General features: G+C 41.7%; 1 protein-coding gene, 3 long non-coding RNA genes and 1 pseudogene across 4 annotated transcripts; 3 read left to right on the plus strand and 2 right to left on the minus strand.

Annotated features, from left to right (window-relative positions):
• Positions 1–810: 810 nt before the first annotated feature.
• Positions 811–5,038, minus strand: LOC115132310 (PRA1 family protein 3-like). The gene is made up of 3 exons (XM_029664831.2): positions 4,832–5,038; positions 3,714–3,931; positions 811–1,944 (listed from the first exon to the last, which is right to left on the minus strand). Exons 1-3 carry the CDS (start codon positions 5,008–5,010, stop codon positions 1,766–1,768), a joined length of 576 nt encoding a protein of 191 aa, XP_029520691.1. The 5' UTR covers positions 5,011–5,038; the 3' UTR covers positions 811–1,765.
• A 902-nt stretch (positions 5,039–5,940) lies between these two features.
• Positions 5,941–7,334, plus strand: LOC135572353 (uncharacterized). The gene is made up of 3 exons (XR_010464235.1): positions 5,941–6,295; positions 6,972–7,052; positions 7,213–7,334. It is a non-coding gene; the product is annotated as an uncharacterized LOC135572353 (long non-coding RNA).
• Positions 7,335–8,957: 1,623 nt separating this feature from the next.
• Positions 8,958–12,843, plus strand: LOC115132829 (uncharacterized). Its single transcript, XR_010464234.1, has 5 exons — positions 8,958–9,029; positions 9,315–9,428; positions 9,674–10,374; positions 10,514–10,632; positions 10,725–12,843. It is a non-coding gene; the product is annotated as an uncharacterized LOC115132829 (long non-coding RNA).
• Positions 12,844–20,212: 7,369 nt separating this feature from the next.
• On the plus strand, positions 20,213–23,147 carry LOC135572656 (chemokine-like protein TAFA-2; annotated as a pseudogene).
• A 5,897-nt stretch (positions 23,148–29,044) lies between these two features.
• On the minus strand, positions 29,045–30,305 carry LOC115132830 (uncharacterized). Its single transcript, XR_003864130.2, has 3 exons — positions 30,191–30,305; positions 29,980–30,023; positions 29,045–29,835 (listed from the first exon to the last, which is right to left on the minus strand). It is a non-coding gene; the product is annotated as an uncharacterized LOC115132830 (long non-coding RNA).
• Between the last annotated feature and the right edge of the window lie 41,784 nt (positions 30,306–72,089).

The following is a 72,089-nucleotide window of genomic DNA, read 5'->3' on the forward strand; positions in this document are numbered from 1 at the left end:
TCTAATTCTTCAATGTTAGACGGGTTCCCTCCACCAACTGCTGTTTTCAGATCTTGCCATTGGTTATGGATGTGATTCAGATCTAGTCTCTTCGCTGGCCACCCCAGAACAGTCCAGTGTTTCTTCTTAAACCACTCTTTTGATGTGTGTTTTGGGTCGTTGTTTTTCTGGAAGACCCACAACCTTCAACAGAAACACAGTTTTTGGACACTGGGTTGAACATTGGACTACAAAACACCTTGATAGCCTGGTGATTTCATGATGTCTTGCACACATTCAAGGCCCCCAGTACAGCAGGCAGCAAAGCAACCCCACAGCAGGACAACAACCCCAAACACACGTCAAAAAGCACCCAGGAATGATTCAATAAGAGATGCTGGACTGTTCTGGAGTGGCCAGCTAAGAGTACAGATCTGAATCCCATCCAAAACGCATAGCGAGATCTGAAAGCAACAGTTGGGGGAGGGCATGAGGGCATCCCTGAAACACACATATTTACACACGTTAAGTTTGCTGAAAATAAACACAGTTGACAGTGAGAGGACGTTTCTTTTTTTGCTGAGGTTATGTATAAAACACAGGAAATCATGTTTTTGACTGCACTGGGCCTTTCATTCTGGGATCTGAACAGCGTCTTAAAATCTATTTAATCGTTTTATATGAATTACCAATGGTGATCCCTGGAATTGGATAAATTGGATTGGCATTTTAATATGACAAAAAAAAAATCTCCAAACATCTGGGAAATACAGGAAAATACAATCAGAATCCCTATTTTCAAATACACAACAAAAATACACCAAACATTCATAATGTGTGTAATATTTAATAGTACAGAGGTAACATTCTTGCACTAATATTTTTCCCATCAATACTTGTGCCTTACCCTGTCCTTTTTGTAATGAAAACATTTGTTTTCTGCATGCTTTATGCTGAATACACAAGTACAGAAGATTTGGCGATACATGAAAGCACAACTTTAACATATACAACATGACTTATTCAATTAATAAAGCTGCATTTGCCATTCATTTTCCCATATTGCATAACTATGATCTGATAATGTTCATCTCAAGCCCAACCCACAGGGTCTGAAGTAACAAGAGGGACATTATTGCTACTTGTCAATAAGCAGTCACTGGTCCAGTGAATATAAGGGGGAGCCCAGCGACACCAGTTCAGCCCAAGAGAAAATACAGCGATGATTATTCTTCTGAGGTAGCAAATAAATTGGTTCTGATTGATTCAATTCTTTGATCTAAAAAATAAAAAAAGATAATTAAAAATGCTACGCTACTGAACACAATTGGTTTAACATGCAATAGTTGCATTCTGGCATGCAGCTTTTTTTGTTGTTGACATTGTACACGCACGCTCAAAAGTCATGTGCCTGGATACATATTGCAATTACATAACGACATGTGTATTGTGTGTTTATTTGAATGTACACACAACATACACAGGAATGCTCATGCCTCATTTCATTGTGCCAAGTGCCTTCCCCCCAACATCTGATCCATACACGACAGTACAAATCTTTCTGAAATGCTCCAAAGAAAATCAGGGACTGTGTGACACAAAATGTACAAAGGTGTTTCAATATAACAAAACAAATGGAGTGAGAATGATAAATAGGGGGAATGCGACAACACTGATAGTATATGGGGTACAAATCAACACACTTGATTTTGGTGTTAAAGGAAAAAGCAAACCATGTTGAATTTAATCAGAATGAGGTTGCGGGTGCCATTTTGGCTCTCTCCCCTCAATCCTTGTTTAGCTTTGACTCCAGGAAGTCCTGGATCTTGTTGATCTTCTCCTCCTGTTGGTCTAACAGATCCAGGATGATGCCCATCGGGGACTTTTTCATGCCCACTCCCTCCATCTTATTCTCCAGTCTGTTCTTCATGTTGCGCAGCCTCAGAGACGCATGAACCAGGATCACTATAGGGAAGAAAGGCAGGATTAGTTTCCTACCCATTCAGGATATGCTATCCTCAATGGAGATTCCCATGGTAACATGTTCCCATTCTGTCAGCTGGAAACATGTTGTAAAAGTGCACACGTGTGCCTTACTCTTATGCAGCTTCAACTGAGAAGGATAATTATTTTCCAGGTATGTTATGAAAAACAATTGACGGGTTAAGGAGAGGCATCTTTACTTCCCTCGCCAGATGCTGACTGCATGATGTAAGCCAGTAAATGTAGTGGAGTCTATAGTACAGACAGTAGATAGCAACCACGTCGGCAGCCACAGGACAGCCCTCTTGGGTTAGCCTGTGTTACATACTGACTGCCTCCTGTTTTTCCACCACGATCTTACAGTTGTTGCCTGTACTTTTCTCAGAACCACCAATTGCCCTAAACATTGTGTTCTGTAATGTGTATTTCAGAATGTAGCAGTTTGTCTAGGCCAGCACTTCACATCTCCAGTCTACTCCAACACCATACACTTTTGTTGTAGCTCTGGACAAACTCACCTGATTCAACTTAACAAGGTCTTGATGATTAGTTGATAAGTTGAATAAGGTGTGCTCGTCCAGGGCTACAATTAAAATGTGTACTGTTTGGGGTACTCGAGGACTGGAATTGGGAAACACTGGTCTAGGCTATTTCTTTTCAAAACAGTGGCACATGCATTCTCCATATTGAACCCATACAATTAGAGAGTGTATTTAAATAAAGGTTAAATAAAAAATACAATCTGTTTGCTCCATCTTCTGGGACTCATCCCCCATGTTTGCACCTACCCCATTCATAGACGCTAACTGCTTTAGCATCTATTGACGATAGTATCTAGTGACCAGGGGACTTATGTTAAGAGCCCAGACTCTTGCTCTAAACATTAACACGCATCTCTTGCGTTGCGGCATGCATCTTTCATATCAGCCAGAACATTTTTTTACAAAAAAAAAGGTTAAATTACTACACAAAAACAAACAAAAAGGTAGGGGCGTGGATCTGGTGCGACCATTTGACACATTTCCTTCTCATAGAGTTGATCAGGCTGTTGATTGTGGACTGTGGAATGTTGTCCCACTTCTTTTCAATGGCTGTGCGAAGTTGCTGAATATTGAGGGGAACTGGAACACGCTATCGTACACTTGGATCCAGAGCATCCCAAGCATGCTCAATGGTTGACATATCTGATGAGTATGCTTGTTGCATTCATATTTTTGTCCAGTGTATATTAAATCCATGTTTTGTATGAGATATGCCTCTTGCATCTGTGTGGGCGTTGCATTGAAATGAATAGTTCCTGCAAAGATGCTGGGAAGTGCTAGATGTGCGGCAGCTAAGATGGTGAGGAACAAAACATGGATTTCATATTTTTGAGGGGGTTCCGTTGATTTTTGTAGAACCACCTGCAACTGGGAACTAACATTTCTAAGATACTTCTTACACCAAATCGAAAATGAAGAAAGTATCATCAAGGACAGGTTAGTTGAAAAATCTATGGTGGCAGTTTGTATGGGGCTTTCTGTAACAGCCAGTAATGGACACCAAAATTCTTTGGAGTTACCATTGGAAAAGGCCTGGAAGCTAGGATAAATCTGCATGCTAGTTACTGTGTGCATACTTGTGCATTGTGTGATTATCAGGATTCTGACCCTATGGGCTGAATTCCCAGACACAGATAACACAGACACAGTACAAAGATCTTAATCTGTGTCCAAAAAGCTGGCCCTATGAGTGTAGAATTTGAGACTCACACAGCAAGGGAAAAGTAATTCCGAAAATGAAGACCATCACTCCACCACACAGCGACAGCAGGAAGTAGCTCGTTCCCATAACAGCGATGACAAACAAAGTGGGGTTCTTCTTCTTGAAGTTCTTGATGAAATTCTTGTTCTCTCCTGCCCACACCGAGCACATGAAGACCAGAGAGACCACCGCACCGCCCAGAAACATGCCAAGAGGGTTCAGAAACCTACACAACAGAAGGGAAACACAGATTACACAACCTCTAAATCCACTCAAACGCTATACATGGCAATGCGAAACAACAATTGGGGCTCTAAAACACAATACATCTAATGATGAGCACAACCTGGTGGCTGGAATAAGATGAACACCTTTACATTATTTATTTGTTTTTATCGGAGCAATTTTCTAAAATAATATAACTTTCAAGCTACTGAAGCTGCAATTTAGTAATTAGGACGCATACAAATCTGTTCCTCAAGTATCTTATCAATTGTATTAATAGCATACTTTGACATGGATCAGTGTGTGGCTGAGATAAGGACCCAACAGCTGGGACAACTTGCAGCATCCACGTGTTGTCATTGTCAGGTCGACTCAAGAGACTATTAATAGAAAGGAAATGTGACAGGAAACTCATCTCTGTCAAATTTTACAGAGTTTAGTTTCGTACTTGAGTACCTTTTTATATTTTGAGTACCATTTATGTTAATTTCAAAAGAGAAAAAAGGTACTCAAGTACTCAAATGAAAATTAGACTATAAAGAAATTGGTTACTATTAGCCTAAGGCCTACACTACCTTGTAATTACTGTTCATCATGGCTCCCATGATTTAAAAAAATGTCACACAGTTGCTGGCAGCTGATTCAGGAAAAGTGGTGCAATGACATTTGTTTTTAGCAGGCCAACTACAGTAGCTAATGCAATTCCATGACATGACTGGATCTCTTATTTTGTCGTTGCAGTAATATGAAAAGGTATATAGGGACTGCGCATTGCTATGAATAAATGCCCACGACTGGCGCGTGGATCGGATGGCAGGCTAATCAAAGAAACTAGTTATCTAGCTAGCTATAGCAGCTGGGTAGATAATGCTAGGAAGCTCGCGCTGTCATGATGACTTACCCCACGATCAGGAAAACCACTATGGCCACGGCGAAATAATTGGTCTGATAGTATAACAAGTTGCTGATCACCCTGTTGTTCCATTTAGCTAAATCTCCGAAGTCGGGTTTTGCAAATCGATCAGCTCCTGGAAAGAAGTCATCCCATGGTCTAAGTGGTGCAAGCTCCATACTCGCCATCTCTGAGTTTCACTCTGCGAGTATTTTGACTGATCAGCTGATCAAATCAGTTCTCGTTCTTAGCAGTTCAGCTTCTCGCGAGAGTAGGACACGCGCAGTAATGTTAATGTGAATCAAAATTACGTTGCGCTTCACCCTATTTTTTTAACAGTCTATGGCTTCACTTTATGCCGCGTTTAAAACAAATGGGAACTCAGAAATCTCCGACTTCCAAGCATTAACGAACTCGGAAAAAACGAAATAGTTTTTACATACAAAAGGTATATGTTCAAAATCAGAATCAAGAAGTATTCGCAAAAATAACATTGTCACTGTGGTAGAACGTTACTTTTTATTTGCGGATTTCTGTATTTATCGAAAGTTCCTTCAGTAGCCTGATTTCAGATGTGTCCATGTAAAAAGGATAATTAGGGAAATCATTCTTCTTGCAAAGCATGTCAACTTTTTTAACAAACTATTATATTGCCGTGACTATCCACAATAATCGCAGTAGGCTAGGTTGGCTACTGACTACAATGCATGTGTATGTCACCATACAGCAATGCTGTATTCAACTGCACCCGTGATCCATGCAGTGCAAAAAAACAAAAAACATGTTTTAAGTGTTTAAATGTTACAATCAATTTATTGCTACGTTTTTGTTATTTAGAGTTAAGTACTTTTTTGATTAGGGTCGCAGCATATTATGCATAGCAGCAAAGGCTGTACAAATATGATTTATATTTTTTTGTTTTAATATGTAACAATTCTGTATACAGTATTCTATGTACATAAGTGGACATTTTATAAAGGGACATTTTTTCTGATAAAACAATGGCCAGTTTGCGTCCCAGTTTAACGTTTAAAAAAAATGTGTTTTAAAAATAAGTAGGATATATCTGACCCGCAAATTCGTAGTTTATTTCAATATGTCCCGTGCACTGATTGAGTTTGACACCCTTGGGCTAGCGTATTTATTTAGCAAGCTAAAAACACAGGGCCCATCGTTAGTTAGCTAGCTGCTAGGAGGATATCATGTCATTGAACGAGTTTGTCAGTGACCGACTTTTTCCCCTGATCGTTTTTCTGTGGCTACAGCTAGAGATGCAGTTGTCATTTGGTTAGCTAGCAAGAAATGTGAATTGCTTTGCTAGCTCGCTATGCTAAACTTGAACGACTGTTATCCACGGTTACTATATCTCTTAGTTGTGATCAAATGTATTTGGCATTGATCAAATGGGCGGGTAGGCAGGGAAGTTCCTATTCAGTTTGCAAAACATGGGTTGTGACAAGCATGCATTAGCAGGTAAGCTGCAGAAGGACGAGCAGGCTACTATTCCCCATCGTTTATCAGTGCAATTTTGACTGGCAAATTGCTGAAAAAGTTTGAGTGTTTTATCTAACGTTAATATTCCTCGCTCTGGCTAGCATTAGTTGTTGATGTGCATAGGCAACTGAGGGAGAGAGTCTACCGTTTCATGGTTATTTGATCAATAGGACTGTCAAGTTCTCAAATGTTAAGAGGACTCCTGTGGTTTTTACGTATTTGCAGAAATCCATTCAGATGGATTTTTGGCGAATGCTTTCTAATGATCTACTGCCTGTTAACACACAGTCCAGTTCAAAGTGAATAATGGCAGGCCCATGTGGCAAATGGCATATTTGAAAATAGACCTACAGTAGCTCTGATTGGCTATGGCGCACTGGTCTGGACAAGACATGATTTTATTAGGTTTTATTGACTGCAGTGTCTATTAATTGTCCAAAAGCACGGTGGCTTTCCCACTCTATATTGCTATTGAATTCTCACATGTCCCTTACTATACGTCATTCCCAAACATTCTATGCATTTATGAAAAAATCATAGCTTGTCAGAAAAAAGTAAAAGGCCTCATATTATTCCTGTGGGTGTATATGAATACAATTTCAGGTTGCTAAATGCTGTCAGTTCCACTTTAATGTTTGGTTTTGCCTTGTTCTAGGCCCTGTCAGGTTTTCGTCACATTCATGTTGTTGACATGGATACCATTGATATCCAATCTCAACAGGCAGTTCCTTTTCAGGTTTGGCTTGCCATTTTCCCACCTTCTCCTATGTCCATGAATCTATTCCTTCTATGTTGGATACCAACCTTAGTGTGTTGATAGAAAAAATCTACTGAATGAAAGAGTCTTACTTAGTTTATTGTTAAACACACACATCTCATCTGTATACCCTGTTTAGGACCAAAGATGTTGGACGGCCAAAAGCAGATGTGGCTGCTGACTTTGTCAATGGTCGCGTCCCTGGATGTCAAGTCGTCCCGTATCCTTTGCAACTGACGTGATGAATACCGGCATGTAGGATTACCCCATACAAATGATTGCATTACTAAGCTTGAGCATGTGAACATTTGTAGAAGTATCTTCTATGATTTATTTTTCTTAAATAGTATCCTGCTCAGACATTTCAACAAAATCCAAGACTTTGATGAATCTTTCTACAGATGTAAGTGCAAACTTTGTGTACATTATGGAGTTTTCTAAAAAATATTTTGTACCTATGGTGCATTCGGAAAGTATTCAGACCCCTTTACTTTTTCCACATTTTGTTACTTTACAGCCCTATTCTAAAATTGATTCAATAAATACTTTCCCTCAATCTACACACAATACTTCATAATGACAAAGTGAAAACTGTTTTTTAGAAATGTTTGCAAAATTAATAAACGGAAATACCTTGTTTAAATAGTATTCAGACGCTTTGCTATGAGACTCGAATTTGAGCTCAGTTACATCCTGTTGCCATTGATCATCCTTGAGATGTAGATGTTTCTACAACTTGATTGGGGTACAACTGTGGTAAATTCAATTGATTGGACATGATTTGAAAAGGCACACACCTGTCTATGTAAGCTCCCGCACTTAACATTGCATGTCAGAGTAAAAACCAAGCCATGAGGTCGAAGGACTTGTCTGTAGTGCTCCGAGATAGGATTGTGTCAAGGCACAGATATGGGGAAGGACACAAAAACATGTCTGCAGGATAGAAGGCCCCAAAGAACACTGCATTCATTCTTAAATGGAAGAAGTTTGGAACCACCATACCTGTCCTAGAGCTGGCTTCCCGGCTAAACTGAGCAATTGGGGGAGAAGGGCCTTGCTCAGGAAGGTGACCAAGAATCCGATGGTCACTCTGAAGGAGCTCCAGAGTTCCTCTGTGGAGATGGGATAATCTTCCAGAAGGACAACCATCTCTGCAGCACTCCACCAATCAGGCTTTTTCTGGTATAGTAGCCAGACGGATGCCACTCCTCAGTAAAAGGCACATGACAGCCCGCTTGGAGTTTGCCAAAAGGCACCTAAAGACTCTCAGACCAAGATAAACAAGATTCTCTGGTCTGATGAAACCAAAACCTTTTTGAGAGCCCTCAAGACCTATGATTTGGGCAAAGGTTTACCTTCCAACAGGACAATGATACTAAGCACACAGCCAAGTTAACATAGGAGTTGCTTCGGGACAAGTCTCTGAATGTTCTTGAGTGGCCCAGCCTGGACTTCGATCAAACATCTCCGGAGCAACCTGAAAATGGCTGTGCAGCGACGCTCCCCACCCAACATGACAGAGCTTGAGAGGATCTGCAGCGAAGAATGGGAGAAACTCCTCAAATACAGGTGTGCCAAGCTTGTAACGTCATACCCAAGAAGACTTGATGCTGTAATCGCTGGCAAAGGTACTGAGTAATGGGTCTGAATACTTATGTTATTGTGATATTTCAGCTTTTTATTTTGAATAACTTAGCAAAAATTACTAAAATTGTTTTTGCTTTGTCATTATGTGGTATTGTGTGTAGATTGATGAAAAAACAAACATTTAATCCATTTTAGAATAAGGCTGTAACATAACAAAATGTGGAAAAAGTCAAGGGGTCTGAATGCTTTCTGAAGACACTGTAAAATAATTGTTCTGACACACATTTTCTTCTCTTATTTGTAGAATTCCATATTATTGTTTGTGGGTTAGATTCCATCATCGCCAGGCGTTGGATGAATGGCATGCTGGTATGTCTTAATATAAACGATATGCTATTTGGACTGTGTGTATATGTCAGGGTTTTTTCTGGATTTAAAAGGGGTGTAGGGGGTGGCATGGCAGGTGGTGTGGAAATGGGCCCAGCCTTCAGCTACCCTCAACCTCTCCCACCCACCCCTCCCCAAACTGGTATTGCACAATGTGCCATTTGGTGGTCATAATTCCTTTATAACACTATCATAAAGATCAACATAATACCCATTTATAACAGATAATGGCAGCTAATGACAGTCCGGCTCTTGTCTGTCCCTCAGATGGTGTTGGTTTGGATGGGGATAACCCTGAGCACATCCATTGGGTGTTTCAGAGGGCCCAGGAGAGAGCTGTTGACTACAGCATCACAGGAGTCACATACAGACTCACACAAGGTGAGGAGAACCATACTGTAACACCCTGTCCTGGAGATGATAAAACTCATGTTTTACCAGCTTTCAGCCATACATTCTGTATAGGACAAACAATTTGCTATCAATTCCATTTTCAATTAGATTTTTAAAAAAAAAAAATGTTTTTATTGAAGTTGTATTGACACCAACTCCCCTGCTTACAAGTATTGGTTGCTGAAATCTGAACAGTGGAGTTAAAGATTTATTTTGACATTGTTTTGCCTCAGGAGTCGTGAAAAGGATCATCCCTGCTGTGGCGTCAACTAATGCTGTAAGGAAACCTTTAATGACTGTCATTGGGTTTTATCTTGAAGAATCCCAAAGTAAAGTGTAACATATTTCACCATTTGTGTTGCTTTGTAGCTGCCTGCTCCACTGAAGTTTTTAAAATAGCTTCAAGGTTAGTACTATGACTCATCCCTTTGTCACATGATGGACTCACTGGAGAGTAGGTCAATTCCATACTAGGTATCATTCATATTACCTTTCTCTGACTTTGCAGCACTTATATTCCACTGAATAATTATCTGGTATTTAATATTGTGGACGGACTGTACACATACACCTTTGAGACAGAGCGAAAGGTTAGTACTGTTTTTGATGTAACCAGATGAGTGTCCTTAATGGATATATATTTGCCCATTTTAATTAGGAGAACTGTATTAATGTAACTGACGGTGCTATTGACACACAAGGCTATATATTTGCCCATTTTATTTAGGAGAACTGTATTAATGTAACTGACGGTGCTATTGACACACAAGGCTATAAGGGTATGGCGTGGTTTCAGGCTACTTGTGCCTTCATGCTCTTGTTTGGTCTGACAGGAGAACTGCTCAGCTTGTAGCCAGGTGCCCCAGGATCTACAATTCCCACCCTCTGCCAAGCTACAGGAGGTCCTGGAGTACTTGACAGAGAATGCCTCCCTGTGAGTACATCTCCTAGTAACCAGATCGACTGATATTGATGTCTGCCATGTCTTCACACAGAAGAGGCTGTTTTTTATGGTTACTGAAGTGTAAATGTGAAGTTGTCATTGTTAACTTTAGAAAGTTATTGTTTTCCAGACAAATGAAATCCCCAGCCATCACAGCAACCCTGGACGGGAAAAACAAGACACTGTATTTACAGACTATAGCTTCAATTGAAGAAAGAACTAGACCAAACCTTTGCAAAACCTTGAAAGGTAAGATGCGTGCATTGCGTGTGTGTGGTAGATCATATAAAGCTATGTGTTTATTTCGGCCATCTTGTAAATGTAATGTTGTGTTGTTGCAGAACTGGGATTGTCCGATGGACAGGAACTAGCAGTGGCGGATGTCACCACACCTCAGACTGTCCTCTTCAAGTTGAAACTCACCTCTTAAAGGGCTAGTGCAGTCATAAATGTGGTTTTCTTATGTTTTATCTATTTTTCCACACTGAGGTTGGAATAATTCTGTGAAATTGTGAAAATGATGATAATACCCTTTTAGTGTAAGCGTTGTTTGAAAAGAACGCCTGAAATTTCAGGTAATTTTGCATGGGTGGAGTTTTGGCCTGCCTGGCGACATTACCGGGCGGTGTTAATAGACCAATAACAGAGAGTTCCAAACTTCTGCCAATAACAGCTAGTTTTCAGGTTACATATCCCTTCCATTAAGCTTCTCCAATTAGCTACCACTCCGAGACAGTCCTAATGAAATTATTGCTTGAGAAATAGCTTTTTGCCAAGAAGCTATTTTTGTTTCTTTTTTTTACCATTGTTTTCAATTAAAATCACAGTAAGGTACCTAATTGTTACCCAGAAATAATTTGATATTGAGATAAAACACGACTGCATTGGACCTTTTTTTAAATGCAGAATCTGTCGACATTTGACAACCTTTGGGGAGAAAGTAGCAAGTGATACAGGGTGGCATGGTTTTAATATATTTTAGTCTGATAATGTATATAAGATCATTTTCTCTGTCGTATTGGCCCATTGTGGGAGGTAGCTGATGGCCATCAACCTTCTTTATCACTATATGTGGAATCAGTCTGTGAAATTGTTTCTTAATGTTTTACTGCTAAATGTTTGCTCCAAACGTCTGTCTTCTTTCCCTCACTCAAAAGAGCAGTAGTTTATATAGGGTACCAGTCAAAAGTTTGGACACACCTATTCATTCCAGGGTTTTTTTCTTCTTTCTTTTCTTCTACATTGTAGAATAACAGTGAAGACATCAAAACTATGAAATAATACACATGGAATCATGTAGTAACCAAAAAAGTGTTAAACACATCAAAATATATTTTAGGTTCTTCAAAGTAGCCACCCTTTGCCTTGATGACAGTTTTGCAACCAGCTTCACATGGAATGCTTTTCCAACAGTCTTGAAGGAGTTCCAACATATGCTGAGCACTTCTTGGCTGCTTTTCCTTCACGCTGCGGTCCAACTCATCGCAAACCATCTGTTGGGTTGAGGTTGGGTGATTGTGGAGGCTATGTCATCTGATGCAGCACCCCATCACTCTCCTTGGTCAAAGTGTGTTTGGGTCATTGTCCTGTTGAAAAACAAATGATAGTCCGAATAAGCGCAAACCAGATGGGATGGTGTATCGCTGTAGAATGCTTTGGTAGCCTTGCTGGTTAAGTTTCTTGGCCCAAGCTAGTCTCTTCTTATTGGTGTCCTTTAGTAGTGGTTTCTTTGCAGCAATTTGACCATGAAGGCCGGATTCACACAGTCTCCTTTTAACAGTTGATGTTGAGATGTGTGAACTCTGAAGCATTTATTTGGGCTGCAATTTCTGAGGCTGGTAACTCTAATGAAATTATCCTCTGCAGCAGAGGTAACTGGGTCTTCCATTCCTGTGGCGGTCCTCATGAGAGCCAGTTTCATCTGCACTTGAAGAAACTTTCAAAGTTCTTGAAATTTTTCAGATCACTGACCTACATGTCTTAAACTAATGATGGACTGTCATTTCTCTTTGCTCATTTGAGCTGTTCTTGCCATAATATGGACTTGGTCTTTTACCAAATAGGGCTGTCTTCTGTATACCACCCCTACCTTGTCACGTCACAACACAACTGATTGCCTCAAACACATCAAGAAGGAAAGAAATGACACAAATTAACATTTAACAAGGCCCACCTGTTAATTGAAATGCATTCCAGATGACTACCTCATGAAGCTGGTTGAGAGAATGCCAAGAGTCTGCAAAGATTTCATCAAGGCAAAGGGTGGCTACTTTGAAGAATCTGAAATATATTTGAATTTGTTTACCACTTTTGGTTACTACATGATTCGTAATGTTATTTCATAGTTTTGATGTCTTCACTATTATTCTACAATGTAGAAAATAGGAAAAAATAAATGAGTAGGTGTGTCCAAATGTTTAGCTGGTACTGTTTGTAATTATGACAAACTGTGCTGCAATAAAGTGTTTTGTTAATGAAAGTTGTCGCAAAGAGGGTTTCCTTCGTCTGCACTAGATCGACGCTATACACCTAACACACCACTGACATAGCATGATTTGATTAGAGGTGGTTTAACTTTTTAGGATATTGATCATTAGATTTTTTTTTGTATATGGTTTAGTAGTTCCTGGACTCTATGCCTAAACTTCATAGTCATAGACTGTAGCCCAGATTTCAATTAAATAAATTGTAAATGGGGCATTTTGTAGTCGACTTAAAGAAATTACGAGTTGACACCTATTTTACTAAGCACAATAGGAGGACTAGTACCATGGTCTGCACATGAGGTTAGTGGCTGTAAAATACTTCAATGGTGCATTCAGGTTTGCTACATACAGAGTTTGGTTCCCAAGTTTCTAAATCATACTAAACTATCTTTAGTATAGTGTCACCATAATATTTGAATTGAGGAAGTGTGATATTTCATGTCCTAAATGTCCGCATTCTTCAGATGTAAGATAAATGGTGCACTTGAGAACAGAGGAAGTGCCTTGTTCAGGGGCAGAACGACAGGTTTTTACCTTGTCAGCTAGGGGATTCGATCTTGCAACCTTTCCGTTATTAGTCCAACGTTCTAACCACTAGGTGGTTAGATTAAATCGGCACAATATGTTTTACTGATACATTTCACAATATTAAATTAATTCGCACAAAACATATGAACAAAAGTATTCACTGTGAAAGTTGCTACATGTAGGCCATTCATATATTGGCTATGTTCAATTTATCTAAGCAATTATTGTTTTCTTGCTTAAACCGTGAGCATCAAATCAAATTTTATTTGTCACATACACATGGTTAGCAGATGTTAATGCGAGTGTAGCGAAATGCTTGTGCTTCTAGTTCCGACAATGCAGAAATAACCAACGAGTAATCTAGCTAACAATTCCAAAACTACTACCTTATACACACAAGTGTAAAGGGATAAAGAATATGTACATAAAGATATATGAATGAGTGATGGTACAGAGCGGCATAGGCAAGATGCAGTAGATGGTATCGAGTGCAGTATATACATATGAGATGAGTATGTAAACAAAGTGGCATAGTTTAAAGTGGCTAGTGATACATGTATTACATAAAGATGCAGTAGATGATATAGAGTACAGTATATACGTATACATATGAGATGAATAATGTAGGGTATGTAAACATTATATTAAGTAGCATTGTTTAAAGTGGCTAGTGATATATTTTACATCAATTCCCATCAATTCCCATTATTAAAGTGGCTGGAGTTGAGTCAGTGTGTTGGCAGCAGCCACTCAATGTTAGTGGTGGCTGTTTAACAGTCTGATGGCCTTGAGATAGAAGCTGTTTTTCAGTCTCTCGGTCCCAGCTTTGATGCACCTGTACTGACCTCGCCTTCTGGATGATAGTGGGGTGAACAGGCAGTGGCTCGGGTGGTTGTTGTCCTTGATGATCTTTTTGGCCTTCCTGTGACATCGGGTGGTGTAGGTGTCCTGGAGGGCAGGTAGTTTGCCCCCGGTGATGCGTTGTGCAGACCTCACTACCCTTTGGAGAGCCTTACGGTTGTGGGCGCAGCAGTTGGCGTACCAGGCGGTGATACAGCCCGACAGGATGCTCTCGATTGTGCATCTGTAGAAGTTTGTGAGTGCTTTTGGTGACAAGCCGAATTTCTTCAGCCTCCTGAGGTTGAAGAGGCGCTGCTGCGTCTTCTTCACAATGCTGTCTGTGTGGGTGGACCAATTCAGTTTGTCTGTGATGTGTACGCCGAGGAACTTAAAACTTACTACCCTCTCCACTACTGTTCCATCGATGTGGATAGGGGGATGTTCCCTCTGCTGTTTCCTGAAGTCCACAATCATCTCCTTAGTTTTGTTGACGTTGAGTGTGAGGTTATTTTCCTGACAACACACTCCGAGGGCCCTCACCTCCTCCCTGTAGGCCGTCTCGTCGTTGTTGGTAATCAAGCCTACCACTGTTGTGTCATCCGCAAACTTGATGATTGAGTTGGAGGCGTGCGTGGCCATGCGGTCGTGGGTGAACAGGGAGTACAGGAGAGTGCTCAGAACGCACCCTTGTGGGGCCCCAGTGTTGAGGATCAGCGGGGTGGAGATGTTGTTACCTACCCTCACCACCTGGGGGCGGCCCGTCAGGAAGTCCAGTACCCAGTTGCACAGAGCGGGGTCGAGACCCAGGGTCTCGAGCTTGATGACGAGCTTGGAGGGCACTATGGTGTTAAATGCCGAGCTGTAGTCGATGAACAGCATTCTCACATAGGTATTCCTCTTGTCCAGATGGGTTAGGGCAGTGTGCAGTGTGGTTGAGATTGCATCGTCTGTGGACCTATTTGGGCGGTAAGCAAATTAGAGTGGGTCAAACTCAGACATTTCTCTCAAAACACAGAGATGGTAATTCACACAGGACTAGTATTATCAGAGGATATTGGAGTTCGCCAAAAAACTAGGTTATTCTGGCTGAGATACTCCTGCCATGTAAAGATTACTGCCATGGCAGATTCGGACAGGAGTAAAATTACAGATGTGGTGTTTTGTGCTCATGCACATAATTACATTACCCAACATCCCCCAGTAAAACTAATCCTGTCCAAATAGGGCTACAGACTATACACAGTAATTATGACAAATTCCGGAGGACCTCGTCCAACCTATCAGAGCTCTTCCAGCATGAACTGTCATGTTGTCCACCCAATCAAAGGATCAGAGAATGTAGTAGTAATGAAAGCAGAAGCTACAGCTAGCGCTGCAGTGCATAAAATGTGGAGAGTAGTTGACAAAGAGAAAGACAATAGTTTAAATTAATTTCTTCAAAAATGAATGAGAAGCGAGAGAGATGGCTATATTTTTTTCACTTCCACTTACTTACCTAGTGAATGCAGCTAGCTAACACCCAGCTCAAACAGAGGGTTGCTATGTTACTTAGCTGGCTATGGCTATCCAACACCGGAACTCTTCCAAGTAGGCTTTTGGTACCCACCGGTAACTGCTAAACTGCTTGATAACTGTACACTGTATTCCATGATTGTAGCGGGTTTACTAACATGTTAGTTCTAGTAGCTATGTTGACTTGACATTAGCTAACATGGTGAAAACGATGTAGGCTGTGTGTAGCGGTTATGATATTTAGGTTTGACTGGGAAATGTTTTTTCGTCTGGTCACAGACCACTGTTGTGTTCTGCACTTTAGTTTAGAAGCTATGGGAAAAGGTGAGAGGAGGAGAGTGCGTAGATGCGAGAAAGAATTATCCAACGATCAAAGGGATCCTGCTGTTTATATGTGGCTGCTATGATTTTAGTATCAGGTAGTAGCCTAAACCTATCACTGTTACTTTGAGCTGGGTGAATGGAATATGAATGACAGTCATCCAATATGCTGTAATAGAAATAAGGCCATGCTCATAAAAAATATAATCATCCTCCCTCATCTTAAATGCACTGACCGCCACTGGTTTGCTCCCATTTGATGGTGTGGGTTGGCTTGAAGCAATGAGTGATGTATTTAAAGGACAGTGGTCATGTGGTCGTTCCCCAACCCATCCCCGTTTTCAACTTGTCTTTCAGTACAGCACCATTTCCGTTCAATTACTGAATGCAGCCCTGGTACAGGATTCATACCCCGCAGTGAGTGAGCTGATCAAATGTACCCACACACTATCACTGTGTTCAATCAGCATAAGCTCCTTAGTCCGTACTATCTTATTGAATGAGGTTTGGTGTGGTATGGAGACATTTGGTTTTCTTGATTAAGTTATTTAATGATGAGAAAGCCTCATGGCATGCTAAACAGTCAGTATCATGTGAAAACTGGTGTGTTGTGCCCTCATGTAGTCATTTAGCTCTGGGGAAGTACATCATACCCATTCACATGTTTTGGAGTGATTTATCACGCGGTTTCGTCTCAGTTTTCAGATCAAATGTGAGGCGGCTACTGAACAGAAACAAACTCAAGGAAATCAATCATTATTGAGGAGGGGACTGTTTCAACTATTATTTCCAGCATTATTTCTAGCCGATTGCGCATTGGTGTGGACAACATTTTTTGACATAGGAACCACGGTTTTTAGGGGTTAATACGAAATTAGCTCTGTAAAAGGCAAAGAAAGATACGAACAGAGTGAAGTGTAGGCATACTTTATCATGCATGAGAATGTTTTCCTCTCAATAGTGAGTGCATTCTTGGACCGATAAACTGTCTGGTTGATGGACGGCAACTTCAAGAAACAATCAGGAAAGTAGCCTAGGTGCTAGCTGTCACCACAATGAAATATGGCTCTATAGGTAAGTGAGTATATCTAAATTGAATCCATTGTTTCATGAATGTGATTAAATACTATCATGATCAGAAATTGACAGACTGCTTTATCTGCAAACAAGTGTCAGTCAAATCATCTGAAGCTGCAGGTTTGTTCATTAAATTCTAAACACCTTGGAAAGTATATGGTTTTATACACACTACCGTTCAAAAGTTTGGGGTCACTTAGAAATGTCCTTGTTTTTGAAAGAAAATATTTTTTTTGTCCATTAAAAAACATCAGATTGTTCAGAAATACAGTGTAGACATTGTTAATGTTATAAATTACTATTGTAGCTGGAAACGGCAGATTTGTAATGGAATTATAACGGCTCTAGTCGAAAGGAGTGGACCAAAGCGCAGCGTGGAAAGTGTTCATGATTTTTATTTTTAAAAAAACACTCAAAACAAAATAAACAAAGTGAAAACGAACGCGCACAGTTCTGTCAGGTACAGACACAAAACAGAAAACAAGATCCCACAAAACCCAAAAGGAAAATAACAATTTATATGTGATCCCCATTCAGAGACAGCGATAGACAGCTGCCTCTGATTGGGAACACACTCGGCCAAAACAAAGAAATAGAGAACATAGATTGTCACACCCTGACCTAACTAAACCAAACATAGAGAATAATAAGGATCTCTAAGGTCAGGGTGTGACAGGGATATCTACAGTCATGGCCAAAAGTTTGAGAATGACACAAATATTAATTTTCACAGTCTGCTGCCTCAGTGTCTTTAGATTTTTTTGTCACATGTTACTATGGAATACTGAAGTATAATAACAAGTGTCAAAGGATTTTATTGACAATTACATGAAGTTGATGCAAAGAGTCAATATTTGAAGTGTTGACCCTTCTTTTTCAAGACCTCTACAATCCGCCCTGGCATGCTGTCAATTAACTTCTGTGCCACACCCTGACTGATGGCAGCCCATTCTTGCATAATCAATGCTTGGAGTTTGTCAGAGCCTCTTGAGGATTGACCACAAATTCTCAATGGGATTAAGGTCTGGGGAGTTTCCTGGCCATGGACCCAAAATATCGATGTTTTGTTCCCCGAGCCACTTAGTTATCACTTTTGCCTTATGGCAAGGTGCTCCATCATGCTGGAAAATGAATTGTTCGTCACCAAACTGTTCCTGGATGGTTGGGAGAAGTTGCTCTCGGAGGATGTGTTGGTACCATTCTTTATTCATGGCTGTGTTCTTAGGCAAAATTGTGAGTGAGCCCACTCCTTTGGCTGAGAAGCAACCCCACACATGAATGGTCTCAGGATGCTTTACTGTTGGCATGACACAGGACTGATGGTAGGGCTCACCTTGTCTTCTCCGGACAAGCTTTTTTCCGGATGCCCCAAACAAACTGAAAGATTGAAATTCTATATGATTCTGTGCGTCCAACTTTGTGGCAACAGTTTGGGGAAGGCCCTTTCCTGTTTCGTAATGACAATGTCCCCGTGCACAAAGCAAAGTCCAAACAGAAATGGTTTGTCGAGATTGGTGTGGAAGAACTTGACGGGCCTGCACAAAGCCCTGACCTCAACCCCATCGGACACTTTTGGGATGAATTGGAATGCCGACTGCGAACCAGGCCTAATCCGCCAACATTAGTGCCCAACCTCACTAATGCTTTTGTGGCTGAATGGAAGCATGTCCCAGCAGCAATGTTCCAACATCTAGGGGAAAGCCTTCCCCTTCCAACTCCATATTAATGCCCATGATTTTGGAATCAGATGTTTGATGAGAATATGTCCACATACTTTTGGTCATGTAGCATAACTCTATTTCCACCAGTGTTGAACAACACACTCTTTTAGATTCTGTAGGCCTAATATCAAAGCAGATTTTCTCTTTAATATTGAGTTTGACAGGTGGCCGAGACTGTTTTTTATACAAAGGTAGCAGATACACTATGGACCAAGGGGGAAATAATTATTAGTTTTGGTTGCCATGAATCCACATGAATTCAAACGCATTCTTGTCTATCTAATGCTAGTCTTGTCCATCTGGTCACAGAGTGGTAATGTGATAACCTGCCTGATCACTGTGGTGTTTGTTACAGAATGTGATCACCTTAGTAGTTTGCATCACTGAGGTAGGCTACCTACTGCATACAGACACAGTGATGGGTTTAAGACCTTGTTGAAGAACAGATTAAAAATACAGTAGTTAATACTCCTGATATCCTTCTTCTGGGAGAATCTCTGAGCAACAGCGGTACGTTTTTCTACCAATGGTCTCTGCATTATTCATCACTGTAATTAAATGTAAAAGAAGAAATCCTTGCCCTAGTTTTTCTGGGACGACTTGGTTGTGTTGGAATACTTGCGGTTATCTGGGGTATTGTTGTGGACTGGGTGAGGGGTTTTGTGAGGTAAACGTTCTCAGAGAGTTGTGAAAGGGTGGTATGGCCTAGGTTATTGGGTCAGGAAATCCTTACATACTGTATAAAGATATATATAAAAGTTTAAAACTCGTGTAACAGGGTGTTTGAATGTGGAATCACTTTAAAATACCCTATATATCAACGAGAGAGACAACGGAATTGGCTACAGAGCAGGCCATCAGACATCAAAAGTTCAAGGACCTGCAGCGCCGAATGGGCCTATACTATGGCAGCACTGTAAACACTATACCAATTGGTGGCTCAGTCTGACCGTTGGTGGTCTCAGCAAGCTGGGTCTAACACCACTCATGGGTGCAGTCAGATAGTAGGAGGGTATGACACCATTTTCTTCCACAGGCTAACTGTTGATTGAATACAAATGTTTGGTCCATGCCCCTCATGAGTTTAGCCCTTCTCAACTTTTGTCCCAATAACTGTTTTTTTTAACCACTGGGTGGCAGTAATTGTATGTCGTATTGTGTCTTTCATCAAGCTTTCATAAAACTTCATGATGGAATGTAGACACAATATGTAGATATAAAAGTGTTAAACCAACATTTTTCTATTTTAAGAAATCAAATATTTGAAGTAGCTGTACGCAAAGTATTTGAACTAATACTGAATATTCTAACAGAGGTTTCAGACCTCATCCCCCATACTGTGCGATGGCTGATGTATCATATCTTCCCACTAACTACGTATTTCTCTGTTGTTGCTAGGCTGACGAGATGAAGGTTATTAGCTGGGAGATGGCGTGGCCGGTACACTGGAGCGGCCTCCTGCTCTGCATAGTGATCCTCTACTGCCAACCAGTGTCCACCGGCAACCACAGCCCCTTGGGGCAGTCGGTATGTACCAGAGCCAGCCCACAACAGCCCCTCCCCTGGCCCCCAAAAGACTCATTATGGCTCCTAGCCACCAGTATGCCTAGCTCTACTGGGAACTGAGCACGGCCAATACTAATGAGGTGAAAAGAGGTGTTTGGTCTGGTCTGCATGGTAGAATTTAAACACAGCATATGCTGATGCTACAATTAATGTAGTCTCTTGCCAGACTCATCAAATCAAATGTATTTATATAGCTCTTCGTACATCAGCTGATATCTCAAAGTGCTGTACAGAAACCCAGCCTAAAACCCCAAACAGCAAGCAATGCAGGTGTGGAAGCACGGTGGCTAGGAAAAACTCCCTAGAAAGGCCAAAACACATGGTTCTCCTACAGCGACTGTGGGAAGAGACTTCAAAATACTACAATAATCAGCTACACATTCATAAATAACAAACAGGTAATTGTCAGTAATTTATTCTCTTCCCTTTAATGACCAAGTGTTCAAATACACTACAAGAAAATGCTCAACAACAAAAGAGTGATCAAATGAAGATCCTACATCTGTATGTGAAGGCAGGGATGTGCACAAAAAACTTCACCTCTTTTTGGCAGATTTAATTTTTTTCATCCATGTCTATGCATGCTAGTCAGGTTACCACCTTTCCTAAACCCTTTGTCTCAGGTTCATCACAGGTAAAGACAGGTACCTGTGAAGTGGTGGATGCCCATCACTGCTGCAATAAGAACAAGATGGAGGAGCGCTCTCAAACTGTCAAGTGTTCCTGCTTCCCTGGCCAGGTCGCCGGGAAAACAAGAGCAATGCCCTCTTGTGTTGAAGGTAGGATGCTTCATATAAGATGGTAGAGTTTCAGTACTTCAAGGGTTTTTATTACACCAACATATTGTCAATGTTACAGTTATCTTGCCCGTTTTTCCAGGCGGAAATCAGTGTTTATTGAAGTGCTCTCCAAACAACACGCTGCAACTCATCTCATTTCAAGTGACTGACTGCCCACTGTGCTGTGTTCTCTCCTGTTCGTTTCAGCATCCATCATGCTTCAGAAGTGGTGGTGCCAGATGCAGCCCTGTCTTAAAGGGAGAGGAGTGTAAAGTACTGCCGGATCTCAATGGCTGGTCCTGTAGCTCTGGAAACAAAGTCAAGACCACCAAGGTGAGTTTGTGTGAAGGAACAGCAAAGGAAATTAAATTAAGGACCTTGAATTAATGCATTATTACAGTACAGTTGGAAGGCAATGAAACCAACCTATTCAGAAAACAATCATTAAATGACAAGCAAACGATACATCTGTTTCAACTAGTATTACATCAAGGAAATGGCACCAATGATACATGCTTCAAAGTGGTCCCTGTGTAAAGATGATGATAAATAACCTAATGAAATGATTGATTGTTTTGATAAAAGTAAGAAGGAATGTAAGCGCGCGCTCTCTCTCTCTCTCCCCCTCACCCCTCCCCATGAAGCTTAATTATGTTTGCACATCTAGCTAATGCAAAGATTGAATGACAGCATTTGTGCAGAATCATCACACGTGTTTACAGTACTTGCAATAAGCCTTGCTTTAATTATAAAATATCCCACAATCTGACATGATTACTGCTCCCAGTCAGTCACAGAGGGCTAAGCAAGCTTCATTTGGTAATTCTGTGGAAGATGGGGCCAAAAGGACAAACATGAAATGAGACCGTTTTATACATGTAAACCAGCTGATACAGAGATCTAAATGGGATGTAATTCAATCTGACAGCCTTTCATGCCAGTGGACAAACTGCTGCCTTTAGGAATGTGCAAATCTGTGATGTCTTGCCTTTTATCAGCTTGAAATATATATGCAGTAGGGAAACCTATCATGAGTCAACATGAAAAGAATAGAAAAACAGCTGAACATATACTGCATAAAGTAATGAATTAATAAAAAATGAAACAAACATTCCAACATGAATCTTTCTGGATAGGTATACTAAACCCATCTGATGTTATAGTTGCCTCAGGAAGAAACTCTGTTCTGCCATTTCCCTGTCCACTACATACAGTATGTCTAAGATTTGGATCAGGCAGTAGAAATAATGATTTCTAGTGAAGGCTGTTGGTACAGGGTCACCCAGCATTTAATAGACCTTTCAGAAGTTCTTGGATTGCACCCTGTTGCAGGATTTGTTGTTGTTGTTGCTTTAAGTGTATTTTATGTTTAAAAAGGCTTCTGCAGTTTGTAAATTCCAATTAAAAATGTCAGTCTTTAATTTTTCTTATGAAAAATGTATCAACCCTTACAAAAATGTCCATTAATTAGAATCCACACAATTAACTTTTCCTGTTGCTGCAGGATTATTTTCCTGCTGTAGCAAACTGGCTCTAATTTAGATTCTACATCTGTACTACTTTGACCTTTTCCAGGTAGCGCAGTAGCAAAAACCCATCTCAGCCAATCAACTGAGACCCTGAATGTGCCCTGATAAATCTCACTAGTTTTTTTCTTTGAACAAAGTGAAGATCTTGTTCAGTTCCTGGGATACAATTAGGAATACACATGCAAATGAGCAGCTCTACCAGATAAATAAAGTGACTGGTGTGAAGGAAAAGGAGAACTCGAGGAATTCAAGGAGCCTGTGCAATAAAGTATGTATCCCTACTCCCCTGCCTGTGTCCTCTGAGAGACAGAGATGGGGGGGGCAGATAAAAAAATTAATATTGCTTCGCACATCTCTGTTGGATTCCATATTGTGTTCTGTCAGAGGGACATTGTCTTTCAGTGAGAGATAAATGCTGAGCTGGTGATTGCTGTATGTATTGTCTGTTTGGATGAGTCACACCCAGAGAGACAACTGGACATTTGAAATAGATTGTGAACTTGGACCAATGACTGTATGAACAGAGGCTCTTGTCTTGACTGTCTCAGTGAAGCAATGTACCCTGCTATTGATGAATGGAAGCACATTTTGATTTGGGCATTCTTATCAATATGTTTTGTGGAGAGATGCTGTCTTCATTTGTTTTGGGCATTCTTATCGATACTTTTTGTGTAGAGACACTGTCATTTGATTTGTCCTGTCCAACATTTTGGAGGAAAGGGTTGGATATACCTGGGCTATTCCTCGAGCTACTCCAGATTCAGCCACACACACACACACACATGCAAGGATGTGATGGCATGGAAATGAACATGAAACTCGGATGCAAAACAACGGCTGTTTGAAATGCTAATCACTAGGAGAGGAGGAGAGAGAAAAGGGGCTTCTTCAATGGCGACAGTATTTACATCACGCATTTGTTTGTCTTTCTAACTGCTGTCTCCTGTTGAGAGGACCTCTGTTATAGTAATGATGTGAAATGGTGCAGAATTGCCCGTGCCTTCAAGCAAATTGTGGCTACAAGCAAAATAGAACATTCACTCTACTGTCATTTACTTTCCTCAGTTTCTGTCCTCTCAACACTTTTTGTACATCTATGCTTACTCATAATAATTGCCATTCTTTTGTTCATTCTTTTAAAGTAGTTTGAGAAAGCAGAAGAGTTTTTACAGTTTAACATGACAATGCAGAAATGTTACAGAGCTTCACTGATAAAAACCTACTTATTCCCAAAACAACATCCCATCAGAACATGCCAAACAGCCATTCAAAATCAGCTTGTCAAACCTAACATAAGAGGCGTTTGCTCACCTCCGCCAAAATTATTACCCTGTAAAATGATTTGGCAATTATATCTTCTGAGCTGTCACAAAGGATCAGATGTAATGTTGTGTTTATGACATAATAAGTAATGCTAGTGCACATGATGCCTAAGCTACAGTTTTACTCAACACAAATATTTATCTTCCTAATTTATTCAGCACAAGTTTCTCTTAATGACCTAGAGAGGACACAGCTAATTAATAAAGTGTGAACATGATAAATACAAACAATTATTACGCTGTGTGTTTGTGTGCATGCATATGGGTGTGCGTGTTTTGCCTGGGGAGACAAGAATTAAAATCCAACTGGTTTTAAAATGCCTTCAACTTACTCAGTGCGATAGACTGAGTGTAATTTGGTTATGGCTCAAAGATATGTTCCATGTGTCTTGTCATGTGCATGATGTCTAGAATTGAAATTGCATTTAACATAATTAGAGAGTTGAACAATTATATTTTAATTAATATAATATTAATTGGAATAACAATGTTGGTTCATCTGCCTGTATTTAATGAATATATAGTGCGTGCATGGCCATGCGTCATAGTTGTACTGTAGGCAGATTGATGCATACTGTAGCTACTTGTAATCAAATACATGAAACCATAGTTTAGTCTCTCCTTGTTTTCATTGTGCTGTGATGTTAATGATATCATATGGTAACTATGACATTCTCTGCAGTTAACATGGGTATTAATGATTTAATATTTCAAATGCATGATGTAAAATACACTTTGACTTATATAGCAACCGTCCTATTAGTACAGCCTAATTTCCTGAACTATTTTCAAAGTATCTTGCATGTGGAATATTGTAATTTACTGTCACACTCTTTTAAAGTAAACATGTTGAGCTCACAACAGAGGAAATCAAATAACCTCACAGCAAGACACAACAGATAGGGAGAGCACACAAAGACTCAGGCACTGCCTGTTTTCATTAGTAATATTGGTGTAACGTTGTTATGTCCTAAACATGAGTATGCTATCCACAGAAAAATGTATCTTCTCCAGAAAATCCCTCAACATGCATTTTACAGTTAATCAATTATTAACCTTTTGTCTTTTGTGGGTTTACTTTACAAGGGGAAAACTGTACGTTTAAACGTTTTACCTCCTGAACATCAGCGGGGTAATGTTGATGTAAGGTATACTGAGTTTACAAGGTAAATAAGACAGGCCCACAACATATTAGCCCCGTTTATACCTGGATCTAACATGCATCCTTTGTCTTGATTTGATCCACATTCTGAATGTGCCCACATTTAAACAAGTGTAGACGACCACCTCCAGAGGTTGTCAGGGACCATTTGTATCTGGATATCAATACATTTTAAACAGATCTGGATGATCTAACCATTTAAATCATAATTATACTGGTCTCTAAAATCATTGACAGGTAGCACCATTGACTTATGGCATCAATAATTGTCTTAAAGTAAATAAATGCATATTATTTTGAAAGGATATGTGTTAAATAATCTGCATACAGTGTGGCCCCAGGAAATCTGGTCACAATGCGGATACAGTGGACGGATAAGAGACCGTTTTTAAAATGATATCTTTTAACCCCTTTTTCGTGATTACGATCTTGTCTCATTGCTGCAACTCCCCAACGGGCTAGGGAGGTGAAGGTCGAGTCATGCATCCCCTGAAACATGACTCGCCAAACGACGTTTCTTAACACCCACTCGCTTAACCCGGAAGCCAGCTGCACCAATGTGTCAGAGGAAACACTGTTTGATTGATGACCGAAGTCAGCCTGCAGGTGCCTGGCCTGCCACAAGGAGTCACTAAAGCGTGATGAGCAATGTAAAGCCCCCTGGCCAAACCCTCCCCTAGCCCGGACGCCGCTGGGCCAATTGTGACATAGCCTGGGCTCGAACCTCAGGCTGTAGTGACGCCGCAACACTGCGTTGCAGTGCCATAGACTACTGTGTCACTCGGGAGGCCAAGAGGCACATTTTAATACCATGTGTAGATGCAACAGCTACAATGTGGGTACAATCAGAATGTGGATAAGATCAGGACAAATGACTCATGTTAGAACTAGGTATAAGTGAGGTTATAGTCAGTCAGTTTCAACACATGTCAAAGCAGGTCACCACTGACACACTACTAACCCTGTAGATTTATCACTGTTTGTAAATGTGTTATTGTTTTTGTTTGTCTGATCAAGTCTTTAATCATTGATGGAGCCCAAATGGTTTGGCGGCACCGGCGTTCTCAGCATGAATGATTTAGATGAACGCTGGAGGAGCCTGGAGAGGAACCTGATGTCAACTTTAATTAGAATCGAGTTTGGTCCGCATTACCTTGACTTTGAAATCCCTGCATCCCACAGGGAGACAGTGCCTGGTTTGAGAGGATGTGATTAGACTTGGTAATATCTTGGTGGCTGGCTGCTGCCTGTTGTACTTGGGGAGAATGGCAAACACTAGAGCAGTTTGTTTTACTCTACTGTAGGCTATGTACGGGGTCTGTGCTTAATTTTCTTGCCAGTTGTCCATATAAACTACTGTACATTGCACAACCACCTAATGTAGTGGTGGCTGAAGTGGTGGTACACACTTATTAATTGACTCGATCTTGGTACAATCATTGACTTAATATCTGACACTACTCATCATGATATTGAGTTTGACTGATATTTGACTGCTGGATCCCATGGGGATCCAGCACTGAGGTGTAATAAGAACTGGAGACTGCATCCAAGATGTTGAACTATTGTTTTCAAGGTAATCTACTCACGTTCGTAGACGTCGATTCATGGACCGTCTACATCCGGGTTGCATCCGGTTTATACCGACCAACATCACGTGCACTAGCGCACATGGAGCAGAGCGAGTAGCGACGACATCATCACTTCATCCAAAAACAAGGCAGACATTGGATGAATATAATTTGTTAATATCATTGGCTGTGAGTGATGTGAAAAAAAATCTGCATTTGTGCACGAAGGTGATGACTAAAGTGTCTTATTAGGAATTTTCAAATCTGACTTTTCTATGTGGCTGTTTATGGAAATTGTCTTTCTGGGGCGGGCATCAGTTAAACTGCAGTACCGAAGCAAAACTGTAGGAGTAGTCAAAACTGCTTTCAGACCAGAACCCTGGCCCCTTGGGATCCAGCAGAGAAGGGGTCCTATGGGTACCTCACTGTTGTCCCCTGATGCCTCATTTACGTCCTGACAGAAAGTCAAGGTGGATCAACGTCAGTTGTCACGTATTTGTCACAGTTCTGCACCACAATGTGAGCCACCAGGCCCCGCGGGAGCAGCCGGGAGTGTGTCTGATTTTATGGAGCTGGTGCTTCTTCAGAATCTCCTGCAGTTAGCTAACATTAAATTATCATTAGTGTCATAGTGTTTGGTAGTGTGATGGAGGATCTGTTTTACTGTCAAACAAACGACTTTAGTTAGAAACAGAATATGGCTGAATGTCAGATTCTGGGTAAGAGGGAGAGGAGAGCTGAATGAGACAATTGGAAGCTGCGGTTGAGTAGCCATTGGTAGGATGAGCAGCCATGTTGGGAATCTATCCAGGCCAGGGCACCGAGGTTATCACCCCTGTTCTAGCCACAAGATTTTTAATGACCATTGAGTCAAGACCTCAGTTTCAACAGCTCCTCCACAGATAATTGAAGATGATAACTTTTCAGAGTACTTCAATTCAGCCGATGATTCCCTCCATGAGGCACAATGCTGCATACTGTGGTTTCACCTTCAACTACTGTTCACCTCTGTCTCATTTATCTTTTTCACAGAATCCCAGTAGCCCAGTCCCACCAGCTTAATCATTTCATCTGCAGCATGATTGTAAAGGGAGCCTTTAAAGGAAGCACCACCTCCATTAAACAGTGTTTTAGTCATTCATTTGCTTTCTTAGGCTGTGCGCTTACACTGGTACTGTATGCACACTAGCAGTTCATCAATAGTTGTTCAGATTGGAATACACTTTAGAACAGATTTCAGAATACAGTTAGGATACAGTGCCTTTACTTGCATGTTACTTTCTGCTGTCACTAGCCTTGCCTGCCGCTGGTGCGATGTGATTTCACTGTGTGTTTATATGCTGTGTTTGACCCACAAGCACAGATGGAGATTCCAGACAACATGTGCCAGAGAGCAACACTCAGAAGATCCCTTCAGGGTGTCTGGTGGTTTTACATCTGCCTGCTGACTGCTTGGTTGCTGGTGCTTTGTAATATAAAAATATTTTCTATAATCTGCTTCGTGCTCCATTGGGCATCCTTTGTTGAGCGGAAGACTTCAGAGTAAATCTGTTTTTTATTGACTGTCCTTATTTGTCAAGTTAATTTCTTCTTTACAATGTGAGCAGAACACTTCAAAACCCCAGTCTGTTATGGTAGAATTCCCAGAGTGCTGCAGTTCTGTAGCTACTGTTTTATGGATTCAACTGGTCAAGTAGGCTACCCAATACAAAAGATGCATGTACATGGGTGAAAGTAGGCCGGTACGGTCCATTATGGCGTCCCGGCAAAATAAATGATGGGGGTACGCTATACCGGTAAAACTTGAGTCTATCACAATAATTTACACAAAATGCCAATAAAACTATAGGCTATTAAACCATTATTTAATATTACCACAGTGGTGTAGTGGAGGATAAACAATGCAGCTTACCCACATTTTTAGGGGGCTGGACAGTTTACCCACCTTTTGCAGAAAAATGCATTGAAAGTATAGGTGGTGTCATTTATTTTACTGCTACTTGGGCGGTAAGAAAATAAATCTACTTTCACCTCTGAATGTACAAATTAAAAATTGGCATTCTGGTCATGTGATTTCCTCTACTTACTTAACCCAATTAGCAGGCTAGTTGATTGTGATCGTTGTGATTTCTGACATCTGTGCACTGTGGAGGCAATTATTATCTAGATTTCATCACTTATGATAAGCTGATTTTGTTGATACTTCAAGCAGCCAATGCTAAATAGATATTTAATTTCATAACACACCATAGTTTAATTTAATATTTATGCACAAAGCAATGGTAGACTTTTAATATGTTGTTGAAGAATTTGACACACATAAGGCATCTAAAGAAGTAAAAAACAACTAAATAGGCCTACTGTGTTTTTTGGTAAACGTTTGATGGATAACTGAACTATAAAAGGAAGCAACAGAGATGACCTAAGGAATTCAAGTACAAAAACGGTTTTGATAAAAGAAACATGTCTTGTTATTGGCCAAATGATTCCAATGTACAGTTGCATCCCCACATGATATACACCTATAGGTTATTGTATGTTTAAGAAACACTAGACCTTTGGCTGTGGTCTGGAATCTGGAACACATGGACAAGAACAGAACAGATCAGAGTTTGGAATCATTTACATCTCACCACCATCATACTGTAGACAATGTTCTTGTTCACATGAAAATACTGAAACATGGTATATACAGAATCCTGAGGCCCCACGGCAAGTTTTCCTCAAAGTAACCCATAAATGTCTCTCTTTCGCCGAGTCTGTCTGAGTTTGCTGATACCAGAGAACGAAGAGCTGGGACAGTGGCGGCAGTAGATTCTCAGACGAATATCAGACACAGTTCAGATGTGCTGTACATCCAAATGCAGTGTTCCATCAAACAACATTGTGAAATCACTGGGTTCCCCATTGCTATGCTTCAGCTGCATCATCTCAGTGCCCTTGAGCAGCAGTTTCTTTGAGAATTCACACCTTTCCATACAGGGATGTTCACACGTATAACTGTAAGGTAAGCTGAATGTCTGGGTCCTTGGATTGATCTGAAACAAACAAAAGGGAGTGCACTCAGATATTGTGATACAGTGTATTACAGTGCAGATATAATTGTATTGATTATTAGATGGTTTATGGTAAGATGGTATACATTAACAGCTCCATGGAAGATGGAACATGTCAAAGCTGACCTTTGCAGTTAGAGGTATTCTTTGCTTGCAGGTTGTTGGGTGTTCTAAAAAAGAAAAGAGACCGTTTTCTCATATTCTTGAGTCAATACCTTGTGCCTTTGTCTGTCAATATAAAACTCTGTATTGGTCTGTTGGTGCAAATCTCCCATGACTGTACCTATCCCTCCTCCAATATAACTCTGATTCAAATTGTAATGAGAGGTTATCTTACCCGGGTGGTTTTGATCTTGTTCCCAGCGTAACACATCCAGCCTGAGTTGTCAGGCAGCGTCTTGCACTCTTCATCCTCCAGGCAGGGCTCCATCTCGCACCACCACTTACCAATCACTATGGATGCTGCGGGCAACAAAACCATAAGGTGACCTGAGTATGTCTTACCCAGTGGAAATGGAGGCAATATGAGAGAGCAGTATATGACTTGAAGATGGATTGGTGGCTAGCACTGAAGCAACCTTAGGTGTATTTACAGTGGCTTGTGAAAGTATTCACCCCCCTTTGGCATTTTTCCTATTTTATTGCCTTACAACCTGGAATTAAAAAATATTTTTTTGGGGGGTGAATCAATTGATTTACACAACATGCCTACCACTTCGAAGATGCAAAATATTTTTGATTGTAAACACACACAAAAAAGGACAACTTGAGCATGCATAACTATTCACCCCTGCAAAGTCAATACTTTGTAGAGTCACCTTTTGCAGCAATGTCACGCCCTGACCACAGAGAGCCTTTTTATTCTCTATTTTGGCTAGGTCGAGGTGTGACTAGGGTGGGTAATCTAGGTTGTTTTATTTCTGTGTTGGCCTGGTATGGTTCCCAATCAGAGGCAGCTGTTTATCGTTGTCTCTGATTGGGGATCATATTTAGGCAGCCTTTTCCCCACTGTGTTTTGTGGGATCTTGTTTTTGTGTTGTTGCCTTTGAGCACTTCATTTGACATGACGTTTCGTTGTTTCTTTATTTGGTCTTGTTCAAAGTTTCACGTCAATAAACATGTGGAACCCAGATCCCGCTGCGCTTTGGTCCGAGTATGCTTCCAACGACGATCATGACAAGCAATTACAGCTGTAAGTCTCTTGTGTTATGTATCTATAAGCTTGGTACATCTAGCCACTGGGATTTTTGCCCATTCTTCAAGGCAAAACTTCTCCAGCTCCTTCAAGTTGGATGTGTCCCGCTGGTGTACAGCAATCTTTAAGTCATACCACAGATTCTCAATTGGATTGAGATCTGGGCTTTGACTAGGCCATTCCAAGACATTTAAATGTTTCCCCTTAAACCACTCAAGTGTTGCTTTAGCAGGGTCATTGCCCTATGCTTAGGGTCATTGCCCTGCTGGAAGGTGAACCTCCATCCCAGTCTCAAATCTCTGGAAGACTGACAGGTTTCCCTCAAGAAGTTCCCTGTATTTAGCACCCTCCATCATTCCTTCAATTCTGACCAGTTTCCCAGTCCCTGCCGAGGAAAAACATCCCCACAGCATGATGCTGCCACCACCATGCTGGTTGGTGTTCTCAGGGTGATGAGAGGTGTTGGGTTTGCGCCAGACATGACGTTTTTCTTGATGGCCAAAAAGCTCAATTTTAGTCTCATCTGCCCAGAGTACCTTTTTCCATATGTTCGGGGAGTCTCCCACATGCCTTTTGGCGAACACCAAACATTTTTGCTTATTCTTTTCTTTAAGCATGGGCTTTTTTTCTGTCCACTCTTCCGTAAAGTGCAGCTCTGTGGAGTGTACGGCTTAAAGTGGTCCTATGGACAGATACTACAATCTCTGCTGTGGAGCGTTTTAGCTCCTTCAGGGTTATCGTTGGTCTCTGTTGCCTCTCCGATTAATGCTCTTCTTGCCTGGTCTGTGTGTTTTGGTGGGTGGCCCTCTCTTGGCAGGTTTGTTGTGGTGCCATATTCTTTCAATTTTTTTATAATGGATTTAATGGTGCTCTGTTGGATGTTCAAGGTTTCTGATATTTTCTTATAACCCAAACCTGATCTGTATTTCTCCACAACTTTGTCCCGGACCTGTTTGGCGGGCTCCTTGGTCTTCATGGTGCCGCTTGTTTGGTGGTGCCCCTTGCTTAGTTATGTTGCAGACTCTGGGGCCTTTCAGAACAGGTGTGTGTATATATATATATATATATATATATATATATATATATATATATATATATATATATATATATATATACTGAGATTATGTGTCAGATCATGTGACACTTAAATAAAGTCCACCTGTGTGCAATCTAACTAATTATGTGACTTTAGAAGGTAATTGGCTGCACCAGATCTTATTTAGGGGCTTCATAGCAAAGGGGGTGAATACATATGTACAAACCACTTTTCCGTTTCACTTTTTCTTTTCATTTCACTTCACCAATTTGGACTATTTTGTGTATGTCCATTACATGAAATCCAAATAAAAATCCATTTAAATTACAGGTTGTAATGCAACAAAATAGGAAAAATGCCAAGGGGGATGAATACTTTTGCAAGGCACAGTAAAGCATTTCTTACATGCATTTCAAATCAAAGAGAAAGACAGACGTCTAGACATGTTAATTGAAAGAGGGGGCATAGCTGTAACTAATGCAGGACATATTCTTGCTCTGGAAAGAGAAAATTGCCTTAAATACAGGGTAAATGTCCAACACATCTTGGACGTCTGACAGAGAAAAATACCCTGTCAGTCCTGACAGACAAAAGAGACCTCAAATTCCCTCACTCTGTCTGTGTACTCTGCTCAGTAATTGTGGAAACATTTCCTAATGGTTAGAATCTAAAGAAGCATGCAAGCAGGTGAGAAGTGATGCTTGTTGTCAGGGCCGGCCCCAGGCATTAGCGACATAAGTGACCCCAAAAAATGTAAAACAGTGGTCAAAACATTAAGGACACCTTCCTAATATTGACTTGCCCCCCCCCCCCCCCCCTTTTGCACTCGGAACAGACTCAATATGTTGGGGCATGGAGTCTACAAGGTGTCTAAAGCTTTCCGCAGGAATGCTGGCCCACATTGACTCCAAATGCTTCCCACAGTTGTGTCAAATTGGCTAGATGTCCCTTAGGCGGTGGACCATTCTTGATACACATGAGAAACTGTTGAGTGTGAAGAATCTGGGTAGAAACCTTAGATTTGTGTCGGGACTATATCTGAAATAGTATCCAAATAACGTTTTTAATGAAAATATGTCAATCATTATTTGAATATGTTGGTAACCTGTTGTATAAAAGTGATAATGCCCTTGAAGCTGGTGTTTGGAGGATATATTGGCATTGTTTGCCAGCCTGACATGAAACAACATCCCTGCCAATATATCCTCCAAAACCGGCTTCTCAGGCGTTATCACTTAACTATAGTAATTACAGCCGAATACCGACTGGATACTATTTTGTTAGTCACTTTCACTCAGAGATCATTAACATGGTATAAGTCATTGCGAAATGTGCAGAATTGCAGGAGATTAGCTTTAAAACTGCAAAAATGTAGCTTCACTACATGGCAAAATGAGTATACAATTTTATCATTTTCTCTCTGCCCCACAGCATAGGAAAAAATACAGTATATAGGCAGTAATATAGGCTACTACTGTCTTCTATTGGATCTTTACTAGAGATGCTAAAATTGTGTCTCATCTGTCAAAAAACCAATACATACAATTCATAAAGCAACAGTACATTTCCACAGTACAAAATTAGGTAGTTGAGTATGACCACAACTTCAGTAAAAGTTTTGTCTGAGTGTTCTTGGCTGTCCTAGTCTAGGTGGTTTTCCACTTGGACCTGTTCCTTACGGTGAAGAGGGTCACCGTGGTGTTTTGCCAGGAGTCTGATCGAACCAAGTTTATAGTGCATCTATTAAACAACAACTCCTTAGGCTGCTCTGTCTTAGACCTGGCACGAATCAATACAGGATGCATAATACACAAAGAACCATTGCAACTTCTCTAGGGAATGTACTGTATGCCATTGATGAATGCGTGTGTTCTATATACATTCTATACATTCTCTCAGGTTAATACTTCTGCAGTGAGCTAATCAAAAGAAAGGGATGGTGCGTCTCCGTCTCTACTTGCCACCTGCTGTGAGAAATGCCATCCCAGATCTATTGGGAAAGGCTGAAGCATTATATACCATCCAAGTTTTATATTGTACTACTTTAATGCAACCCTGATAAAAAAATATTCAAGAACTGGTTCTATAAGAAGCATCTGTGTGTGCGAGTCCAATCAGTGATAGGGCACACACTTCCCTTGCACCTGCAATACCAATGGGGGTTGGGATGCTAGTCTTACTCTACTCACCATCAACACAGGAGGGTCTGTTCCTGGTGGTCCCTGCCACCTTCCCTGGTAGGCAGGAACACTTGACCGTCTGGGACCGCTCCTCAATCTTGTTCTTATTACAACATCTGTGAGCCGCAATCACTTCACACGTTCCTCCTTCTAGGAAAAGATAAACAAAAGCAAACAAGTAAAAACTGTTCAAAATAACTTCTTAGGTTAGTCAATGGCAAAGTTAGCACAATCAACAATGATTTATGTAGCTACTGTATGTTGGTAGGCCCGTTGTTGGCCTGTTAAATTCCTGTGTATGTTCTAGGCTTTATCTCAATATCAACATACTGTAGATGGTATCTCTTTATGCAAGATATCACAAGTGTATTACATGTGAGTAATGTCTGTCGTGCGTTTTGCGCATTGATTGAGTGAGGCCCCAGAGGTCCCTAGCTTGTGTGAGAGACTAGATAAAGACATCATCAGGATGAGAAGGCCTCCAGGGGCCCTCCCTCCATCTTAGTCTGAATAATGTCCCTTCAAGTAATTATCAGGAGGTTGGTTCACTTTGCCTACAGGACACCGTCCCCCGCCATCCCCCTCATCAGGCTGGCTGTCTTATTCTGCCTACGGAACTTCTCCCTATCAGGATGCCCCCCCTACAACTAACAATAACAACACAACAAGTATGACCAATCCAATAATTAGGTCTGTCTGTCGACCAAAGACAAGGAAAGTTTATATGTGAATCAGGAGGCAAATATGAAATGTTCCCCATTTGGTGGTGTTTTTAGAGAGAAACGTATATGCCATTATGTTTTCAAAATGTGTTACGACTAGAGAATGTAATTGCAGAGCAGCAGGGGATATCACCAGCTGATGAAAGTAATACCATGGAACAGATAACCCATGAGACTGGGTTGAATAATACTGCTATCACCTTGTGCAATATCCAAAGATTAGTCAAATACAGCCAATGGACTTTTTCCCAACTAGATAGAAATTTAGATTTGTCTTCTAACATATAAGATTTCAAGTGAGACCCATATTCAGAGGCAAAACCCAGAAAGACATTTAAAAGTTTAAATTCAGGTTGGAGAAGAGGTCGGTGTCAGCTTCATGCTATAATTCAGCGATCATGTTAAAGCCTGGAGAGATGATCTAACACGACCTCTCCTGAACCCTGGATGACCTCCTGACCCCTGATTGAAAGGAGACGACACAGCCCATTCTCCTCTACCAATGACTGACTCAATCATTCCACCACCTCATCTCAATAGCAAGAGGATTTAGTTTAAACATTTTCAATCCAACATGGGAAGAATTGTGGAGACTGCCAACTGTTACCATTGTGTGTTAGGGTTTAATTAGGATTTTTCATATACTTCACCCACACACGGCCTTTTTGCATAACATTGTGTTTTTCAGAGTGTGCATTGTACATCACCCTGTCAGCTATCTGAAGTGTTGTTTCAGCCTAGCTTGACTGAGAAGTGACTGCAAATAACAGCAATAGAGATTGGAAGCTCCGTTGGAGACAGCCTAGAGGTTTAATTGGCAGAAATAATTGTAATAGAATAATTAAACAATGGTAATTGACTAAGTTTAATTGAATGGGAGGAAACAAATTAAAGACCTTCGCTTTCCAAATCTCTCTGTCTGACCAGATTTCTCAATAATACCGTGTGGTTTCAGTGGGATTTTCGTGACTCAAGGCTGGTGGTTGAGAACAGCCTTTGGCAGGAGTTGAGGAGAGACATAAACTTTATCTCTGAACCTGTATGACAACGGGGCATGTTTGCACAATGATAATCCTGATTTTATTTAGCAGTGGAAGCAGTAGGCCATCAGCTAAAACAACAACAGCCCACAGGGGTTTGTTCTCGTTAATGCATCTTCTTAATTGCATAAGACAAGACCCAGATTAATCCTTTGATCCATTAAAAACCACACTACTCAACAGAATCCACTTTGTTCGTTGCTTACGTTGCTTGTTGAGAGGAGCAGCAACGAGAACAGGAGAAGTTTGAGTCTGGATATACTCTATATTTGGAAATCGTCACCTCTGAAGAATATATTAAAATCAAATAAAAATGCAAATAGGCTTGGTTATTTCCAGCTGGTAGGTGTTTTCGGTGGCTTTAAACAAAAGTAATGTGAAACTGATGAGCGTTCTTTAAGCTCAGTCGGTGTGGCTCAGTTTGTGACTGCCACACTCTTAATGCTCCGAGACTCCATCTCTACGCACACACGCTGCATGCTCAGAGACCACATCTCTGCGTCATGAATATATCAGGGGGAGATGGAGAATAACATGGCTGGAGATGAATAGTGTCTCATCAGGTGACGGCTGCTGGAGCCATGCCAGGATATAATTGTTTTCTGTATTTCCATTCCCTCTTCCATTATCAATCACTGAGAACAAAGTCAGCTGCCCTAATGACAAATGGCTTCAGAACTTGTGTGTGCGTGTTTGTGTAGTTATGTGTCTCATGGAAGCTGTGATATTGTATAAAGGTTGGGTGGGATGGTGTGCTTTCTGAAAAGCACAAAATATCCCATCTCTCCCTGAAAAGCACATTATGTTAAGCAGGTCATGAGCCAGTTCCTGATCTCTTTCTTTATTGTTTCTCCCACTATTGTGTTGACTGGCAGAGAACAGGAATCCTGCTGAGACAGTCGTTCCAGGGGGTAGAGGGGTAATGCAGGCAGGAACAGGAGGGGCTCTGTTAATAACGCACTATTTTAGTTGCCATACCATGCCATGTTTCTGCCAGTGCCCTCTTCCTGTCTTGTACAGTAATCTAAACATTGGGTTTGTCAGAACACAGGTGCCACACAACCTGCAACCCGATAGGTCTGGGTCACATTTATTTATTTAGCTAGAGACATTGACCTTTTGAAAGCGCCTGCAAGTTTGCTGAGGTTATAAACTATTTTTCATTGCATTTTGAGGAAAGATAAGGTACTGTCTTGATATTTGACAATGTACTTTCTGTGGCATTCAGGGGAGATGGTTGTAACACTTCAAACCAGAGTAAAAGGGGCTTGGGAGGCCTGGTTCGTGGGGCCTGCAGAGAAAGACAGTTGTGTGAGCTCTTAATATTTTAGGAACCCATGATTTGGACAGGTCACAACACCTGGTGTCCACAATAAATCAGTTTATAAGGAGTAAAAGAGGAGTAAATCAGTTTCTGAGGGGTAACAGAGGAGTAAATCAGTTTCTGAGGAGTAACAGAGGAGTAAATCAGTTTCTGAGGAGTAACAGAGGAGTAAATCAGTTTCTTTGGAGTCTGGAAAACGATGAAAGCCAGGAGAAATGAGGAATTAGGACTTATTACCCCTGCAATAGAGGTTCCTACTGTAGTGTCAACCCATGTATGACAATTACACACAACATTGACATTCTACAATTGCGTGGATCTAAGATTCTCTGTGCCTAATGGATGTGAACAGGGGCCATATGGGACCAATAAATGGCTATTCACCAGTGATGAAGCTGCTATTGCTCAGACGCAAATGTTCTCTACATCTCTAGAAATATGCCGTAAGCATGCCAAGACTTGCTGTCTACTGTAATAAACACGTGTGAAGTAGTCTCCAGAGGATCTGACCGCATGTATTCTATCTCAATGGGTAGTGGGTACACTCTTTCCCTCTCAAGCAATGTGTGTGTGTGTGCGTGTGCGTGCGTGCGTGCACTATGCTAGTCTAAAACAAAATATGAAACTGCAATTGAATGCACTGTGTTCTCTTTGCTGTGTTTCACACTGCCATCCACTTGGAAAGCTTTAGACGCTCAATTTAGCAGGTAACATGGCTCTTTTCCGAGGTTCTGTGGATGCACACATACTACGTTGTGAATGGTTCTTTCCCATATACACACACATCTCCACAAGTTCTGGCAAACCATAGCCCATGTTTGGAATGGAAGTAGCCAGCCTCTCACCATTAAATAGAAGATTCTCTCAAGGTGACCTGTAATAGGCCGCGCTCACAGTTCATTCTCTGTGTCCATGCCAGCAGGCTATCACAGCCCTGTCACTGGCAGGAAATGAGACAACCAGATTAGAGAATGTCAAATTAATGCAGATGGAAGACAGTGAGAGTCACAAAACACAAGCCGGCATGGTGTCAAATTGAAAGACTAGGTTTTCCCACACAGTAAAGTCCTTGCAGGGCCGTTGTTATTCTAGTCTGAAATGCTTGGGAAAAACATGGAGAGAACTATTGCATGATAAATTGTGTGCCAATCATGACAAATTTGTTTCTTCAAAAAAGAGAAATGGATGATAACATGATATGATGCCAATCATAAGTTTGTCTTTTGCAATTCAAAAGACAAAATTACATCTAGATGAATTGTGTGAGTCATGGGAGAGAAAACAAAAACGGAATAGCTGAATGTTATGAACAATGTAAGATCAATGTTTTCTTTTCTCTCTTAGAGCAAATAACATGGCTTTGAAAAGCACTAAGAAGTCCTAATAATGCACTGATCAAGAAAGCTAAATCGGGATTTGACAGTCCCTTCTTGAGTGTGTGTGTGGTGTGTAAGTGCATGTGTGTGTGTGTGTTTACATTTACCCTCCCAGACCAGAAATAATTACTCTCCCCCTCTGAATTGGATTCAGCAAAGTACTTTTTCATAGCAAGCACAATTTACACATGGCTGTACAAAAAAATAAATTGCTACTCAGAAAAAGTACGGCCCATGAGAAAATTAATATAAGCCAGGACATTTATGAAATATATGACTGGCAGCACTGTCACTTAACAGCAGTAGCATCTCCCTCCTCTTAGTAGTTATTTTGCATTTCAATAAAGTATTGTCCATTCTCAGAGGCCTGTTGCACCTGACCATATCTTTAACCCCCATGTGTTGAAGATGCATGGAACAGAGGAACCAGAGAGGTAGGGAGGAGAGGAACTAGAGAGGAAGGGAGGAGAGGAACCAGAGAGGAAGGGAGGAGAGGAACCAGAGAGAGGAAGGGAGGAGAGGAACCGGAAAGGAACCAGAGAGAAAGGGAGGAGAGGAACCAGAGAGGAAGGGAGGAGAAGAACCAGAGAGGAAGGGAGGAGAGGATCCAGAGAGGAAGTGAGGAGGGGACCCAGAGAGAAAGGGAGGAGAGGAACCAGAGAGGAAGGGAGGAATGGAACCAGAGCGGAAGGGAGGAGAGGAACCAGAGAGGAAGGGAGGAGAGGAACCAGAGAGCGGAAGGGAGGAGAGGAACCAGAGAGCGGAAGGGAGGAGAGGAACCAGAGAGAAAGGGAGGAGAGGCACCAGAGAGGAAGTGAGGAGGGGAACCAGAGAGAAAGGGAGGAGAGGAACCAGAGAGAAAGGGAGGAGAGGAACCAGAGAGGAAGGGAGGAGAGGAACCAGAGAGAAATGGAGGAGAGGAACCAGAGAGGAAGTGAGGAGGGGAACCAGAGAGAAAGGGATGAGAGGAACCAGAGAGGAAGGGAGGAGAGAAACCAGAGAGAAATGGAGGAGAGGAACCAGAAAGGAAGGGAGGAGAGGAACCAGAGAGAGAATGGGAGGAGAGGAACCAGAGAGAAAGGGAGGATAGGAACCAGAGAGAAAGGGAGGAGTGGAACCAGAGAGGAAGGGAGGAGTGGAACCAGAGAGAAAGGGAGAAGAGGAACCGGAGAGGAAGGGAGGAAAGGAACCGGAGAGGAAGGGATGAGAGGAACCAGAGAGAGGAAGGGAGGAGGGGGAACCAGCGAGAAATGGAGGAGAGGAACCAGAGAGGAAGGGAGGAGGGGAACCAGAGAGGAAGGGAGGAGGGGAACCAAAGAGGAAGGGAGGAGAGGAACCAGAGAGAGAAAAGGAGGAGAGGAACCAGAGAGAGAAAAGGACGAGAGGAACCAGAGAGAGAAAGGGAGGAGAGGAACCAGAGAGAGAAAGGGAGGAGGGGAACCAGAGAGAGAAAGGGAGGAGAGGAACCAGAGAGAGAAAGGGAGGAGAGGAACCAGAGAGGAAGGGAGGGGAGGAACCAGAGAGGAAGGGAGGAGAGGAACCAGAGAGAGAAATGGAGGAGATGAACCAGAGAGAGAAAGGGAATGGGTTTTCTATTTGCATCTGAGCCTCAACCTGTCTCCACAGCTGTCACACAGGGACGCAAAGGCTGCTGTAAAACTGGTATTGATCAAGGGCATAAAATCATATTCTCAGTCTTGAGGAGGAGGACCCTTATGTGACAAAATGCCCATGGTGATTTCGTTTTGCTATGGATATACTAAATGTGTTGTTGGGTGTGACAACAAACTACAGCAGAAATCATGCAATGAAACAAAAACATTCCATTTGGTCAAAATAGGACAAAAAACATGGAACATGAGTCTCTATTCTTCTTGATTCTTTTTCCAAACATGTAATGTCAATGCTTTGTCTGACTATCTATCCATCTTTCCCTAGCTCTCGCTGCCTTCTACATTTCCAGGTATTCAATATCAGTATATAGCCTTCCCAGATGAAACACTTCCAGTCTGCATTAAAAAAAAGACATTTAAAAAAAGAGGGAAGATGAAAGGTGGGCACTATTCAAAGAGTTGTCAGTGGAAAGCTGCTGAGCTTGTATCTGTGGCTACAATCTTAGAAAAAAAGGTCCCAAAAGGGTTCTTCTTCTGTTCCCCTTTTTGGTTGCAGGGAAATCCTTTTGGGTTCCATGTAGAACCCTCTATGGAAAGGGTTCTACATTGAACGCAAACAAGTTCTTCAAAGGGTTCTCCTATAGGCACAGTCGAAGAACCATTTTAGGTTCTAGATATCACTTTTTTAGTTTGAGTGTCGGTCCTCTCCTCTCAGGGTTGAACGGACGGACGCTGCAGTAGTCTGGTACAGGGTACGAGTGTGTCTGGCTGCCCTGTAAATGCACTCTTCTGCAACATTTGCTCTGTATAAATAATGTACAGCACAATAGAATGCTTAAATTACCTGTCATACAATAAGACATGTACTCTCCTGGGTTGGGTAGTAATGATTTACCTAAGTTTTGCAGGGTGACAGGGCTGGTAATGGGAGTTGAAGGAAATGGTTAATTACTAATCCAATATGCTGGTGTTGTGCAGAGATGTCTTAGGTAATAATCACTTTCAATTATCTTTATTGTGCATTGTGAATAGACTAGATATGTGGGTGTTGGTGACGTATGCAGCCTATTGTATGAAAGTACAATAATTGCACTCTTTATGCTTGCTATTAGTATACCACTTGGTTACTGTGAGGGGACAGTACACCAGTTATCATCTTTATTAACATTGTGTAGGTGTTTTCTTATCACATGTCCCATGTGAGAACAACACACACTACTCATTCTCTACCCCAATTAATGCTCTCCAGCCTAACTCCATCACTCATCCTATGGTAGGGTTCTCATTATTGCAACAGAGAAGTAATTTCTATCATACCACACCACTCTACCTCAGTGTCGTGTCTTTACTGTCATTAACTGAAGGCTGGTAGTTTTTATCAAAGATTCTCTGTAATTAGTTACTATGCGATCAACTGATTAATCACGTAGCTAATTAACTAGGAAGTCGGGGCACCAAGGAAAAATATTCAGATTATAAAGTTATCATTTCCTAAAATAACTTTTCAGATATTTTATCTGATCAATTAGTCTTCGAATTAATGAATGATTTACTTTACCTCATGTTAGTCTCATTCCAAACGTCGTAAATGGTTGGTTATCTGCACGAACCCAGACTTCACTATGAGTCATCCATACATCAATTGCGTTAAATAATGTATTTATTACCAACTAAGTAATTCACAGAAATGCATAAACAAACAAACAAACAAGGTAAATGTGGTGATAGGAGGATGTGCTCTAGTGGGCTAAACCGGCATGGCGGCTTGTTAGACAAAAGGGAAGTGGGGGTCAACTAAGAAGTCACTACAGGGTTAATAATTATAACAATTGAAATGCTAATCCTTTACACATGAACGCTCACTCATTCGGGAACAATTGCAATCAATATATATATTTACGCTCAGTGTGTCGTCTTGATCGCTGGTGAAAAGTTAGTGTCTTTTGTAGAATTGTCCGTCTCTCTCCCTCTCTCTCTCTCTCTCTCTCTCTCTCTCTCTCTCTCTCTCGGTTGTGGTTAGAGGGGATTGTTCAGAGTGACATTCGTTGTAGAATGTATGTTTTGGCGGTTGTCGTTCTTCGCGTTCAATGATACCGAATTCCTAGCTGCAGACTAGTAATTCATATCAAAGACTTGTTCTCATTCTGTCGGTATCGATAGTCTAAGAGTTTAACCACGTGGTATGGTTAAAAGATTCAGCAATGGTCTACAACCTTTGTACTCCCGTGATTGAGAGAAACATGGTCTGGTGATAATTTCTCAAAATTGGGTTTTATTCAGAATGGCAGAAAAGGGCTGTCCCAGGATGTCTGACCCTAACTGGGCTCAGGGGCGGTCCTCTGATTTAGTTCAAATCCAATTCCCTTTTTGACTTTTCCTTCATTAAACAGTCCAAAATGACATTGTAAAATTGTGTAAACAGTATCATACTCACTCAGTCATCTTATACAACAATTAGATGTAAACCTTATATCTGGGGCTATTATATAAACAGTGTTATGGTAATGTGGCCACACCGTCTCCCATGAGCTTCCCAAGTTGTGACAAACGGAACAGTTCGTAGCTGGATTCTTCAATGATCTTTTACACTTTCTCCGGAACATGAAATTTGTTCGTACCTCAAGTTCTTTGTCCTCTATGAAAGTTTACCCTCTCTCTACTATGTGGCAGGGTCTTCTCAGGAATTTACGACCTCTGACCACAGCAGCCTAGTTGAAGGAGGCAAGGGGGGGGGGGGGGGGGTTGCTCTACCCAAAGAGGCCAACGTCATGACATCGGCATGCTGTATGCTTATCACCAACTCTGAATCTGCTGTAATTGGATCTGTGGTTTAAATATGTAAAGTGATTTGTGGCAAACCAAGGAGGTATTAGAGGCATAAGAAGCTGAAATCTGCAATAGAGCCTGATTCTCACAGTATTAATTACCTTGCTTATTTATAATACCAACTCTCCCCCTTGGACCCAATTAGGAATTCAAGATGCTATTTTACTAGCTAATGAGGTTTAAGTCATGATAATGAATTGAAAATCCCTGTCGGGCATTTGAAATAAGTAAGAATGAAGGGTAACAACTCAGTAAGGGATCATCCTGCAGAAATACTGTAGGTGTACTGGACATATAATTTCCCTTATTGACAAGTCATTCATTTTTATGTAAGGGTTAGTGTTATTGGGCGCCCAAGTGGCCCAGCGCCATCCGGGTTTGGCCGGGGTAGGACTTCATTGTAAATTACAATTTGTCCTTAACTGACTTGCCTGGTTAAATAAATAAAAATATATATTTCTAGGGTTAGGGTTGAACCAGGATGTGGACATGAAGCTAGGGTTAGGGTTGAACCAGGATGTGGACATGAAGCTAGGGTTAGAGTTGAACTGGGATGTGGACATGAAGCTAGAGTTAGGGTACAACATAACCTTCACTCCAAATCAAACCTCTAAACCTACAACCTGATTTTGGACAAAATTACTTTGAAGGATTCCTACTACCAAAGATTCTTATTTCCAATGTCTATACAGCAAATGCTCTGGCAAACAAACAACCACTAAAAGAAGCACAAGAACCCTGAAAATACCATTCAACCTGGAACTGAGTGAGTAATGTTAGTCTGAAGCTAGTTTTAAAGCCAAGAAGAAAAATAAATTACAATGATATATATTACTTGATAAGGACAGAATGCTAAGTTAAGGACAGCACAGATCTGGCTGCAACTTCGATTAGCACTGAGGTGTGAAGTGAGAGATGTCAAAGCCCTTGAGCCCAACAATGGCAGGAGAGTTTCACAGCCTCTCCCACCCAAATGCAGAGGTCTTTGAAGCCCCCCCATTGGTGCAGGGGTCGTTACAATACAGTACCCCCTGGATTCATCTCTATTTTGAACTGATATGCAGCAATGACGCTTCAATTGTAAATGACCTCAATAAGAAACAATATTGTGGCTTTGATCACATCAGAAGATATACTCCTCACAAACTCCAAAATACAACAGCCACAGGACAACTTTGTTTGGATGTCGTAAAGGACCATTTGCCAAAACTGAAGAGATATAGCCAACTAATGACCTCCTTTTCCATGTGGGAAAAAATGGTGGACAGAGACTTGATAGCTACGTTAGCTAGCTAGCTGGGATATTCTACAAGGAATCTGCCTCCCGAAAAGGCTTCTCCCAAGTGGGTGTGATACCTACTCCCGTTGCCTGCTGCACTGCTGCTTGGATTCCACCTGGCGATCTGTTCACCGTCTACCCTGTCCTGTCTCCCCCTGTCTGTTACAGGTACCCCCACCCCTCTCCGCTCTGTTGGGGCGAGTGACTCTGAACTTACAATGGCTAGCCCCAAGTTGTTAAAACCTCTACCGGATCGGTGGGTCCCCCACGGGACGGTTGAGCTAACGTAGGCTAATGTGATTAGCATGAGGTTGTAAGTAACAAAAAAAGATTTCAGGACATAGACATATCTGATATTGGCAGAAAGCTGAAATTCTTGTTAATCAAACTGCACTGTCCACTTTACAGTAGCTATTACAGTAAAATAATACCATGCTATTGTTTGAGGAGAGTGCACAGTTATGAACTTGGCATAATACATTAGGGCCTTTCTCTTGCATTTCAAAGATGATGGTACAATTTTTTTTAAACGCATGTTTTTTTTGTATTATCTTTTTTAGATCTAATGTGTTATATTATCCTACATTAATTTAACATTTCCACAAACTTCAAAGTGTTTCCTTTCAAATGGTATCAAGAATATGCATATCCTTGCTTCAGGTCCTAAGCTACAGGCAGTTAGATTTGGGTATGACATATGACATTTAGGTGAAAATTGAAAAAAGGGACGGATCCGATACTACCCATCCCGGATCCGGGAGCGTAATCATTGACTGACACTAATTAGCATAACGCAACGGACATAAATATTGCTAGAAAATATTCCTATTCATGAAAATCACAAGTGAAATATATTGAAACACAGCTTAGCCTTTTGTTAATCACCCTGTCATCTCAGATTTTCAAAATATGATTTACAGCCAAAGCAAGACAAGCATTTGTATAAGTTTATCGATAGCCTAGCATAGCATTATGTCCAGCTAGCAGCAGGTAACTTGGTCACGAAAATCAGAAAAGCAATCAAATTAAATCGTTTACCTTTGATGAGCTTCAGATCTTTTCACTCACGAGACTCCCAGTTAGATAGCAAATGTTCATTTTTTCCAAAAAATATTATTTTTGTAGGCGAAATAGCTCTGTTTGTTCTTCACGTTTGGCTGAGAAATCGACGGGAAATTGCGGTCACGAAAACACCGAAAAATATTCCAAATTAGCTCCATAATATCGATAGAAACATGGCAAACGTTGTTTATAATCAATCCTCAAGGTGTTTTTCAAATATCTATTCGATAATATATCCACCGGGACAATTGGTTTTTCAGTAGGAGGGAAAGGAAAAATGGCTACCTCAGTATTTTACGCGAGAATCACTCTGCGAGCCATCAGGTGACCACTTACAGAATGTAGCTGCTTACGGGTATTCTTCAACATAAAGGCGTAAAACTACGTCACAATGCTGTAGACACCTTGGGGAATATGTAGAAAAAGTAATCTGGTTGATAGCCCATTCACTGCTCAATAGGGACGCATTGGTACGCAGAGCTTTCAAAACATGAGTCACTTCCGGATTGGATTTTTCTCAGGCTTTCGCCTGCAATATCAGTTCTGTTATACTCACAGACAATATTTTCACAATTTTGGAAACTTTAGAGTGTTTTCTATCCTAAGCTGTCAATTATATGCATATTCTTGTCCTGACAAAATATCCCGTTTACTTTGGGAACGTTATTTTTCCAAAAATGAAAATACTTCCCCCTAGTTACAAGATTAAAAGAGGTTTTTAAACACTCTACAACAAAGCTTTCTTCGAGTCCAACTAGCTTTCTCTGCCCGTACCCTTTTTCAGAACACCTCCAAAACAAAGTTCATGTGGTTTGTAAAGAAGAATGACCCCCTCCCAACCGGTGTGATTACTACCTCTGAGGGTTTAGAGATTGAGGTAGTCACCTCATACAAGTACTTGGGAGTATGGCTAGATGGTACACTATCCTTCTCTCAGCACATATCAAAGCTGCAGACTAAGGTTAAATCTAGACTTGGTTTCCTCTGTTGTCATCGCTCCTCTTTCACCTCAGCTGCCAAACTAACCCTGATTCAGATGACCATCCAACCCTTGCTAGATTACGGAGACGTAATTTATAGATCGGCAGGTAAGGGTGCTCTCGAGCGGCTAGATGTTCTTTACCATTCAGCCATCAGATTTGCCACCAATGTTCCTTATAGGACACATCACTGCACTCTATAACCCTCTGAAAAACTGGTCATCTCTGTATGTCTGTCACAAGACCCACTGGTTGATGCTTATTTATAAAACCCTCTTAGGCCTCACTCCCCCCTATCTGAAATACCTATTGCAGCCCTCATACTCCACATACAACACCCGTTCTGCCAGTCACATTCTGTTAAAGGTACCCAAAGCACACACATCCCTGGGTCGCTCCTTTTTTCAGTATGCTGCAGCTAGCGACTGGAGGGAGCTGCAAAAAACACCCAAACTGGACCGTTTTATCTCCATCTCTTCATTCAAAGACTCAATCATGGACACTCTTATTTACAGTTGTGGCTGCTTCGTGTGATGTATTGTTGTCTCTACCTTCTTGCCCTTTGTGCTGTTTTCTGTGCCCAATAATGTGTGTACCATGTTTTGTGCTGCTACCATGTTGTGCTGCTGCCATGTTGTGTTGCTAACATGTTGTTGTCATGTTGTGTTGCTACCATGCTGTGTTGTCATGTGTTGCTGCCATGCTATGTTGTTGTTTTAGGTCTCTCTTTATGTAGTGTTGTGGTGTCTCTCTTGTCGTGATGTGTTTTGCCCTATATTTTTTTCATTTTTAATCCCAGCCCCCGTCCCCGCAGGAGGCCCTTTTTGTAGGGTGCCATTGTAAATAAGAATTTGTTCTCAATTGACTTTCCTAGTTAAATAAAAGTACAAATAAAAAAAGGGTAAGGGTTAGAGTTATGTCTAGGGTTAGGGTTTAACCGTGGTCTGGACATGAAGCTAGGGTTAGGATTAGGGCTAGGACTAGGGTTAGGAAGTAGATATGAAGTTGAAGTGTTACTGATTGTCAGTAGAGCATCTACAGATGGACAATCCAAATAAAGTGTTACAGAGTTTCCTTAGATGTGATTGATTTCCACGTGAAAACACAATTCCACATGTGAAAGTGGGATTTTCACATTTGGAATGTTCTTACACGTGAAACGTGAAATGTGATTTTCACATGTGAATGTTTTTCTGATTTGAAAATGCAATTCCACGTGTGAGTTAGATTTTCACGTGAACATTTTTACATGTGAAACTGCACATCTGAATTTCACGAGAAAGTTTTTAACATATGAAGCCAAAAATGTCACATGTGAAACTGCAATTCAAATATGAGGTGAAAACATGTTATTCTCCTCACATGTGAAAAGGTGGTGTTAATGTTAACATGTGAACTATGGTTTCATATGTGAAAATGCAATTTTTATATGTAAAACTGCATGAATGATTGACACGTACACCATGTTCATTTGAATATCTGATAAACTGCTACTAAAGTGGCATATTAACAGTGATACCTTTCACACCACCTGACCAGTTGATGCGAGTTTCTGAGTAACATTAATTTATCATTATACCAGCATCAGCTCTAAATCAAATCAAATGATGTTTGTTACATGCTTCGTAAACAACAGGTGTAGACGTACTTATGGGCCCTTCCCCCCAAAAAACGAAAGAACAATTAGAAATAGAAGAACATTTAAAAAATAATAACACAAATAATAAATAGAAACATTATATCACAAAGAATAAATACACAATGAGTAACGATAAATTGTCTAGACACACTGGGTATCAGCACAGAGTCGATGTGCAGGTGTACAAGGTAATTGAGGTGGATATGTACATATAGGTAGTAATAAAGTGACTAGGCAATGGGACAGATAATAAACAGTAACAGCAGCGTATGTGAGTCAAAAAAGGGTCAATAGAGATATTCCGAGTAGATATTGGTTAACTATTTAACTAACTATTTAGCAGCCTTTCAGCTTGGGGTAAAAGCTGTTCAGGGTCCTATTGGTTCCAGACTTGGGGCATAGGTACCACTTGCCATGCGGTAGCAGAGAGAACAGTCTCTGACTTGGATGGCTGGAGTCTTTGACAATTTTTAGGGCCTTCCTCTGACCGCCTGGCATAGAGCTCGGCCCCAGTGATGTACTGGGCCGTATACACTACCCTCTGTAGCGCCTTGCAGTTGCCAAGCAGTTGCCATACCAAGTGGTGGTGCAGCCAGTCAACATGCTCTCAATGGTGCAGCTGTAGAATGTTTTGAGGATCTGAGGGCCCATGCCTCCTGAGGGGGAAGATGCGTTGTTGTGCCCTCTTCATGACTGTGTTTATGTGTGTGAACCATGATAGTTCCAGAGTGATGTGGACACCGAGGAATTTTGAAGCTGTCGACCTGCTCCACTACAGCCCCGTCGTTGTGGATGGGGGCGTGTTTGGCCCTCTATTTCCTGTTGTCCACAATCAGCTCCTTGGTCTTACTGATGTTGAGGGAGAAGTTGTTGTCCTGGCACCACACTGCCAGGTCTCTGACCTCCTCCCTGTAGGCTGTCTCATCATCATCAGTGATCAGGCCTACCACCGCCGTGTCATCTGCAAAAATGACGGTGTTGGAGTCCTGCGCGGCGACGCAGTCGTGGGTGAATAGAGAGTATAGGAGGAGACTAAGCACGCACCCCTGAGGAGCCCCTGTGTTGAGGGTCAGCGTGGCAGATGTGTTGTTGCCTACCCTCACCACCATCAGTATTCCAATTTTAGTGTTGTTTGTCTGGTGTTTATCTCAGTGAGAAGTCAGGACCCTTAGGCCTTCCTCAAAAAAGACCCCTCCCCCAATCAGATTCTGTTTGGGATATTAAAAAAATACAGAATTTGGGATTTTCTTGTGTATTTTTAAATCTGCTGTGTATTTTCTTGCCCTTGTCCTTATCCTGCCTATCCCTTGCAAAAAAAGGTGTTACGCTATTTAACCCTTATCCCCAACCCTAACCTAGCTTCATGTCCAGACCCCGGCTCAACCCCAACCATTGCCATAACCCTAACCCTCGCTTCATGTCCACACGACGGTTCAACCCTAACCCTAGACATAACCCTAACCCTTACCTTAACTTTAACCGTTATCCTAACCCTTATTCAAAACCTAACCCTAACCCTAACCGTAGTAAGTAGTTGTTTAACAACAGATAGTTTGTTGATAGTATGGACTATCTGGACTATCCAAATAAAGTGTGACCAGAAAATCAATCACGTGAAATTTGCAGATTCACATGTAAGAAAACTACATGTGAAAATCTCACTTTCACATGTGGAAATTACATTTGAATGAAATTGAAAGCAAAACAGACTCAAAAGTATTGATAGAAAAACTAAATATTTTTTTATGTGAGAGCAAATTAATTGTAAATGGACTTTTCAGTGATTTTATTTAACGATAACCGTCACGTCTACTCCCACTCCCGCTCTCCGGCGCTCGAAAGTTTACTCATTGTTAAGCACACTGCCACCATCGTTACGCACACCTGCGCCTCATGAGATCACTTGGACTCCATCACCTTCCTGATTACCTCCCCAATATCTGTCACTACCTTTGGTTCTTTCCCCAGGCGTTATTGACTCTGTTCCTGTGTTTCCTGTCTGTACGCTACTTGTGTTTCTTGTTTTGTTCCATGTTCCGTTATTTACTAAATTCACTCCCTGTACTTGTTTCCCGATTCTTATGGTATATGTTACAATAACGCAAATAAAGGAAACGCCTCCCACTTCCTTCAATTTTCCACATCTTTGGTTATGTTACCCTGGACTTTTCTTTCACTACCATTTTCCAGGTGCACGTTTTGGCACATTCATTCCAGCAACATAGTACTCTGTATCCCAAATTGAAATTTTAAAAAATTTGGTGTGTAGACAGTGAAATGCTTACTTACAGGCACTTACCAAAAATTTACAGAAATAGTAGAAAAGTAAAACATAATTGTAAAAGTTATAATAAATACACAATGACTAACAATAACTTGAATATATACATGGGTACCAGTACCGAGTCGATGTGCAGGGGTACGAGGTAATTGAGGTAGACCTAAAGTATGTATGTGGATTCCTAAAGTATGTGGATTCCTTCCTGTCAAACATCTCATTCCAAAATCATGGCATTAATATGGAGTTGGTCCCCCCTTTGCTGCTATAACAGCCTCCACTCTTCTGGGAAGGCTTTCCACTAGATGTTGAAACATTGCTGCGGGGACATCCATTGCGCCACAGAAGATTAGGCCTGGCTCAAAGTCGACATTCCAATTCATCCCAAAGGTGTTTGATGGGGTTGAGGTCAGGGCTCTGTGCAGGCCAGTCAAGTCCCTCCACACCAATTTCGGCAAACCATTATTCAATTCTTTATTTATTTTTTTGTACTTTTTACCCCTTTTTCTCCACAATTTTGTTATATTGAATTGTTAGTACAGTCTTGTCTCATTGCTGCAGCTCCCATACAGACTTGGGAGAGGCGAAGGTCGAGAGCCATGCGTCCTCCGAAACACGACATCGCCAAGCTGCACTTCTTCTTGACACACTGCTCACTTATCCCGGAGGCCAGTCGCACCAATGTCTCGGAGGAAACATCGTCCAGCTAGCAACCGAAGTCAGCGTGCATGCGCCTGGCCAGCCACAGAAGTCACTAGAGTGCGATTGGACAAGGACATCCTGGACGACGCTGGGACAATTGTGCGCTGCCTCATGGGTCTCCCAGTCGCGGCTGGCTGCGAGACCATGAAAAACAGCCCTAGTGTCACACACTGATCTTTTTCACCTGTCTTGTGCTTGTCTCCACCCCCACCAAGTATTTCCCATTTTCCCCCATTGTCCCCTGTGCATTTATACCTGCGTTTTCTGTTTGTCTGTTGCCAGTTTGTCTTGTTTTGTCAGGTCTTACCAGCATGTTTCCCGTTTCTTCTGTTCTCAAATTTTTGTTTTCTAGTCTTCCTGGTTATAACCGTTCTGCCTGCCACTTTTGTTATTTTAAATATTCTGAGAATCAAACTATCCGCCTCTTGTGTCTGCATCTGAGTATTATCCTGAGGTGTGATTGTACGAACTGGCCATGACTGACCCAGCAGACTTAGACCAGCTTCGCAACTCCCAAGGAGCCAGCATTGGAAGGCATGAGGGGCTACTTCAAAACCTTATGATAGGACTCCCGACCTTGGCGGAACGCCAAGATCACACTTGCAATACATTGCTGGAGCAATTCCGCAGATTATCTAATAGGCAGCAAGTCACTACGGTAACCCCCCAGACTCTCAGTAACCTTGCTACCTGCGGCGCTTCTCCCTAGCCTACCCCGGCTTCCAGAGAACCCTGCTTAACTCCTCCGGAACGCTACATTGGAGATCCAGGAACCTGCCTGGCGTTTCTCTCCCAATGCTCCCTCATTTTCGAGCTGCAGCCCTCTTCGTTTCCCTCAGATCGCTCAAAGATAGCGTAACTGATAACGCTGATGTCCGGGAGGGCACTCGCCTAGGCTACGGAGGTGTGGGAGCAACAATCCACCATTTGCCTCAGTCTGGTGGAGTTCATTGCGGAGGTTAGAAGGGTATCCAATTCTCTGTTTTCCAGGAGAGAGGCTGCTCGGAAGATACTTCAACTGTGTCAAGAGTCAAGTAGTGTGGCAGAATACGCAGTGGATTTTCGCACTTTGACTGCCGAGAGTGGCTGGAATCCGGAGTCTCTGTTTGACATTTTCCTTCATGGATTATCAGAGGTGGTTAAAGAGAATCCGATGTCACCCGAGTTCCCTTGGGAGTCAATGAGGGCTGTCAACTTGCCTTCTCCGGAGCCGATGCAACTGGGCAGGGCTAAATTGTCTCCTGCTGAACGTTTACGCAGACTGTGCGCCAAGAGCGCCCCGTAGCACTCACTTCTGTCATCATGAAGTGCTTTGAGAGACTAGTCAAGGACCATATCACCTCCACCCTACCTGACAGCCTAGACCCACTCCAATTTGCTTACCGCCCAAATAGGTCCACAGACGATGCAATCTCAACCACACTGCACACTGCCCTAACCCATCTGGACAAGAGGAATACCTATGTGAGAATGCTGTTCATCGACTACAGCTCGGCATTTAACATCATAGTACCCTCCAAGCTCGTCATCAAGCTCGAGACCCTGGGTCTCGACCCCGCTCTGTGCAACTGGGTACTGGACTTCCTGACGGGCCGCCCCCAGGTGGTGAGGGTAGGCAACAACATCTCCACCCCGCTGATCCTCAACACTGGGGCCCCACAAGGGTGCGTTCTGAGCCCTCTCCTGTACTCCCTGTTCACCCACGACTGCGTGGCCACGCACGCCTCCAACTCAATCATCAAGTTTGCGGACGACACAACAGTGGTAGGCTTGATTACCAACAACGACGAGACGGCCTACTGGGAGGAGGTGAGGGCCCTCGGAGTGTGGTGTCAGGAAAATGACCTCACACTCAACGTCAACAAAACTAAGGAGATGATTGTGGACTTCAGGAAACAGCAGAGGGAACACCCCCCTATCCACATCGATGGAACAGTAGTGGAGAGGGTAGCAAGTTTTAAGTTCCTCGGCATACACATCACAGACAAACTGAATTGGTTCACCCACACAGACAGCATCGTGAAGAAGGCGCAGCAGCGCCTCTTCAACCTCAGGAGGCTGAAGAAATTCGGCTTGTCACCAAAAGCCCTCACAAACTTCTACAGATGCACAATCGAGAGCATCCTGGCGGGCTGTATCACCGCCTGGTACGGCAACTGCTCCGCCCACAACCGTAAGGCTCTCCAGAGGGTAGTGAGGTCTGCACAACGCATCACTGGGGGCAAACTACCTGCCCTCCAGGACACCTACACCACCCGATGTTACAGGAAGGCCATAAAGATCATCAAGGACAACAACCACCCGAGCCACTGCCTGTTCACCCCGCTATCATCCAGAAGGCAAGGTCAGTACAGGTGCATCAAAACTGGGACCGAGAGACTGAAAAACAGCTTCTATCTCAAGGCCATCAGACTGTTAAACAGCCACCACTAACATTGAGTGGCTGCTGCCAACACACTGACACTGACTCAACTCCAGCCACTTTAATAATGGGAATTGATGGGAAATTATGTAAAAATATATCACTAGCCACTTTAAACAATGCTACCTAATATAATGTTTACATACCCTACATTATTCATCTCATATGTATACGTATATACTGTACTCTATATCATCTACTGCATCTTTATGTAATACATGTATCACTAGCCACTTTAACTATGCCACTTTGTTTACATACTCATCTCATATGTATATACTGTACTCGATACCATCTACTGTATCTTGCCTATGCCGCTCTGTACCATCACTCATTCATATATCTTTATGTACATATTCTTTATCCCCTTACACTTGTGTGTATAAGACAGTAGTTTTGGAATTGTTAGTTAGATTTCTTGTTGGTTATTACTGCATTGTCGGAACTAGAAGCACAAGCATTTCGCTACACTCGAAATTAACATCTGCTAACCATGTGTATGTGACAAATAAAATTTGATTTGATTTGAAGAGCTGCCTGTATTGTGGAACTACAGGTCATTACATATCTACCTGTCCATTAAAAGACCAGGCTCATCAGTAGCTAAGAGTATGCTGGTGAGCCATACAGGGTGTTTCCAATCCTCCATTACTCGTACCCTTCTCCATGTCATCCTGTTGTGTAAATAGCCAATTCCACTAATTTGAAGGCGTGTCCACATACTTTTGTATATATAGTGTATGTACATATCACTAGGAATAAAGTGAGATAATAAACAGTAGAAGAAGTGTATGATGAGTCATAAAAGTTAGTGCAAAAAAGGTCAATGCAGATAGCTAAATAGTTCACCAATAGCTACACAGATGAATTATTTAGTAGTTTTGGGGATAGAAGCTGTTAAAGGGTCCTGTTGGTTCCAGACTTGGTGCATGGATACCGCTTTCTGTGCAGTAGCAGAGAGAACAGTCTATGACTTGGGTAGCTGGAGTCTTTGACAGTTTTAGGGACACCGCCTGGTATAGAGGTCATGGATGGCAGGGAGCTTAGCCCCAGTGATGTACTGGGCCGCATGCACTACCTTCTGTTGTGCTTTGTGGTCAAATGTCAAGCGGCTGCCATACCAAGTGGTGATGCAGCCAGTCAAGATGCTCTCAATGGTGCAGCTGTATAATGTTTTGAGGATCTTTTCAGCCTCCTGAGGGGGAAGAGGGGTTGCTGTGCCCTTTTCACGATTGTCTTGGTGTGTTTGGACCATGATAGATAGCTAGTGATGTGGACACTGAGGAACTTGAAGCTCTTGACCCGCTCCCCTACAACCCTGTTGATGTGAATGGGGGCATGCTCGGCCCTTCTTTTCCTGTTCCCCACAATCATTTTATTTCTCTTGCTGATGTTGAGGGAGAGGTTGTTCTCCTGGCACCACACTGCCACGTCTCTGACCTCCTCCCTATAGACTGTCTCATCGTCATCTGTGATCAGGCCTACCACTGTTGTGTCATCTGCAAACTTGATGATTAAGTTGGAGACGTGCATGGCCACACAGTCATGGGTGAACAGGGAGTACACGAGGGAACTAAGCACACACCCTTGTGCGGAACTATGGTGTTGAAGGCTAAGCTGTAGTCAATGAACAGCATTCTTACATAGGTAATCCTTTTGTCCAGATGGGAAAGGGCAGTGTGCAGTGCAATGGCGATTACATCATCCGTGGATCTGTTTGGGCGATATGTAGGCTGTATCACAACTGGCCATGATTGGGAGTCCCATAGGGAGGCGCAGAATTTGCCCAGCATTGTTCGGGTTTGGCCGGTGTCATGACGCTAGCCCTTTCAGTGAATTAGCTAGCAGAAATGTGAACAACCCCCCCCCCCCTCTCCTGTTAGGAGAGGTTAGGAGAGGGGTGGCAGAGACTCTTGTCTCCCTGACCATGCTGTATGAGAGAGAGAGGGTCACAGTAGAACAAAGGAACTTTCCTGCCAAATTCTACTTGAGAATTGAACAATATTCCTATTTTGGAGAATGTGTAAACGTTCGGTGGAGAAGCCAGCTATGACCTGGTCTGTTTTGTTTCATGTTTGTGACCTCATGAAAGACAATACAGCCACATTACCCTAACTCTGTTTACATAGGTTCCTCAGTTGTGAGGCTTGCATCTAATTCTTGTATAAAATTAATTAACTATTTGCGAAATGATGTAATGTGATGTTAACCTTTAAAATGAGAGAATTGGCCTCCAATGTAAAGTTTAACTAAGTCAGTAGCAACGCCCAAGTGAATAGACATTGGTTAGAAATTATGAACCAACCCCTTTTCTACTCTTGAATTAAAAGCCTCCGTGACGAAAAATCAACTCAGTTCCAAATAACGGGAGGACTTGTCCTCCACTTTGAAAAGGGCTAATTTCAACTCTACAGGCCAGGAAACGAGAGTGCTTGCTCCACATGTGAAATGGTATGAACTGTGAACTATTGATCACTCAAGAAGAAGTGAGTCCTAGATGACAGCCTAACAGACTGCAGCTGGAAAGGTAGCAAATCTAGTACGAGAACACTGACCGAACCGGAAGAATCTCAACAGTGAGATGAACCTTTCAGACCACGTGAACCTCTCACATGACAATGCGGAAGAATCTACAAAGGAAAATGGCGACATCGACTGGGCAAACCAGCGCCTCACATCACCAGCTCAACTATTGAAGCCAGCGTCACGTAAATACGATACGTTATTTTCTGAATGAGCGATCGTTAGTGGCATATGTATTTACGTGAGAATAGCTTCCCAGGTCCAATAGAGACCCATGTTCCTTAGTCTTCCTTCCAAAACCCCTTTCTCTTCTCTCTGAATCTATAGTGTTATAACCAAGCTGTTTTGTTTAGTCCACTACGGATGGTATTTACTGTATAATGTTATTATGTATTCTAGCTAATTCAATTTACATGATTAGTTTATCACGTAATAATAATTACAGATAATTAATTTGATAAAATAACAGTCTTCACATTTAATGATAAGTCAGAGACACGACACCGGCCGTCATTGAAAATCAGGGATGCCTAGGGATGTCTGGTCCAGCAGCCTTGCGAGGGTTAATACGCTTAAATGTCATACTCATAGCGGCCATGGAAAACAAGAGCTCAGAGTCCTTGTGAGTGGCAGCGACCCGCATTGGAAGGCACTGGTTTCCTTGAAGCAGGCAAAGAAGGTTTTAAACTTGTCCGGGAGCAAAGCATCAGTGTCTGTGACGTGGCTGGTTTTCCCTCTATAATCCGTGATTGTCTGGAGTCCCTGCCACATACGTCTAGTGTCTGAGCCGTTGAATTGCGGCTTTGTTTCTGTACTTACGTTTTGCCTGTTTGATTGCCTTACGGAGGATATAGCTGGACTGTTTGCACTTGTCCATGTTCCCTTATTTTTGTTGGCAAAAAACTACCTATGTACTTCCATTCATTTGTATGGGTTACTTGAGACGAGTCCCGTGACACTTGTGGGGGCCATAGAGCAAAATGGAGAACACCATGGTGTTCGTGAGAGTCTCGCCTTTCCACGGTGAGAAGGTGACAGACGCACAAATGTTACAGACACACAGACATGCTAACCTCTCATCATTATAGTAATGGGGGAGGTTAGCATTTGTTTTGGGGTATGGTATTTATACTTCTGTAACTTTCTCTATCATCATTATACACGATTCATTCAGGATTATCCGTAATCATGATAACATCCACATTAATGTAGAACTGTTTACAAACACATTCTATTCTTATTTACAATAAAAGTGACTCCAAAATGACACAATACGTTATTTTCCATTAAGTTCTATTGGGCACAAAATAATCTCAAACACAACCAAAACAAACAGCAAATGCATCAACCAAGTTTGTAGAGTGATCTAATCATTGTGTGCTAGGAATATGGGACCAAATACTAAACTTCTGACTAATTTAAAACAAATAAATTAATTTGTCCTAATACTCTTGGTCCCTTAAAATAGGGGTGACTAAGTACAAAAAGTGCTGTAATTTCTAAACGGTTCATCCGATATGGATAATCTGCACTTTAACCTCAACAAAAATGTGCCTCAGTTCCAATACTTTTGGAGCTTACTGTAGGTGTCCCTCTTGTCCAGGTGGGAGAGGGCAGTGTGGAGTCCAATTGAGAGTACGTAATCTGTGAATCTGTTGGGGCGGTGTGCGAATTGGAGTGAGTCCAGGGTGTCTGGGATGATGGTGTTGATGTGAGCCATGACCAGTCTTTCATGGCTACAGATGTGAGTGCTATGGGGCAATAGTCATTTAGACAGGTAACCTTGGTGTTCTTGGATACAGGGACTATGGTGGTCTGCTTGAAACATGTACATGTACGTATTACAGACTGGGTCAGGGAGAGGTTGAAAATGTCAGCCGGTCAGCATATTTTCTGAGTATGCGTCTTGGTAATCCATCTGGCCCTGCGTCCTTGTGAATGTTAACCTGTTTAAAGGTTTTTCTCCCATTGGAGCCGGTTTAGTAGGAGTCGATCTTTGTCCTGTATTGACGCTTTGTCCGTTTGATGGTTCGTCAGAGGGCGTAGCGAGATTTCTTATACGCGTTTGGATTAGTGTCTCATCCTTGAAAGCGGCAGCTCAAGCCTTTAACTCAGTGCGGTTGTTGCCTGTAATCCATGGCTTCTGGTTTGGATATGTACGGATGTACGGTCAATGTGGTGACAACGTCGTCGATGCCTCCATTTTATTTATTTTTAATTGAACCTTTATTTAACTAGGGATGTCAGTTAAAGAACAAAATGTTATTTACAATGATGGCCTACACCGGCCAAACCCAGATCACACTGGGCCAATTGTGCGCCACCCTATGGGACTTCCAATCACGGGCGGTTGTGAACAGCCTGTATTCGAACCAGGGTGTCTGTAGTGACACGTCTAGCACTGAGATGCAGTGCCTTAGACCGCTGCGCCACTCAGGAGCCTGAGTGCATGGTTGGCCCTGGTCAATCCCTGGATGGGAGACTAGATGTAGCTGGAAGTGAGGGAAAAACATGTGAAGGGAAAAACGTAAAAAATTATATTACGTGAAACTTCACACGTGTCTGAAAACCACATCTGACTTGTGAAAATGTAAATATGTTTGATATAAGGTCACATGTGTAAAGTTTTTTTGTGATTTTTTGTTGGTGCAAGGGCTGCATTCTTTTTTATCCAATCACATCAACCACTGTGTACTGAATTTGCTATAGCTTGTTGTTGTTGTTGACATAGGATAAAGTAATCCTTCTCACCCCCCCCCCTTAAAAGATTTAGATGCACTATTGTAAAGTGGCTGTTCCACTGGATGTCATAAGGTGAATGCACCAATTTGTAAGTCGCTCTGGATAAGAGCGTCTGCTAAATGACTTAAATGTAAATGTAAATGTCATGTGGATGTTGTGGCTAATGGATCAGTCATTGAGGCATGATCAATTCAATGGAAGGATTATCACTTTACTCTGTTTCAGAATCAGATCTTATCCAAGGTTAGGATGAACAGTATTCTTCTGCCCGACATCCTCACACAGTATGTTGTGGAGAAGAAATTGTGAAAAGTGAATAGAAAATGATCAAATTGAATGTGGGGGCTGTTTGACACAGTGTTGATGGATTGCTATTCTCTGCGGCTGATGGCCTTGACTCCAACATGCAAAACAAAACAATTCCCCTCCACTCTACACTATTTATGTGTGTGTTTGTGAATGTATGTGTGTGATTGTGTATGTGTGTGTGTGCAAGTGTGTGTTCTTGGAGAACCCCCTGTGCCAGCAGCCACTGAGCCTGGTGGGAGTGATGTAGCATGGTTATTAATGCATGAGGATCCTCATACAGAGTATCTAAGGCTGATAACAGCTGGCAGAGTCAGAGGAGAGTCAGTGCTGTGTAATTAATTAAGCTTTAGGCCTCCTTCATTTTGCACACACAAAACCATAGCCCATTGCACAATGCTGCTGCATGTACGTTTTCTATAAACATGCTGTATAAACCAATATCTACAAGCACTAAGTACATGTGGGTCTCGTGAATGGAATTATCAATGGAGTCCAAGAGAGAACATGTAGTATTTAGTGTTGTAAAATCCAATATCACACCAATTCTGAACATAATCAGGCATGTGCAAGGTGTTGTATCAAAATATGATTACTGCTCACACAAAATAACTGACAAAATGTGGCCCAGATCCAAAATCCAAAACTGGCACATTAGTTCTCCCCTGAAAGAGACCTTGATGTCTTGTCAGAAACCCATTATTCTTTAAAAGTGCTTTCCTCACCATGTTAAATGAGCATGCCCCATTAAAAACATTTAGAACCAGGAACAGATATAGCCCTTGGTTCACTCCAGACCTGACTGCCCTTGACCAGCACAAAAACATCCTGTGGCGTACTGCATTAGCATCGAATAGCCCCTGCGATATGCAACTTTTCAGGGAAGTTAGGAACCAATATACACAGGCAGTTAGGAAAGCAAAGGCTAGCTTTTACAAACAGAAATTTGCATCCTGTAGCACAAACTCCAAAAAGTTATGGGACACTGTAAAGTCCATGGAGAATATTAGCACCTCCTCCCAGCCGCCCACTGCACTGAGGCTAGGAAACACTGTCACCACCGATAAATCCGTGATAATTGAGAATTTCAATAAGCATTTTCTATGGCTGGCCATGCTTTCCAGCTGGGTACCCCTACCCCGGTCAACAGCCCTGTACCCCCCACAGCAACAAGCCTCCCTTGGATTTACGTTTGATACTTAAGTATATTTAAAACCAAATACTTTTACTCAAGTAGTATTTTACTGGGTGACTTTCACTTTTCTCAGCCTCCAGTATTTATGCTGCAATAGTTTATGTGTCGGGGAGCTGTTATATCTGGAGTATTTCTCCTGTCTTATCTGGTGTCTGTATGCTCCCTCTAATTCTCTCTTTTTCTCTTTTTCTCTTTCTTCTCTCGGAGGACCTGAGCCCTAGGACCATGCCTCAGGACTACCTGGCCTGAAGTCTCCTTGCTGTCCCCAGTCCACCTGGTCATGCTGCTGCTCCAGTTTCAACTGTTCTGCCTGCGGCTATGGAACCCTGACCTGTTCACCGGACGTGCTACCTTGTCCCGGACCTGCTGCTCTCTCTCTACCGCACCTGCTGTCTCTAACTCTGAATGCTCGGCTATGAAAAGCCAACTGACATTTACTCCTGACATGCTGACCTGTTGCACCCTCTACAACCACTGTGATTATTATTATTTGACCCTGATGGTCATCTATGAACGTTTGAACATCTTGGCAATGTACTGTTATAATCTCCACCCTTCAGAGCCTGGTTCCTCTCTAGGTTTCTTCCTAGGTTCCTGCCTTTCTAGGGAGTTTTTCCTAGCCACCGTGCTTCTACATCTGCATTGCTTGCTGTTTGGGGTTTTAGGCTGGGTTTCTGTATAGCACTTTGTGACATCGGCTGATGTAAAAAGGGCTTTATAAATATCAAATCAAATCAAATGTATTTATATAGCCCTTCGTACATCAGTTGATATCTCAAAGTGCTGTACAGAAACCCAGCCTAAAACCCCAAACAGAAAGCAATGCAGGTGTAGAAGCACGGTGGCTAGGAAAAACTCCCTAGAAAGGCCAAAACCTAGGAAGAACCCTAGAGAGGAACCAGGCTATAAATACATTTGATTGATTTATTGATTGATTGACTTCAGTCATTTTCTATGAAGATATCTTTAATTTTACTCCAGTATGACAATTGAGTACTTTTTCCACCACTGCATAATGGAATTGTATGGAGTGTTGGTCCCCTGGCATGTATGGAGAATATTGGGACAAAGTGGGCCTGGCAGGCACCAGATGTAGTAGGCTCAGGCTGCATGCCACTTCCCATAGACACTGCAGGTAGGCTGGGATGAGACCTAGTGAAGGCATGGCTTCCTGGCTCTGAGGCAGACCTGGGTTCAAATAATATTGGATTTTTTTTTTCAAATATTGTACCTGTGCTTGATTAACCTTTCCTGTTGGAATGCAAAGTCTCAAAAGTGTAAACCTATAACACCTGGCGCTCCATGCAAACTGAATCAAACGCTCAAAGTATATGACAGATTTCAAATAGTATTTGAACCCAAGCCTCCTTTAGAGGAGGTCTGAGGGGAGGGTGAGCGACATGTAAGTCAAAAGAATGTGCCTGCAAGAGGCATTATATAAGGCTATTAAACTGTCACTGTCTAGAAGGATGCAACCTTTGTTTGCGACCGCTGAAAATCAATTTTTCATGTTTGTTTCTGGCGAGGAAGTAGCACTGTACTATGTCTCTCCTTTGTTAGAGAGCATGGGGAAATGTTTTTGCTCCTTTTTTTTCTCTCGCACTCTTTTACAGAAAGATACACAATGAAAAACATGTAGCTTGCAAGCAACATTAAAATGGAATAGCCTACGTATAACCACTGCCCCTTACCTATATATTGTGTGTGTCTAATTTCTATATCATTTGGGGTGTAATGTTTGGGTGTCTGTCAATTTAAGTACTTATTTGCACTGAGAATTCAAATGAACATACTGGGAGTCGAGAACACAAACCCAATGTTGATGTTTTTTCAGGGCAATTGGGGAAAAAACATTCAGCCGAGTGAAGTTCAATCCAGTATTGTCTGAGTTCAAACCCTGCCAGTCGTAGTGTAGATGAGAGGGAGTTAATGAGTGAGACCACCTCAGGCTTCTGTGTCCTCCTAATTCTTATTTGTTGTCTCTCTGTGGACACCCAGTGCCGCTTCTAGCCTTTTGGGGGCCCCAAGCGAGATTTGGCCGGGGCTAGCAATTACCTAGCAATCCCCACAAAATGTAGCTGCCATGGGCTAATTGAGGGACTGACATAACAAGTGGAAAACTGCTGATGCACTACCAAATTTCGAAATTGCACCTCATGTATTCTACTTTTCTAACTCTCAACAGTAAGTTGAGACCTTGACTGAGTTCATTTTTTTGTGTGTGGGGAGTTGGGCCCCCCTAGAGTGTGTGGGGCCCTACACGCAGCGCCTAGTCTGCTTATAGGAAGAGGCAGCTCTGTTGACACCTTCAGATGGAACTGAGATTCAGGCCAACCACTCAATAGAATTCTTACCATTTAAAAACAATTCTTTCCTCCTATTTGAAGATAGTACAACATTACAATACAATCACTGCAGATTATTTTAAGATAGCATTATGTTTCCCTCTTCTCTATATACATTACTCTTAAGTGCACACACACCACATGGGAAAATGGACTGTCTGACAGATAGCATTAAGCATTTAAAAGTCCCTGTCAACACACCCCTTTCATACACTTAAATACTATATAACCTTATCATTTATATAACCATATCACTACAGATTAATTGTAGGTGGCATTGCTTGTTTGTTTTGAGCAATATGGTTCAGTTTGTAAAGTAAGTTCAAACCATGGGACAAAGCCTTATGTATGAGTTAAAGTGTATGAGTTCTAGAGATAATGTGTGATCAGAAAAACACAATACAACTTTGTAACAGTGGCAAGAGTGCTTTACGTTTGAGTGCTCTAGTGTGTTTCCTGTGATCCCTGTTGGGGGTGGATGGTGGCATGTCAACTCAGGACCCTAAAAACAAAGCCGACGCCCCTTTTGCATGCACGACAACCACAATCTGTTCCTGCTGCTGTTCACGCTCATTGCACGGAATAAATACGGCACCTTGTGAATCATGCAACCCGTGGCTCGCACGTCTGAGAGTGAAGCTCCGGCTGCTGCTGCATCCTATAAGTACAGCTGAAGGGTGGAGAGGAGTACACTACCTCCTCCTGATTCACTGGACATACATAATCATCTATTCAGGAATCCTACCTCCAGCTAGAGTTAGTGCGTGCTGGGCCTGGGACACTGGAACCCTTGGGATGCTTTGTGTTGTTTTTGCAATACATTTAAAATTGGCTCAAGGCAATTATACACATAGACCTACCTTTGTTCAAGGCTTTCAAAATCAATTGTCTGTTGTTTGGAATAAGGCGTTGTTCGTGTTCATATTGGACCATGTGAGTTGCATTTAGCCGTAATCAGCATATTAAAACCTTTCATTGCACTATGCCTACCATTTATCCTGCTTAGAGAACCTGTTTACCACTACAGCCCAACACTTTTCATTGGCAAGGAAAAAACTGATCTCCAGCCCCTTGTGATCTCAATTTCCTGTGGTAGTACCAGTCACTGAGAATTTAAGACATGTCACCGGCTTCAATGATTGGCCCAACGGTCCACAGCCAATGTCCTTCCTGCCACCAATTCATGACCCGTCAACCCCAATACTGCTACCAATCCAACAGCCACACAACACACAACGCAGAACAAATGCCCTGATGTCACAGTCAATCCAGGCATCCCATTCTGCTCTCATAACACTGGCATCCCATTTATCCTGGCATGAGGACAAGACAAATTATGGTATTCAGGAATAACAAGGTTTTTACTCTTTCCCCTGATCCAGAAAATTAATGATGGTATGCTTTCTACAAGATTAACTAACCACTATTCATATTTTTGGTTGAATTTGAAATCTCTCTCAAATCCTTGTCGGAAATGTGTGTTTGTCGAGTGTATTGTCTTTACAGCTGTATGCCAACATCCCAAGTGATTGATTCTTCAGAGGGAGAATGTAATTATGGTCTGTACCATCACAAAGCTCATAGAACAGCAGCACTGATGTCTCAGAGGAGATTTCATAAGGCCATTACTCGATAGCTGGGAATCTCAAGCTCAGAAAACATGTTCCCCTTCATTGTTGTTTAGAAATGTTTATGGGACAGACACACAACTGAAACATTCAGCATTACAGTCCTATATTAGTCCCATCTAATGTGTGTATCTATTTAAAAAAAAAATCTTTCATCTTTATTTAACCAGGTAGGCAAGTTGAGAACAAGTTCTCATTTACAATTGCGACCTTGCCAAGATAAAGCAAAGCAGTTCGACACATACAACAACACAGAGTTACACATGGAGTAAAACAAACATACAGTCAATAATACAGTAGAAAAATAAGTCTATGCATTGTGTATCTGTGTACAAGGCCATCACATTAAATTGGGTTTTGTGTAGTTTTAAATAACACTCTCTGTAGTTTTAAATGGCTTCTGTATAGTTTTTAATGGTGCCCTGTTTAGTTTTAAATGGCGCTCTGTGTAGGTTTAAATGGGGCCCTGTTTAGTTTTAAATGGCGCTCTGTTAAATTTTAAATGGTGCTCTGTGTAGTTTTAAATGGTGCTCTGTGTAGTTTTAAATAACACTCTCTGTAGTTTTAAATGGCTTCTGTATAGTTTTTAATGGTGCCCTGTGTAGTTTTTAATGGTGCCCTGTTTAGTTTTAAATGGTGCTCTGTGTATGTTTAAATGGTGCCCTGTTTAGTTTTAAATGGTGCTCTGTGTAGTTTTAAATGGTGCCCTGTTTAGTTTTAAATGGTGCTCTGTGTATGTTTAAATGGTGCCCTGTTTAGTTTTAAATGGTGCTCTGTGTAGTTTTAAATGGTGCCGTGTTTAGTTTTAAATGGTGCTGTGTAGTTTTAAATGGTGCCGTGTTTAGTTTTAAATGGTGCCTCTGTTTAAATGTTTTAAATGGTGCTCTGTGTAGGTTTAGTTTTAAATGGTGCCCTGTTTAGTTTTAAATGGTGCTCTGTGTAGTTTTTAATGTTTTTAAAATGGCACTCTGTGTAGGTTTAAATGGTGCCCTGTTTAGTTTTAAATGGTTTAAATGGTGCTCTGTGTAGTTTTAAATGGTGCTCTGTGTAGTTTTAAATGGTGCTCTGTGTAGTTTTAAATAACACTCTCTGTAGTTTTAAATGGCTTCTGTATAGTTTTTAATGGTGCCCTGTTTAGTTTTAAATGGCGCTCTGTGTAGGTTTAAATGGTGCCCTGTTTAGTTTTAAATGGTGCTCTGTGTAGTTTTTAATGGTGCCCTGTTTAGTTTTAAATGGAGCTCTGTGTATGTTTAAATGGTGCCCTGTTTAGTTTTAAATGGTGCTCTGTGTAGTTTTAAATGGTGCCGTGTTTAGTTTTAAATGGCACTCTGTGTACGTTTAAATGGCACTCTGTGTAGGTTTAAATGGCGCTCTGTGTAGGTTTAAATGGTGCTCTGTGTAGGTTTAAATGGCGCTCTGTGTAGTTTTTAATGGTGCACTGTTTAGTTTTAAATGGTGCTCTGTGTAGTTTTTAATGGTGCCCTGTTTAGTTTTAAATGGCGCTCTGTGTAGGTTTAAATGGTGCCCTGTTTAGTTTTAAATGGCGCTCTGTTAAGTTTTAAATGGTGCTCTGTGTAGTTTTAAATGGTGTTCTGTGTAGTTTTAAATAACACTCTCTGTAGTTTTAAATGGCTTCTGTATAGTTTTTAATGGTGCCCTGTTTAGTTTTAAATGGCGCTCTGTGTAGGTTTAAATGGTGCCCTGTTTAGTTTTAAATGGTGCTCTGTGTAGTTTTTAATGGTGCCCTGTTTAGTTTTAAATGGAGCTCTGTGTATGTTTAAATGGTGCCGTGTTTAGTTTTAAATGGCACTCTGTGTAGGTTTAAATGGCACTCTGTGTAGGTTTAAATGGCGCTCTGTGTAGGTTTAAATGGTGCTCTGTGTAGGTTTAAATGGCGCTCTGTGTAGGTTTAAATGGCGCTCTGTATAGTTTTAAATGGTGTAGTGATTAGTTTTATATGGCACCCTGTGTAGTTTTAAGTGGCGTTCTGTTTAGTTTTTACTCTCAAGGACTAGAGCTACAGTGCCTTGCAAAAGTATTCATCCCCCTTGGCGTTCTTCCTATTTTGTTGCATTACAACCTGTAATTTAAATTGATTTTTGCATGTAATGGACATACACAAAATAGTCAAAATTGGTGAAGTGAAATGAAAAAAAAAAAAAAAATATCAGGAACTTTGAACATCCTACGGAGCACCATTAAATCCATTATAAAATAATCGAAAGAATATGGCACCACAACAAACCTACCAAGAGAGGGCCACCCACCAAAACTCATGGACCAGGCAAGGAGGGCATTAATCAGAGAGGCAACAAAGAGACCAAAGATAATCCTGAAGGCGCTGCAAAGCTCCGTTGCGGAGATTTGAGTATCTGTCCATAGGACCATTTTAAGCAGTACACTCCACAGAGCTAGACTTTACGGAAGAGTGGCCAGAAAAAAACATTGATTAGAGAAAAAATAAGCAAACACGTTTGGTGTTAGCCAAAAGGTATGTGGGAGACTCCCCAAACATATGGAAGAAAGTACTCTGGTCAGATGAGACTAAAATTTCGCTTTTTGGCCGTCAAGGAAAACACTGGCGCAAACCCAACACCACCCATCAACACGAGAACACCATCCCCACAGTTAAGCATGGTGGTGGCAGCATCATGCTGTGGGGATGTTTTTCATCAGCAGGGACTGGGAAACTGGTCAGAATTGAAGGAATGATGGAGGGTGCTAAATACAGGAAAATTCTTGAGGGAAACCTGTTTCAGTCTTCCAGAGATTTGAGACTGGGACGGAGGTTCACCTTCCAGCAGGACAATGACCCTAAGCATAGTGCTAAAGCAACACTCGAGTGGTTTAAGGGGAAACATTTAAATGTCTTGGAATGTCCTGGTCAAAGCCCAGACCGTAATCCAATTAAGAATCTGTGGTATGACTTAAAGATTGCTGTACACCAGCGGAACCCATCCAACTTGAAGGAGCTGGAGCAGTTTTGCCTTGAAGAATGGGCAAAAATCCCAGTGGCTAGATGTGCCAAGCTTATAGAGACATACCCCAAGAGACTTGCAGCTGTAATTGCTGCAAAAGACAGCTCGACAAAGTATTGACTTTGGGGTGGTGAATAGTTATGCACATTCAAGTTTTCAGTTTTTTTTGTCTTATTTCTTGCTTGTTTCACAAGAAAAAATATTTTGCATCTTCAAAGTGGTAGGCATGTTGTGTAAATCAAATGATACAAACCTCCAAAAAATGCATTTTAATTCCAGGTTGTAAGGCAACAAATTAGGAAAAATACCAAGGGGGATGAATACCTTCGCAAGCCACTGTACTAACATGACATCCATGTTGGGTTACTCCTCCGTCATTGCTTTATGATTGGACCAGCTAGGCCAGTTAGCTGCTTTCAGTACCGGCGCAATCAATCTTGTCAGGAAAACCTATGATCAGGGACGTCTAAACAACAAAGACTCACGAGAGAGCAGTAACTCCAATCAGGCTCACAGCTTTCTCCAAATAAATCTCACTAAAGTGGAGATTTGACATGGAAAGAACAGAACCCAATAAGCATTTAGTCCACTGTATGTTGTGCTGACATTACATTCACCAAAGAAAAACATATAATTAACACACAAAATGTACTTTTAGTAGTCTAAAAATACAGTAGGAGGATGTACTGTATAAAACCTTTGAAATTGTGCATTCGAGGCTATATTGTGACAGTGTTTCTAGAACCTGTCATTATTGCTGCCTCAATAGCCTCTGTAGACATCAGGACACAAACATGGAATCTTCTAATACCCTGGGATTGGTTGGGCTGCATTTGTCCACATGTTATAATGCCCTGGCATTTGGTTGGGCTGCATTTGTCCACATGTTATAAGGCCCTGGCATTTGGTTGGGCTGCATTTGTCCACATGTTATAATGCCCTGGCATTTGGTTGGGCTGCATTTGTCCACATGTTATAATGCCCTGGCATTTGGTTGGGCTGCATTTGTCCACATGTTATAATGCCCTGGCATTTGGTTGGGCTGCATTTGTCCACATGTTATAATGCCCTGGCATTTGGTTGGGCTGCATTTGTCCACATGTTATAATGCCCTGGCATTTGGTTGGGCTGCATTTGTCCACATGTTATAATGCCCTGGCATTTGGTTGGGCTGCATTTGTCCACATGTTATAAGGCCCTGGCATTTGGTTGGGCTGCATTTGTCCACATGTTATAATGCCCTGGCATTTGGTTGGGCTGCATTTGTCCACATGTTATTATACCCTGGGTTTTGGTTGGGCTGCATTTGTCCACATGTTATAATGCCCTGGCATTTGGTTGGGCTGCATTTGTCCACATGTTATAATGCCCTGGCATTTGGTTGGGCTGCATTTGTCCACATGTTATTATACCCTGGGTTTTGGTTGGGCTGCATTTGTCCACATGTTATAATGCCCTGGCATTTGGTTGGGCTGCATTTGTCCACATGTTATAAGGCCCTGGCATTTGGTTAGGCTGCATTTGTCCACATGTTATAATGCCCTGGCATTTGGTTGGGCTGCATTTGTCCACATGTTATAATGCCCTGGCATTTGGTTGGGCTGCATTTGTCCACATGTTATTATACCCTGGGTTTTGGTTGGGCTGCATTTGTCCACATGTTATAATGCCCTGGCATTTGGTTGGGCTGCATTTGTCCACATGTTATAATGCCCTGGCATTTGGTTGGGCTGCATTTGTCCACATGTTATAATGCCCTGGCATTTGGTTGGGCTGCATTTGTCCACATGTTATAATGCCCTGGCATTTGGTTGGGCTGCATTTGTCCACATGTTATAATGCCCTGGCATTTGGTTGGGCTGCATTTGTCCACATGTTATAATGCCCTGGCATTTGGTTGGGCTGCATTTGTCCACATGTTATAATGGCCTGGCATTTGGTTGGGCTGCATTTGTCCAAAAGTTATTATACCCTGGAATATGTTTGGGCTGTATTTGTCCACATATGATAGCACATACTATATTATACTCGCGTGTGACTGAGCGATGAAACAAAGGTGCTGTAGCGAGAATTACTGTCCTGACACTGACATCAAATGTTGAATACAAGAAGCAGTTGACCTGCTTTACCACTACTCAGGCGTTGGAAATAGAACAGCCACTGAGGAGTGCTGCACGCTCAGTTAAAAGCACTGGCACAGCTCTCTTTGCAAAGCCTTGACAAGATTCACTATGCAGCTTTTGAATGATTCTCTCCTATGTATACTTCCATTCACAATATCCATAACTTAGGCTTCCTGAAAACAAAAGTACCGCTGGTCCAATTTCAATTCAGCACAATTTCATAGAGATTGTAATCACCCGAACCAAAAGGAGGAGAATTGTTTGTTGGTAAATTAACTCATATATCAGCATGAGAGTTATTGGGGCTGAAGTGGACCCAAGAGTAAATATTTCCGCCAGATCCTGCAAACTGTAGCTCAAAATGAATAAACACACAGTCTTGCCACGTTGGTTTGGACTTTTGAAGCAAACCCTCTGTACACAAAAGACAAATGTAACACAGTGCAATGTGCATGCTAGATAGCTAATGGGTGATTAGTCCTAGCTAATTAGCCTGTCATCCATTAGAAAATAATGGCTTTGTCAAAAGAAGCCCCCAGTGACACCACACACACCATAACCTTTTCTAAAGTGGTTAACAGGTTGAAGTTTATTGGGATGTCTTGTCCTGGAGGCAGAACGTAGCGACTTCAGCTAGATGGGCCAGCTGCAAAGTGAAAATTGGCTAAATTGTAAGAATGTATGACAACAGAAGTTCACTTTTTGGCCTTAATTTAAGGTCAGGGTTAGGTACTAGGGTTACCAATGTGGTTAAGGTTAGGGTTTAAGGTTAAAGTTAGGGTTAAAATCAGATTGTATGACTTAGTGGCTATGCCAGCTAGTGACCACTCTGCAGAGCTGTCACGACTCCTACCAAAGGTGGCTCCCCTTCCTGTTCGGGTGGCGCTCGGCGGTCGTCGTCACCGGCCTACTAGCTGCCACTGATCCTTTTTTCCTCCTTGTCTGTTTATTAGTTACACCTGTGTTTAATTAGGTTTATTGGTGGGGCTTTATTATCCAGCCGGCCCGCCTACTGGGTGTGCGGGATTATTCTCTGTGTACATTTTGTGCACGACTGTAGGTCACGGTTGTCCGTGGATGTGTGTATTTTCTGGACTGTTTAGTTCCCCGTGTTTTGGGGCATTTGTTTGGGTTGGCGTCGGTTTCACCTGTGTGGTGAATTAAAAGTACTGCTACCCTGAATTCTCTGTTTCCTGCGCCTGACTTCTTCCTCCACTATACTCTGGGCATTACAAGAGCTGCCTCTAGAACAAGACTCATGATGAAATATTAACCTGCAAGAGGTTAGGGAAAGTTGGTCATTTTTTTCAGTGACTATTTACAAAGAACAAAGTTATACATAGAATATACGTATATTGCCCAAGCCTTCCTCCCTATCTTGTTTTGTTCCAGTAAACAACCATTACTCTGTACCGCAATTATCCATACAAAGGCTATAAAAAGGGACAAAACCTTTTGCAATGTTCCATTAGACCTACATTTACACAGCTCAAAAGTGGAACAAAGCAGAGGTAGAAGTGGAGGAGGGTGTTGTTGATGACTCACCAATCATGTGAATGGAAGTCCTTCCAGGCCGTGTCACATGGTGCGGCTGTAGCTGTATGGTCTCATAGAAGGTGGCCTGGCAGAGCTGGATGGCTGTCCCACTGACCCAGAGAACCAGGCAAAGCAGCCAGGACATGACAGCACACATCTGCTATAGCGGGGGGCACAGTCAAAGGTCATCATGTCACACACAGAAACACACACGCAAGCACAGATGCCTTCATGACCAAATGAAAGCACACACGTGCGCATGCACACACACAAAAACACACAAAACCATGTCCTGGCACATTGACCCAATGAACTTCCACATAAACCTCATAATAAACAGTGTATCATTCAGCGTGATAATCAACTGTTCGTTTGTGATCTTTTTATTCCTGCCCTATTTTGTCCCTGAGCCACAGCGCAGCAGCAAATGTGGAATGGTCCCTGGAGACTTATTCCATGCAGCTGAGATTTCCCCTGACAGGCTAAATCCCCCTCTTCAACCTGACTATCTCTTCTTGCCTGCCTTTAAACCAAAATTAGAAATAAAAAAGAAGATTTCTCTCCTGGTTTGCAGGCAGTTAGCTGCCATCTCTTTTCTATGGGTGTCTTTTGGATGTCACAAGGCTGTGAAAGTGATAGAACCATAATGGGAATCAACAATTATGTAATGTCTCTCACAAAGCTGTTTAGATAAGGGGCTTCTTCAAGACACATACAGATCCCAGGTTAAGGTTAGGGTTGGGTTGAGAATGATTCAATATTGTAAATAATTGCCTCTGTAAAAATATATTGACATCAACAAACGTGGTGATAGCATTACATTGTGATTGTATTCAACAGATTACAAAATGATTCATTTTTAGTGAAGCTTGTGAAAGAGATAATAGCTTTTGGGCAGGTGCCTTTGTCATGTAGTACGATTTTTTATTAGATTCAGTTTCAGTGTTGTTTTTTTCTCAGTTATAATCTAAATAATTACCACTGTCATCTTTACATCAACAAACTAGAGGTGTTGCCTGCAAGCAGTGTTTCGGTTCAACACATTACAAAATGTGATTTTTTTTCAGGGAGCATGTCAAAGTAAAATCTGCTTTTATGCAGGTGTCTTTAATAGGTAATGAGATTTTGTATTGGATTAGGTTTTAGATATTTTTTTGAATGTAGCCTACTGTGTTTGTGTGAAATT

Source organism: Oncorhynchus nerka, linkage group LG7 (genome assembly GCF_034236695.1).
Source record: "Oncorhynchus nerka isolate Pitt River linkage group LG7, Oner_Uvic_2.0, whole genome shotgun sequence".
NCBI lineage: Eukaryota > Metazoa > Chordata > Actinopteri > Salmoniformes > Salmonidae > Oncorhynchus > Oncorhynchus nerka.

Coding starts and splice junctions, on each gene's coding strand:
- LOC115132310 (XM_029664831.2), bottom strand. CDS start 5,010: ATGGCGAGTATGGAGCTTGCACCACTTAGACCATGGGATGACTTCTTT. Junction 3,932..4,831: donor GTGGTTTTCCTGATCGTGGG/GTAAGTCATCAT, acceptor TCTGTTGTGTAG/GTTTCTGAACCCTCTTGGCA. Junction 1,945..3,713: donor AATTACTTTTCCCTTGCTGT/GTGAGTCTCAAA, acceptor TCTTCCCTATAG/TGATCCTGGTTCATGCGTCT.